This window comes from Hydra viridissima, unplaced genomic scaffold (genome assembly GCF_058129835.1).
Source record: "Hydra viridissima isolate aposymbiotic clone 2 unplaced genomic scaffold, HvirCarnegie_v1 scaffold_5, whole genome shotgun sequence".
NCBI classification, from domain to species: Eukaryota; Metazoa; Cnidaria; class Hydrozoa; order Anthoathecata; family Hydridae; genus Hydra; species Hydra viridissima.
The window spans coordinates 18,553,695-18,605,716 of NW_028324304.1; the positions used below are offsets into that span (position 1 = coordinate 18,553,695).

Consider the following 52,022-nt stretch of genomic DNA (forward strand, 5'->3'; position numbering starts at 1 on the left):
ATAATTAATATAGTACTATAGCTAATATTTAGCTAATATAACTAACAAATAGCTATGCATAGCTATATATACAACTATATATACAACTATATATATGTATATACTGCTATATCTATAATTATATAGCCATAACTATAACTAAAATATAGCTGTAGCTAATATAACTAATATAGCACACTTATAGTTATATTGTAATAATATAGCATGATGTAAACTAATATAGATAATACTTACTAACACAACTGATAAATACTAACTCTATAATTACTAGATTCTTAACAAAAGTATCTATTAGATTTCCAAGAAAATAATCTTTTAACTTTTACAGTGTGTGAAGTAAAATTTATTTGCTTTTTTTTAAAAAAGAAATCAGTAAACAAATCATTAATTACAAATTATAGGCACCTCCTGGCTAAATGCACATAATCTTTTACAAGTTAATAAAAAAATATACAGTTTAAAGTTGTCACGGTGGATGAAGAGCAAGTTCTTGGTAAACATTTTTAGTTGCTGTTCAAGTTCCTTTTTTATTGACAATAAACATCTGAATGAATTGTTTGTTTAATTAGAAGCAGCTCTAAATACACAACACCCTTATACCCCCCCCCCCACACCCACACACCCACACACACACACATATACAGAGATAATCAGTCTTAAAAAAGAGTCTAATTCAATGTGCTTTAAGAGCCTTTTAAAGCAGCTGATTTATTGTGTTAAGCAAATACCTTTAAATAAATGTCAAGTATATGCCAACACTATTCAAAGGTTACAGACTTGAGCTTAAATTTGCTAGATGAGGTGAGGAAGCTAAAAAAGTTTTTTAAGAAAGGAAACTTATCTAACAGAAGGTAAAGGATAATTGAGGTCTCACTGTTGATGAACCAAAAAATGGGGTTCTCGTCAAAAAATTACAACAACATTTTACTAAAGGTTTTTCTTAACAGAAAAAAAGCATTATGACAAACAGATTTATCTTTCTTTATAAGAAAATTTTTTGACAAACTAGTAAGCTGTTTCTGTAAATAAAAAGAGGTTGTTTGCATGTAACCTGACCACTTTTCACACAATTTTTGCCCCTGTCCCCCCATTCCCCACTTTTTTGATTATGCATAATTATTAGAGACCTCCTATATTACATAATCATTAACAAACTCTAATGTTTGTGTATTAGAACTGCATACCAATGTGCAAAATTTAAGGATTTAATGTACATTTAATCAAAGAATTGTTCCATTTTGGTTCAGTTTATATCATAAGCAAGAAATTTTTAAAATTAAATTTTAGTTCAAAAAATGCTAACTTTGATCTGCAATGCAACAAAATAAACAGCAATTTGAAAGTCATCTTCTTATACACTTTATATTGGTTCTTTTTTAATCAAACTGGTGGGACTTTAATCAACATATATTGTGTAAAATATATAACTTAAAACTCTAAAATTTTAGAATGAGACAAACCACAGGGTAGATTCACAAAGAAAGTTTGCTGGCAAAGAAATTTATTTCTAGTTAAAACTGATTTTGCAAGTAGCCACATATTACATTCATTTAATGCATTTCCATATCAATTTCTTTAATAGATTTTAAAGACTTTTCATTATTTCAAAATTGCAGCAAAATTTTTTTTAGCTTTTTAATGTCTTCATCATTCACTATACATTGGTTATAAAATATTAAACTCCTCTCTTCAGTTAAAAATACAAGGTTATAAAATGAGTTGGCTTAAACACCATTATATGTAAAAATAGCCCTAATGGTAATAAACAAAATAACTGTTATAATTGTTTATATATAATAATGAATAATAATAATTTTTTGAGCAAATGTTCTATATTTTTCTTAAAAGACAATAAAAGTAATTATCTTACTTTTCTTTCTACCTGCAACTTCAAACATTCTTCATCTTCAAAAAAGATCTACTTTTTTCAATATCACGTTTGAAACGCACTTGTTAGCCAGGAATAAGAGTAATGTATTGAATATTCATAGGTATTTGATTGGAGGTTCCACACTTCCTATTCAGGCCTTCTAATTGAATTGTTCAAAACCAACATAAGAAACGAAAACTAAAAAAGTTCATGAAAATGTTTCATTTAAAAAAACAAAAAAAAAAAAATTTAAAAATCTAAAAATGATATAACAATAAAGTAATTTGAAAAATCCTTTTATTGCAAGAAGTTTATTTAATAACCAATTTTAACAAAGGAGCAAAAAATGTTGTATTATTTTTAAATGTATTTCTCTGTTAAAGATTTTTAACACAGTTGTCTTAACTATATTTTATTATACTTAAAGTAATATTTTAACAAAATTTAATATCTCATCATAATTTAATATAAACAAAAGATTTTTACATTATATACAAGTAAAACTCCTAATAATTTCCAAGCTAGAAAAAAAGAAAATTTGTTGATTTCTGTAATTTAAACATGTCCATCTCTGTAATGTATATAAAGAATACAAAAACTACAAAAAATTATAGCAAAACATTAGAAAGCCATTTCACAGATAGGAATACAAATTACAACTCATTTAGCCGATTTACATCCAATTACTCTACTCCAGTATACCAATAAAACTTTTTGTAAAGTTTAATCTTTTCTTCTTCTTGATTGCTTGAAACTGCATTAACACAAACACACGATCAGTTGGTGCAAGCATAAAATTGAACTCTGGAAACGTGATGACATATCTTTTTGTACTCTTTGTCCGCAATCGCTGTATATCCCGGAGACGAAACAAACCCAGACATATCATATTATAGGTGCGCAAAGCATATAAAAATAAATCACCAAACATTCCACATTCCTATAACCAAAAACCAATAAATAACTTTTTAAAATGAAAAAAATAAACTTAAACAAAAAACTTAAAAATATTTTTATTATATAGATTTAATAGTTCTTAATTGAAAAAATCTTTTCACACAAACCCCAAATTCTGCAAGAGGGCCATCAGATAGATCAACTTGGGCAATTCGACAGCGATTTCTAACTGCTGCAATATCTAATGTTTCAAAAGACCCCAAAGGCTGTTTACCCTCAGCTAACAGCTCATCAAGCTCTGAGCTCACACTTCCAGTGACTAGATTTTGGACAATAGTCAAAATATCACCATTGAAATATGTCTAAAAAAAGATAATAAAAACTAGACTCAACAATTTGTTGCAATAAAAATTTACAGCTGACATTTGAAAAACTATACTCCTACTGACAGATGCAAAACTATACCACAATCCAAGACTAAAAAAGATTGCTGATGCAGAATAAACAGGTCAAACTGGAAACTTGGTCCAAGTTTTTTACTATTTATAACATATTAGATCCATGAAGTGCAATCCACAATTTGAGCCACCTACAGATTTTTCAAATTTCCTTGTAAAAAAGTGGGAGAGTAATGGAATGAAACTGGAAATTTTTTTTTTTCACTAAATGAAGTTTTTTCCTGAGCTTGATAATTTTTTCCATACATTTCCCCTGAACATGCACTTAGTGTTGACTAAACTAATTAAAAGTCATTAAGAAAAAAAATTAAAAATTTAAATAAGCATTTCAATATTTCATTTCTTATTTTTCAAAGTTTAAACCATTAAAGAAAAGAAAATTAAAAAGTTAACTCACCGCACTTACTAGTGAATCAAGAACCGAAACTGTAAATATAGAACCACATGCATAAGGCTGTGTCAGATAAAAATGCTCATCATCATAAATGTTCATGTCATCTTGATCCAAAAACATGGCATTGGTATTATAAACTATAGATAAATGTTAACAGATATGAACACCATGTGAAGACTAAAAATTTCAAGAAAATGAAAAACTGACTCAGAAAACTTACTCAGCTCTGTAATGATTTTTAGAGTCAAAGGACCTTTTTCTGCAGGAAGCTTATCCCTAACAGATGCACTTCTAACTGTAAAAGGACTTTCAACACCACTTTTCCCTGTTATACTTCTTGGAGAAGCAATTGAATCTACAATTTGCAGGGGTTTTTCAGGAGGTTTATCTGCTTCAAACTGCATGGCTGAAAAAAATATTATGGAGTTGGTGACGAAGTTACTAATCACACCATCAAAATTAAACTTTGAATATTTATAATACTTAAATTTTAACTATACTTTACAAAAACTTTCTCTAATCACTTTTCACTACTATACATCCCTGTGGAATTCACTGCAGTTAAACGATGATTTTCAATTTAAGAATTTTTCTGAAATATTTTTCTGTTGAAATACTTTTTAAAGAAATGCTGTTTAACTTTTAAGCAACATAGTCATATGAGCTGAGACCACTTTTGTGACTCAGTTTATACGATTATGTTGCATAACAATTCTTTCATCAAAATTTCAGCGCTTCGATATAAGAATGGAAACCTTTTAAGTTGAGAGTCAGCAAAATGACTTCTTTGTCTGAAAGTGCTTCATGCTCCAATTCTCCAGTTTGATTATTTCCTGGGGATAGTAAAATACACATGCCTGCAGTTTGAACATTTACAGAACGAAGATCTTGTCGATTATATGGTGATCCCTAAAGAGATATAGAAGTATTTTTGAATTTTTGTCTCAAGAAACAGTATAGAACCAACTCATGAAGTACTGGGGTTGTTGATGTTGCTTAGATAAAGAACCACTAGAAAAATAACTTACAGGAACAACATTAACATCAGGGAAGTTTGCCAATCTGAGCCACTAAAATTTTTTAGAACTATATTTATAACTAAACATTTGATAAGTTTTAAGTACTCCAACACACAAATAAAAAAGAAAAAAGACCCCAACAAATTTGAAACTCAAATATGCAAACCTCTCTCTGTAAAAACTCCCCTTCTCCTAAAATCACAACCTTTTTTAACATGTGAGGAACATTATTGCTAGCCCTTAATGGCAGCACCTGAAATAAATTAATAAACTAAAAATTAAAAGAAAATAAAAAAAGAAAAATTAAAAAACTTTATAAACTTTAAAAAGCATTTAGCTTTGAAAAATGTTTGTGTCAAATTCCCTAAAATAACTTACCAACTGGCGCAACTCTAAGGATGGTGAGTATCGGTTTGACAAAACTAGGACTACTACATGATTATGAAACTTCTCATTTGCAGCCTCTTCTAATGACTGTAACAAAACATATATTAAGCTGCAATTTTAAAAACAAATTAAAAAATTTAATCAACTTCTCATAATAACTAAACTTGAGGCATCATAAATAATCCTTATTGTTTTGGCTCATTAACTTTCCTTAAAAAAATTCTTAAAATAAAAACTAAATTTTTTAAATTAAAATTTCTACCAATTTAGCTGCAGCAAATGATCTACTTTCACACCAATAAAATGTTCCAGTTTGATCAAACTTTGGCTTGTCACCGTTAGGAAAATAATCTTCAGTTAATGTACGTGTGCTGAAAGATGAAAGTAGATTACTGTATTAACTGAAAACATTATTATAAATAAATATGTTATAAAAATTCCTTCTTTAAAAATTTTAAAAAAATGAGAGTTTTAAAATTTGGTTTTCTATGCGTTTGTAATTTTTTTAAAAAACTATCAGCTTTCAGGAATATAAATGGGGACCAGTGAGCAAACTTATGAGGATCATCGGAATAAATTATTTTTTTTGAAATATTTATACAAATTAATTTATTAGAATTGTTATTTAGCTTAAAAAAAAAATTGATGAGCAGTTTTTCTACTTTCACATTTATATTGTTTACAGGCTTTAAAAATAACATTCAAGTTGCTAATTCATTTTATATTAGGACTATTAACAAAGAAAAAAACATTTTAATTTCATCACAGCCAATTTAGTCATTTTGATGAGAAATAATATGTTAAGTGAATTATAAAATTTTTAAAACAGCATAATACTTGTTTTTCTCATCTTCTTCTGCAGTAGCAAGTAAATATACAGGATCATCTGTTTTTTTCTGAAGTGTTTTCACTGCAACTTGGTCTGACAATTAGAATAATAAAAGAAATTTAATGTGATTTTGATAAAACAAATGTTTTCAAATAAATCCGCAATAAATTTTAACAGCATCAATTTAGAAGTATGGATACAATATTGTAAACACTTTAAAAACAATCAAAAAGTTAAAAATTATAATCCTGAGAAATAATAAAAGATTTTAGAAGACTTACTTTTCCTACACCTACATTTCACCATTTTTTCTGGAGTAATCAAATCTTTGTGGCATGTTGAACAATACCGCAGTGCTCTAGAAAACATTAAAATGTGTTTAACATTTTTTCGTTTTCAAATTTTTAAGAATTTAAATAGCCATCAAAAATCATTAAAGTTTTAGCAGAATAAGAAATGAAAGAAAGATGACAGCCTCACTAAAAAGTTCCAAAACAACTTTAGAAAAATTGCTAGATTAAAAAAATCTATTTGAAAGATTTTTACCTTTCAACATCAATTGCATTTTGGGATATAAAGAAACCACGAGTGTTTCTTGTCAATCGTAAGTTTTTATCCATTGGATTAATCGCAAATCTAAAAGAACCAAGTTGAATTTTTTTTTTATTATATACACACCATCAAATTCAAAAACAAATGATGAAAATATAAAAATGAAAGATAAAAATTTAAGTACTGTTTTCCTTTCTTCGTCTTAAGTTCGATTGCAATCAGCAACAAGTTCAACTTCTCAAAACACAACCTAAAAAATCATCAAACACTAATAGGAAATTTTTAAGCACACAAAAAGATTATTAAAAAAAAGAAGATAGTTATAGAAAGACCTATAACCTTCAAAACCTTAACCTTTGAAGTTTAAAGAATTTCTTTATTGAAAAAAATGTGTTTAATACTTAACTGAGGAAGAAATAAGAGGGATAAAAGAATGTTAAGCAATGTCCTATGGCTAACGCAGTGCTGATTGTTAGCTTTATTTTTTGGCATTGTTAACTTCATTAGTTAGATTTAAGGATAAAATTTGTAAAGTGATTGATTTCACTTGTTAACTGTAATAAAAAATTTGTAAAGTGACTGATGTCACTTATGGAGATTAATTTTATTTCTAAGTAAACTTTATTACTCTTTTGTGTATTTTAGAAAATACTAATACTATTTTTAAAATGTTTATACTATTTTTTCATGTTTAAGAAAATAACAATAAAAATTCAACTTGTCTTTTTTTCCTGAAAAAATATAATGATAATAGCAAAAAGTGAATTATTTCCAGCTTAAAATACTTTTTAAACTTTCCCACTGATAAACACATTTTTAACTAATATTCTTTTATGGAAAAAAAAAATAGCTCAGGGTATTTTTGTGAATGTTAAATGTGGAATGATTGGATAATTCATCTCATCTTAGCAAGTTTTAAATTTATAAGGTTATTTTAAATTACTCAAAAAATTGTGAGAGATCTATAAAAATATCTAAAGATAAATAATTCAAGCTAGAAAGTAGGAGAAACTTGTTGTATGAGACAAACTCATATTCTCATAGAAGCATCAATACTAGGATATTCAAATTCCTGTAAGAGTGATAGACAAAAACTCAACAGACCAACTCATCTGCCATAGTGCAATATTAATATAATGGAATTGGAGGTTATTGTGTTTTGGAATGCAAGGTTCTCTCTAGAGTAATAATTATAGCTGGAGGTTAATAACCATACCTTGATCCATGGAGGTTAATAACTATTATAATCTATACTAAATAAATATTGTAATCTATGATAGAAAACATTATGTAAGGATTAATACTGATAATATCTAGAGATTATTATCTAAAGGTTAATAATTATATTTAAAGATTAGATAAATGTAATTCCATAAAGAAAACACCAAAAACAAACTCACTCAACAGCTTGTGGGAAGGTCATTCCAACAAAAGAATTTGAAAGATAATTTGAGTACATTTCATTAGCAGCTCCCAACATGTAAGCAGATTTCCATTGCTCACTTTCAGGAATATTCTCTGAAATCTGAAGTTTTTTTTTAAACAAAAAATAGACTTTAATATAATTCTTATTAAAAATTTTTTAACATTTATCAATTATCATTCATAAATAGTAATAAGCAAATTGTAGTCTATTTTTAACAATAACTTTTTTTTTCCTTCTACCATTTCATATTTACATATAAAAAAAAAAAGGAAAAAAAAGTTTTTTTTATCAATAAACATTTTTTCTATTCTTATTTAAAAAAAAATAGTAATAATAATAATAATAATAATAATAATAATAATAATAATAATAATAATAATAATAATAATAATAATAATAATAATAATAATAATAACAATAATAATAATAATAATAATAATAATAATAATAATAATAATAATAATAATAATAATAATAATAATAATAATAATAATAATAATAGTAACAATAATAATAATGATAATAATGATAATAATGATAATAATAATAATAATAGTAATAATAATAATAATAATAGTAATAATAATAATAATAATAGTAATAATAATAATAATAATAATAATAATAATAATAATAATAATAATAATAATAATAATAATAATAATAATAATAATAATTAATAATAATAATAATAATAATAATAATAATAATAATAATAATAATAATAATAATAATAATAATAATAATAATAATAATAATAATAATAGTAATAATAAATACCACGTTACTTCGCATTCCAAACAAATTTCCAACCAATGTTGAAAAACCAGGTGCATTGCAGGTCTGAGCAATAAAACCAAGCTTTAACTCATTGATGCAGATGATTGCATCACCATATTCTGCATTCCACTGAGGACAGTTCATCAAATGCACCTATTCATTATTTGTTATAAAACTCAAATCCAAAAAACATGTAGAAAATAATATGTATTGGAAAAAGCTTTTAAAAAAAACGTACTTTATTGCGATTCATCATCAACTGAACAATGCAGCGCACACGCTCTTGATAGTTTTTAACAGCAATCACTCTTAAAAAAGAAACTTGAATTTTTAGAAGGACTTTTAAAAGTTTAAAAAGAAAAGTTTTTTTGTTTACATTTTTGTAAATTTATTGCTTATTTATTTTAATTAAGTAATTATCCACGTAGATACTTTATCTCATACTTTACACTTGTTAGGAAAAGAAAAAAAAAAAAAAAAAAAGGATATTTGAATGGATTTTCATTAACTTTGGTTTAAGTGCACCTTGTTATATTTGCAGCATCCTCTTCATCAGGATTGGGGCATTTCTTATTGCATAATATGATTACGGCATCAGCATTGTTGATCTAAAAGACAAAAAGTATCCAACTTTTTTCAAAAAACTGATGAAAAATTATAAAAAATTATGATAAATTATGATAAATTAAGTATTAAGATTTAATATAAAGCATTAAAAACATAAAATAATACTATTACAAAATATGTCATTAAATAAAAACAGACCAAGCCTTTCACTGAATGTAACTATTTTAATTAACTGACATGATTAACTCTCACACTAATATATTCTGTAGATAAGTTGTTGAAATATGACATAAATATTACAATAAACAAAAAATTAAAATAAAGATAATTATTGTAGTAAAATTATATATTGCTTTTATTACATTTTTATCAAATACTATCACATAGTTAGTTTACATTAAATACAGTTACATTAAATACATAGCTAATTTAAATTACTTATAAAATATCAACACCAAAGTCATAATCAAAGTACTTAACAAAAATTTGAGAATGATTTTAAACCAATTGATTATTAATTATCTTGAGAAAGTGTTTAAAAGATTTAATATTTCATATTAGTATATTTAAAAAGCCTAAGCTCATATTAAATAGCAAATGTGTGATTCAAATATTTGTATCTCAGAGAAAGTTTTATAATAAAACAAAAATTATCAAAATGCAATCATTACACATCTAAAATATATAATTCCCTGAAATATTTATATACCTGCACTCTGTTTGCATCTACAGAAGAATATATTGTTCCTATGAAATAAGAGGCTCGAGTCTCATAAGTTTTAAGTGATGTTTGAATGTTTACATCGGGAAATGACCTAAAAATGAAATCGAGTCAAATCAACCTACTAAAAAAGAAAAAGAAAAAGAAAAAGAAAAAATTGCATAAGTAAGGCCAACTTCCAAGCAAGCCTTAATTAAACATAAAGTTTATTTTATTTATCAACAAATCACTAATACACACAAATAGCAAAAGTAAATTAGTTTATCATTAAAAACAATATTGAGTTAGTCAAGCCTTTAAAAAAGAAATAATCAAACCAACATTGTTCTCAAATAACTAAACTATGCACCAATTTACTCTCTTTGCTTATAATTTGCTACATAAAAAACAAGAAAATATTTGAGTGAAAATATTTTTTAAGCACAACAATAAAAGTTGAAAAGTAACATTTCTGATACTTGACTCTGAACTTAATTTTAACTTAACTGGTATACTTACTTGACTGTTACAAACTTATTTATAACTATTTATAACTATTTATAACTATTATAAATTACTATTACAAAATTATGTTATTTAAACACTTAAAAAATAAATGAAACCAAATCTTCTTTCCTTTAATAAATATTTAACAAATAATAGAGTTATAAATGATATGTAAATTTGTAAAATATATTATATTGAATTTTTAAAACAAAAAAAACATAAGTCAATTGCATAAGTAATTACTTAATTTTACACATCTAAAAAATTCAGCATCTTACAACCTTAACAATAAAAAAATGAAAAACAAACTTACGGCGCTAAAAAGACAACCATGGTCACATTGTCATTTCTGTCTGGATGAAGAAAATCTCTCAAAAATGAAGACACACTTTCTTTAGTAATGTAGCCACAAACAATAACATGTCTACAAAAAATCTTGAAAACTTCTTTAACCTGATGAAATAGCTGATGAATAAATCAAACTTTAAATCACACTTTTAATATTCAATAACTAACAGTTTTTTTACTTTTTGAAAGCAGTTTAAATGTTCATATTTATAATACCTAAATAAAATACTTCATGGTTCATTTTAACCAATTGATATTTTTAAAAGAAAAAACAACACACTGTGAACTTAGCAGTTCATAAAAGATTATATGGAAATATGGAAATAATTTAACTATTTCCATATTTTAACATTAACAGACAATTCAATAACAAAAATGCATACAACTAAACTATTTACTTTACTTGAATTTTAAAAATTTAAAAGAAAAATGGTTTTAACTCTAGAAAGATTAGTCGAACCTTAGTACAGTCAAGTTTATCATTTAATCAAAAATTTACATAAACCAAACTTACTTTTTTCCTGGAATAATATTAAACTCTTTATTATATTTTGTGTGAGAAGCAAAAAAATTTGAAATGGCAGGTAGATATGATGCAAACAAACCCTAAAAAAGCAATTAACTGAAAAGTTCATATAGATAAGTCATATAGTTACAAGTTGTATAGATACAAGCCATTTTGATATACACACATATATATTATTATATATATTATCATTACATATATTAGTATACATTGGTAGAATAACTATGCAAAATTCAAAAACCTTTTAATTTTGTCTAAAAAACAATTTTCATAATTGGAAATTTTGATGAAAAAAACATGAATTTAATCATAGTTTTGCAGTCATCTAGTATCAGTTTTCACAAGACAATGGTATAAGTAAAGCAAAAATTATACAAACTTACCATCCATTAGCAGTTTAATAACTATTTTTAACTCTTTAAAATTTGTCAAAAATCAAAAATACATTACTACATGATTAGAACATTTAAAGTTTCAACCCTTCTTTCTCCGAGGCCTTTTGTTAACTCCTTAACTTAAAATTGGATTACCCAGTTTGTTTTCAAATTGTTGTAAAAATTCAGCAATATTCATAATTTTTACCTTTGTTAGGAATTTTGGACATTACAACATTCAATGCTTGAATTTTTCTATACAGAGAAAGCCACGCACTCAAAGTTCTAAGAATATTTGATTTGCAAGATTGGAAAACTAAAGCCAAATGAAAAGTGTCCATTTAAAGACAAACACAAAGAATCAAAAGAAACTTGCTCATCATCAACTTTAAGAGAACCAAAAGATGTACAAATGTTTATAGTCAGTGATTAAGGTCTGCATTAATGCTGTACAGCTAAGACAAGATATCAAAGAGTAACATGACAGTACCATGAGATGATTCTCCAAGTTAAAACAATCAACTTGGAGAATCATCTCATGGTACTATCATGTTACCTTCATGGTCCCATCAGACTCAGCCAAGCAACTGCAGTCAAAATATTTTCAGTAACTACAGATAACATTAATCCATTGGTCTTATGTCTCAATAATTTTTTTAATAGAAATAATAATATATAGCTTAAGTTACCACCAAAAGTATTTATTTCTTTGGCTATCACTCTCATTACCCAAGACATGGCCTAAGCTCAATTTACTACAAGATTTTCTAGCTCCAAAATGAGACAAGTTGAATCTATTATGAACAATTTATCAGGTGGTTAACAGAATGGTTTAGTCATACTTTGGTTAGAAGTTTGCTGCTAAAGGAAAGAAACTCTCTGAACTCTTCAAACTATTTTAAGTCAGCATTTCAAAGAAATAAGGCACAAAACTGAGAATACTGGCACTGTTTATTGCAAGAATTTGGAGGAAGTCACTAATCATGCGCTTCTTAAAAGGGATTTCTCACCAATTCATCCTTAGAATTGATGGCAGAGGATCAGCTTTGAAAATAAGTCTTGATATTATTAACACATCCCAGGCAATTGATAAAACATCCAGTCCTAAGAAGAAAACCCCAAAACTACTAACAACTTTGACAGCACAGACACAGGAGTCAAGCAACCAATTGATCATTACAATCATAGAAGAAATTCCTGAATTCTACAAGAACATTAAGATGTTTTTAGATTTGATCAACACAAAAAATGTGCAATTCATCATTTCATGTGATCTTAAAGTGCCAACTGCTTGTGTGGAACTCTGTCAAATTCAAGCAAACAACCATGCTATTGATGTGTCATTGACTCAGAAATTTTTAAAGATTAGATAAATGTATTTTTATAGCACACCAAAAGAATGAGTGCAGTAAACTGTTGCAGAATGTTGACATCCTTCAAAAAGTGACTGAAATATCCTGCACCTTTCAACATCAAGGTTTCATTGAAACTTTCAGACTCTTCAGAAACATTGTCAATTCATGCTTTGGACCAACTTTGGATAACAGTTTCTTTAAAAAATCAAACATTTCAAGTTGTCATAACTACACTGGCCTATTACTGTGACTCCTAAAACACATGCCATTTTTTTTCCATATACCAGAATTAAATGCCATGGGACTTTACTTGGAATATTCAGTGAACAAGCAGCAACCCATTGACTCAAAATTGTAAGATCACTGGTAAAGATACAAAAGAAACATATCAGATCAAAAATTTTGCAGTGCATTCTTGACTAAATAGCAAATATTTGTAAAGACACTGAAGAAACTTTTCAACTGTAGTTTTTCTTGGAAGTTTTTAGCAAGACAAAATATTTTTTAATACAAATTTACATCTGTACCTTCAAAGTTGAAGGTACAGAAGTAAATTTGTATTAAAAAATAAATCAGTTTCATAAAACTTATTTAATTTTTAATATAAATTATGTTCCATAGGGCATTAAGTTTTCATAAATAAGTTAACATTTTTATGTAAACTTATTTCATAAATAAGTTTACATAAAAATGTAAACTTATTTATGAAAAGTTAATGCCTTATGGAATATAGCATTCTTAAAACTTATTAATTGAAAGTATTTTTCATCAAAATCTTATAAGACAAAATATCCCTCTCTCAGATGAAATTAAAAGATTTTAAAAATATGCAAAGATCTCTACCATATGTGTATACAAGTATCCTAAAAGGGTTTCCTAGGAATTAGCTGTAAAGATTGACCCTTATTTTTTACAGACAGTGAAATCATATAGATAATAGTCAGGAAAAGAATTGTGTCATTTGATTCTTTACTAATTTTTTGTGTAAATTTTCCCTTACAATCAAAAAACTAAGAACTAAATTCTCCTTTCACCAAAATGAAGATTTAAATAAAGTTGACCATATGGTATTTAAATAAAGCTGGCACTAGGATTATACAGATCGGCAGACTTTTTTTGATTTTGTGTTTATAAGTTGCAATATAAATATTTAAAATTTTTTTAAAAAGAATACCAATCCAACGCCTATAAACATCATTGCAAATATCTTGCCCAGGTAAGTCACACAATATTTATCACCATACCCAACGGTTGACATGGTTACCTATGAAATTAAAAACCAAGTAAGATCAGTATAAAGAAATTACGTACAGGTTCATTGGTTGTTGCAAGTTCAATTTTCAAAGTTAAAACAAACAAAAATTCAAATACTTATCAATGAAACAGAAAACCTCTTAAATATTTACAAATAAAAATTTTTAAATACTTACTAGTAAATAGTATGTTGTATCAAAATAGTTTATTTTTGCACTGTTTGAGTAGTTTATTGGACTCCATGGATCACCAGTGTTTTCAATCTATCAAATCAAACAAAATAAGTAAATAGTTTCAGGAAAAGTGATCTTATTAATAGTTACTCAAACAACTCCTTTCTTTTCCATAAGATATCAGCAGCATTTGATTTTAGATGGCATTTAAAAAATTCAAATAGCTAATTTAAAGCATGTTGCTAATCCCAATTTAGCATGTTGCTAATCCCAATTCAAAGTCAAAAACTTTGGTTAGCTATTATTGCACTTGTCTCACCAGAAACTTCTAACATTAAATAATTACTCCTAAGACCAGATAAAATAACACACAGGTTGCAGGTTGTATATATGTAAAGTTCAAACTATTCATCATTTTTGAAAAATTTATAAATGTGTTTATATTCAGATATTTCTTTTTTCAATAAAAAAAAAATAGTAAAAAGTGCTCCGCAATTTACAGCTTTATTTGAGCCACTCTTTGATTCCCAATTTAGTTGAATTTGTCATAAGTAATGAGCCATATATAAGGAAAATATTTAACAAAAGCAACCAAAAAGTTTATAAATTCTTTAACATTAGTAAGACTTACCAAATGGACCATGCCAGCAGATGTCAGCCAAACAGAAAGAAAAGTACCTAACATTGCCATCATTTCAACAGATGACCTAATTAAGTTAAAATACTAAATATTTACTTTTTTATATTTTTGAAATTACTTTAATTTTTGAAGAAAAGAAAAAAATTATTTTTCGACATCATTTTTCCATTTTACAAAGTTGTTTACTTAAATTTTACTAAAACAATTTTACTAAAATTTTATTAGTATTTCATCATTTTGTCATTTTTGTCATGTTTTATATTTAAGTTTTAATGGAAAAGGAAAACTTTTTTACAACAGATCATAATTAAAAATACACAACAATAAACTCACCCAGATTTAAGTACATTAAGAAACTGTAGAATCTCATCTATTCTTGTTAAGTAAATGACTCGTAAAAAACGTAACCCTAGAAAGAAATTTATCGAATAAAAGAAAAATAGTACAACAAAAGAAAAAAATTGCAAAAAATAGAATTTTGGTTACTGTTGAAGTTTTATTCCTAAAAAGAAACTAAAAAAAGCTACCTAGCCAAAACTGGTTACCCAATGCAGCAGGGAGAAAAATAGTAGGCATGGTTAGTATATCAATAATTGTCATCAAATCTGAGGACCAGAATAATAGCTTGTCATGTGCAGCAAAAAACTACAAGAAAATCTCTTATAAACAATTGATATAAATAGAAAATATAAAAAGCTTCATAGTGACATACATAGCTTCATAGTGACTTTATAAACGTGGCATTTTGCAGCATAAGGATTAAAAGTATTAAAAATAAAATTCTAAGTGATTTTAAGTGAGTTAAACAAGCAACATTAAAGAAAAAGGCTACATGCTTTGCTTCTTTTCTAAAGTTAAAAATGAGGAGAAAATTAGGGAAGAAGTTAAAAATATTATGTGAGTATAACAGGATCTCTATATTGTTGTTGAAAGAGATCTTAGTAAGGCAACTCTGAGTCGTAAAGATAAACATGCAGGACTTTTATGCATTCTTTACTTTTGCACATTTTATCTTCATAGTATTTACATTGTGTCCCAAAAGTCAACTTTTCTCAGAACTCAAAATCCTTTACATTTGATAAAAAATTTGATTTTGAAGAAAGCTTTGGTGTTTAATATCAACAGTTTAGATGAAAAATAATTTCCAAAAAATCATTTTAACATTAAATCTTGTGGCATAGAAATAAAACAGGAAAACTAACTTAGTTTTCTAAGTGTAATATTACCCTAATGCATAAGTGGAAAACAAAAAAAACATATATAATCATTTCAATTTTCCACATTGCACCATCGTAAGAAAAGCAGTGCTCTATGGGTCTAAAGGAAAAGAAATCAGAAACAATATTTATGAAAGTAAAAAACATGCACTTTAAAAATAAAAAAAATCATATGTAAATTAAACATACTCAGATGATATTGAAACATACATGGCCACACAGCTCAAGTTAAAGATGAAGGAGACTACACTCTAAATTAATCTCTTATATTAGAAAACTAAACTAATTAAATAAATTTAAAGTAAATATTCTTAAAGACAATAATTATAGTACAGTAACTAAAGCTTCTCAAACAGGATCCAGGGAGTAAAAAGACTGAGTTTTGAGTAACAGGGCACATTTAACTATTTAAAATAAATTTAAAGATTTTTCTTAATTTAATTCAGAAATAAAAATCATAACTTAAATCATATAGAAAGTAACTCAGTAACTGGAACTTATAAACTTCATTTTTATTGTTCAAGAGACAGCAGGGATACAGCTAAAAAACATTTTTATATATTATACTATATTAAGATATTTCTGATATAACACTTTTCATTCCATTTGCTAAGAATTTTTATACACTTCTCATTGTATCCTGCAAAAGAAGTCCTAAGAGTAGCTAGAAAAAAAATTTATAACAAAGTCTGTATAAAAAATTTTACCAGAATTTTTCCTTGAAAATTTTGTCCTGAATCAAGAATAGCAGCAGCCTCAACCAACTCTAAATATAATCCCACTTCTAATTCTGGTACATCTTCTTCTACTTCCTCGTCAATACTATTGTTTTGATATGATTGAAATAGACTGATCAAACCACGTACAACCAAGATTAATACTATACCACCCAAATACAGGGCTAATGAGATACCTACAAAATACAGCCATTTTCGATTTTCGGCTGGTGTAAGAACATATGGATTGCATACCATTGTAAATTTTATGAAGATCCTCCTTGGATTTTCATGAAACCACAATTTAAATAGTTTCTAAACCCTTAAAATTATATATATATATATATATATATATATATATATATATATATATATATATATATATATATATATATATATATATATGTGTGTGTATGTATATATATACACATATATAGCATTAATCACATGGTTTTTAAATTTTTTTTACAAAAAGCTCTTTTCAAACTTTTTGAGTATCAGTAAACACAAAATATTACAAAAAAATACAAAAAAAAAAAGAAAAAAAAAAAAGTTACAAGAAAACTCAACCAAATTAAGTTGATTTCTCCAACATTCTTAAATTTCTAAGCAAACCTTTTCTCTTTTTTTCTAAACGCTACAGCAGCAATTTACAATCCAGAGACTGAATTGATGTAGATTCCAAATCAGTCTATAAATAATGCAACAATATGTTACCATCATCATGTACTATTAAATATTTAACAAATAAACTTTTAATCACAAGAAATCATTCATGTAACATTTAATTAACGTTCTTCATTCTGTAAGTGCATGTACAAAAATTTGAAACTTTATGAAACAAAATAAAAACAATAAAAGGTATTTACCTTTATTTAGTTGCTCTCTATTAATCTTGCTTCACTTGTTGAGCAGTAAAAATTATTTGTAACCTTAAGTTGCTTACATATTATTTAGGTCTTCAAAATATCAAAAGACAACAACAAAAAAAAGATACTTCAGAAATGGCTTTTAGTTTTATTACTAAAATTCTGTTACAAAATTATGAAATAGTTAAATTGATTACATAAAACACTATTTAAACAAAAATTCTGTTATAAAATTGTGAAACAGTTACATTGATTACGTAAAATACTATTTAAATAAAAAAAGATATCTCATTTAATTTGAAAAGCAAAGAAATTTAACTTAAAAAAGAAGCAAAAAAGGATTGGAAATCTTGAAAAAACTTTTTACAACAAAACTTTTTTTTTTAAAAAAAAAAAAAAATACTATTTAGGGTATTCCATTAAAGTTCTTTTAAAAAAGTGCATCCCATTAGATAGTTACAGTTTGACACTACATTACACACAAATATACAACTCATTTACAGCTTTCATGATTTAAAATCATGAAGGTTTTATAATTATCATGATTATGATAGAACTTTCATAAGAGTACTTTCCAGATTACTCTAGTTGCCAAAATGATAAAAAGTCAATTGAGTGTTTAAAAAAAAGCTATAACAAACAACAAGATTGTTACAAGATACATAGTGCAACTCTTATTACAGAAATCTTTTCTTCTAGATGCTGGTTTGCACTGAAGTTTACAGCAGTTAAGATTCTAACTTATTCCATCAGTCCATTTTTAGGATGATCTTTCTTCTTTGAAAAATGTATAGTTGTCAACAAATGAACAACTTGTTCTTTATTCGTACTGCAATCAATTTAACTTTAATGAGAAGTTGATTAGACTTAAAAATACTTTGTAATTCTTCATGCCATATGTACTTTTACATTCTGCTTGCTTTTAACATCCAGATGTCCTGAAGCTTCAATTTTACAGTTACTATTTCCCTAGAAAAAAAAGGTTCCCTTACATTCTTGAACCAAATCAGTGTTACAAAAAATATCTACTGATATGATTTTTTGTAGTATTGCAAACTTGTTATTTTGTTTAAAACCAATTCAAACATTTATCTATACCTATTTATAGAACACTTATTACATAATCCTTTAAAGAGCCAATTATAACACACGCACAACACAACACACACAGATATATATATATATATATATATATATATATATATATATATATATATATATATATATATATATATATATATATATATATATATATATATATATATATATGTATATATATATAAGGTGTAAGAGATAAATTTTGTGTTTGGAAAACTGTTTATCTAAAAAACTTTTCAACTTTAGTTTTATTTTAAAAAAATCTTGAAATTTATGTTAGAATAAGTTAAGCAGAAAATATATGAACAGAGTGAATTTTTTACTCATTGTGAACAGTTTTTTTTCCCTTTTTAAGATTTGGAAAAGTTACTTAAATTTGACGCCCAGCTTGTGTCAAGACTTTTTAACAAAATGGTGTTATATTTTTATTTCAAATGGTTCTTTGGAATTAAATGTGAATCAAAAACTTTTGGATTTTTTAATTGATTTGTCACAAATGTCTAAAAAATTGAGGTTAAATCACTAAACACAAAAATAAAGAGGTTTAAATTTCTAGTTGAAACTTGGTTATGAGGCAATCTTTTTCTAGAAATCCTTTAATAAAAAGTAAATTTACCATTTTTCTGCCAAAAATTAAAAACAACAAAAAAACGTTTTAACTGGATTATTTAGATTTAAAATCCGAGTTTAAAAACTCTTGCTTCACTGAACGCAGGCAGAGGGGTAAATAGCGTTTTCAAAAAATCAAGCCAATTGGGTTTCAATAAAAATAAGCCACGAACGGCTCATTAAAACCAATTTTCTATCATGAGTCATGCAGTTGAGTTAAAAACTTTTATCGTTAATTTTAATTCAACTGATCCTTCAAATTCTTCAATTACACCATTTATAGAAAAAATCTTTTAACTTATTCCTAATTGAGTCAAAAAAGTATGTTCACCAACAACAACACCTGTCAATTTAAAAACATGGACAAAATGGCTGCCATGATTGCGTTTGAGAAACATCTTAAGAAAAAAATTCTCTTGGCATTTTTTGCAGCAATGAGAAACGATTGACGGAATAGGAATTACGGTTAAGAGAACTGCAGAGCTGAGATTTAAATCTAGTAAACGGGAGATCAAATTAGTCGCAGATTTTACATTAGTTTTATAAAACTTGCAAATATCTGTGATCCATATGTCAAAAAGCGTTAAAAAAAAAAAAAAATAGCGAGGAAATGAAATTGAATTCAGTTCAATTTTCAGACATCAGAGAAAAGTCAAAAGATGTATCAAAATCTCACTATTTTTATGTTCAAATTGATAATATTGTTCAAATGGTATTTTCACTCTACATTTATTATAAAATAAAAAAATTTATTAAAGATGGTTTTAGCTATAAAACGTGTTTCATCACTGAACGTTGCGTAACTGAACTAAAAACTTATTTTCAGTAAAGTAATTCAGTATCAGAACATAGACTTTCATGATTTATTTAAGATTTTTAAGATTTTGTGATTGCCAAATTAATAAATTACAACAACAACATCTAATTAGCAGAGTCAGAATTGAAATTTTAGCCAAAAATATGTTTTTAAAAAATAATTTTTACCACATATTGCGTCACTGAACTCAAGTTTTAATTTTTTCTTGTATCAGCATTGAGACATTAAAGTTGTATTATATGGTATCATAGCATTTTAATTCATGGTTTTTTTTAGACAAAGAGCAGCAATTTTCTAACTTGTTGTAAAGCTTTTGCTAAACAAATTTTCTCTGAATGATGCACCACTGAACTATGGAAATAGCCATATGTATTTATAATGTACTGCTACATTACATTTTTTTTGAATTCAAAACTTGCTTGTTTTTTTCCTTATTTTCTCATCTAAAATTATCCAGTGAAAATTTTCTTTCCACAACTAATTCAATTTTTGCATATCCAAAATTATTAAAAAATCAAACAGAAATCACTGTAATTACCTATAACTTAATAACGATGAAGATAAAAATATGAGGATACAGATAAACATAAGAAGTGCTTTTTGACGATGTGACAAGTGATTATGCTTCGGTGCGATAAGATAAACAACACGTATAATCTTTTGAACTTAAATTTTCACCTCTTATTTTTCTATTTAAACCACAATATAACGATGATTTTTTTTTTAAACAAAAAAAAAGTTCAATATTTAAGGTCCGGCTTATATAAACGGCAGCCGAATGGCTAAGTATTTATAAATATATATGTAGAAAATTTACCTATTTGAAGTCAAATTATTGTAACTATTTTACTTTGATTACCAGAAAAATTTAGGGTTTAAAGTTTCTTTTTTATTTTGGTAGATGTTTTTCAATTTGTTTTATAGCATGAATTAAATGAGTTCTTTAAGATATTCTAAGCAACTACTTTTTGAAAAATCGTTTTTCATTAACTTAACATTAGCTATCTGGACAATCTTTAACCTTTTGGCTTTTTGAGAAGGTTTAAAAGTTTTGTAAGAAAGTCGGGATAGTTTACTTCTAATAGTTCTAATAGAATGTCTGATATGAATGTTCTAATAGAATACTTCTAATAGAATGTCTGGAACAATCAAATTAAAACTACTGGTATTTTAATATATATATATATATATATATATATATATATATATATATATATATATATATATATATATATACAGGGGCGTGTACAGGAATTTTTTTGGGTAAGTCGCAGTTTTAACCCCCCCCCCCCCCCCAAAAAAAAAAAAAAAAAAGTTAAATTTTAGCATCCCCCTCCCCCCCCCTTCCTCATTCACAAACGCATATATGAGGTAAGACGGCTTAGCAATCGCCCGATATTTTATCGCACATGATGCTAACCATTATCAAACATCATCGCTTCGCACGCTATCTATTTTTAGAAGAAAATGATGATAACCATAGTCAGCACCAACGCTTAACAATTACACACGACCTATTCTTATATGAAGCAAAAAAAAATTGTTGAAAAACTGTCTAAACTTTATATTTAAGAAATGTTTAATAAATACTCACTAAACAGGGTGTATGTACCAAGGGAAGTCCAAATTTTATTTTTAATGTTTAAAACCCTTTCTTTCTTTTTATATTTTTTAAAATGCAAGTAATTAAAAAGATACACAGCTTTGTATAAAATAGTTGGGGATGTCCATTGATATATTTTAATATATGCTTGTTGTTAATTACAGTCTTCTCCTCCTGATGATAAATATCAATAGAATTTGACTTAAACTTTACTCAGGGTGTAATTAAAAGGGGAAGTCCGGAATTTGTTCTCTAAGAATAATTACTTTTATTTTTTTTAAATTAACAAAAGAAAATATTTAAAAAATGAAGTACCTTATAACTTAATAAAAAAAGGTATGTCCATTCAAGTTTCTTATTAATTTGTTTAAGTCAAAAATTAAAACAACCTCCGTTTAAATATATAAATCGTTTTTTTTTTTTTTAATAAACTTTAGACCGTTCTCGATTTGACAAGCACTATGCGCGAGGTTATAATTATTTAATTCTATCTCCTATTTTAAAAGTTGGGAGAAAATGAGTTATTAATTTTAGTAAGTAATGATTACTTCTAAAATGCGCTCTATTTTACAAGTTTTTTTCTAATTTGTTTAAACATAAATTATTTAAAGCATAAGTTATTATTTCTTTAAAAATTAAGACTAAGTTTTTAAATAATTTTTACTTTAAGAAAAAAATCAAAAACTTTCTCCCAACATTTAAACTTGGAGATAGAACAAAATAATTCTAACTTGGCGTATAATAAAATACTAAACCGTAAATCTAACTGTTATCCCGGATTAATAACTTCTTACCATCCGTTCGAACAGTTAACCTTGTATAGTTTGCTTAATTATTGCTTTAGTTTATTATAATTATTCGCTCTGTTTGCTTTTATCTACCGACGCATCATATTTACTTAACGAAATATTGAAGTTGTGAAAAAATATGTATATATACATATTTTGGGTATGTCCAGCGACGTAGCAGACATCCCCTAGACACGCCCCTGATATATATATATATATATATATATATATATATATATATATATATATATATATATATATATATATATATATATATATATATGTAAAATATAAATATTCAGTCAAAATGGAAATCTAAGGGGATTTTCGTTAAATGCTCAAAAACATTAAATATTTAAGTAAAATTAAAAGCCTAAGAGGTAGTTTTTAAAAAGGAGTTGCTTTTTTGTGTTTTCTCGTTGCACTGTTACTGTCACTACTTGTGCTGAAGTTTTAAAAAATATAAAGAAAACTTCTGACAATTAACTAACAATTCAGTCACTCTACCGAATATCATATTATAATACCATATTTGGAAAATGCGTTAATTGTATTATAATTCCTAATATGGTATTATAAGTCTCATATGATAGGCCAAACGCACAAAAGGACAAAACGAGAAAAGAAATAAATGTTAAAAGGCAATTCGAGAAACTTCAAAACACAAAAAAGTTCCACAATAACTCCATTTGGTAATTGTGTCATTATATACACTTTAAAAAACCTACAAAAATTTATTAGAGAAGTAAACAAATTAATGTGTTTTTTATTATACAATTTTGTCAGCTAAATTATTCAATTCGCAATTTTTTATTTGGTTTCAGATTTAAAACGTATCATATATGCCATCTTATAAAAAAGATTCTATCAGTGTCATGCCAGATTACAGGTGTTCTACTTTGTCCCCCTAAAAAATTGCCCCAAGTATAATGTCCCAAAGTCTTTACAACAGGTTTTTTAAGCAAAGTCTTTTCTCACGACAATCTGAAAATATAACAACAGACGCAACAGCAACATTTTAATAAAAAACATTGAAAACGTTTTTAAGCTGTTAGGTTTCTGGATGAATATCAACTTACAACTAGCTTATGTCCATAATAAGGTACTAAATGATATATTAGTAAAAGTGCTTGAAATGTCGTAGATGTTTTAATAGAACAACTTTGTAATATTTTGAATCAAGAGATACAGAAATTGTACAGGAACAGCTGCATTTGCAAAATAGAGTATTAAAAACAAATTAAAAACACATAATGAGTTATTAAAAACGCATTCCAGCGTGAATTTATTCTTTGGGTCAATTTACCAAGTCTGAAAATTCATCGATTTATAAATACGGATTAAACTTGGATCCAGCCTTACTGACCAGAGGCAAAAGAACAATTAACAGAATGGTTAGAAGTGGGTTTAAGTGCACCAAAAACGAAAGAAGAGTAAAGCTTCAGCATTAGCATTTTAGGATGCGTCCATCTTTTAGATGAATAAAAAACGTCTCATACGTCTAAAAGACATATTTAAGACGTCTTTTTTAGACTAAGTGTTTCCTGGGTCACACGTTGACTTATTTAACCTTTCATTTAAATAGATGATAAGAAGTTAAAGTGTAAAAAATAAAAAAATAAAAAAAGCGATTAATCAAACATGCAGAGACTTTTTAACCAGTCAATAATTGAATAATTAAAATGATTAAAATATGGAAACAATTAAAAATAGCAACAAAAAACAAGCAATAGTAGAAAAATATAAAAGCTCATAAATAGTGTTATGAAGGACAAAAAAGAAGAAAAACTTAAGTAGGTTTTGATGAACAAAAACTTTTCGGATCAACAAAAAATTTTTGCAAGTGAACGAAAAAGAAAAGAAGAAATTTTTGATGAACATAAAAACCAAAGAGTTAAACGAAAGTCAATGAGAATATTGTTTAAAGCATGGATGCATGAGAGATGGACGTGCAACGATCTTGTTTTTATTGTGAACCATGCTCGTTGTGTATTGTTACAAATCCTTTGTTTTAAACAATAGAAATTAAATTATATTAAAGTCGGTTGTTAAATGTCGGATATTAATGTCGGATTCGCCAAAAACATTTGGAGTCGTCTAAACACTCACGTCAACTTCCTTTTAGTAACCAAAGATAACAGCAATAGAACCAAGTTTTAAGCTTAATTTTATATAGACATTCTTAATATTTAAGAAATAACGCTGATGATGATATAGAAATTGAGATCATTTACTTAACTACTTTAGTACATGTATAACTTAAGATATAATAAATAATACAAAATATCAACTAGTTTTGTAGCTAACTAGAACACATGGGTTTCATGTCCAGGGATTTACTCCATCCACTATATTGCTGTAGACTTCCAGTTTAGGAACATTATAGAGTTTTCTATTTTTATGTTTAGCAACAGAAATTAATACAGTTAAGGATAGATATACATAAAATGAATGTAAATACAATAAAGAAAAAAATAATTTTTCTCAGTTTTTAAAGAATTCAGCAAAGGCAATTTTTGGCAAACCGCAAGAATAGCTAAGTATTTATTATTAACATAATATATATGGTTTACCAGCTAAATATAAACTAAACTTTATTTAACAAAAACAAATGGTTATTATGTGCTTTTTATGACAAATGAAATAATATATGAAATATGAAAAACAAAAACATGATATATGGCCGCATTTGCAAGATAAATTTATGTTTGAATATTTTTTTAAAAGGTTTCTCTTTATCAAATGAATTATAAAGAAGCCCATTAGAAAATGCAACTACTAAAAAAATAATGCATAGTGGATTATATATAACGGAGCTTATAGAGTAGTCGAGGCAAAAAATTTAAGGCTGGTGAATGAAGGACCAAGGAATTGAATGAAACCAGATCTTGACATAAAATTTGTTTCAGCTTTTTAATATTTCGCTATACTTTTTTTAGCCATTTTAAAAATATCCTTACAGATATATTTCATCATTAATAGATTTTGTTTATACGAAAAAAGTTCCCAAATTTACAAATGTTCATCTTGAAAAAATGATGAAAATCTGTTCCTACCGACAACTAATTTCCTTTACCTTGATTAGTAATTTGTCAACGCGTGAAGTAGTTAGTTTATCCTAAACAGTCTTATTGAACAAATGCAATAAAAGTTTAAACTAATACCACGTGATCAGAGTTTCTGTTTTAAAACTGTGGGCAGCCATTTTAATAGATTTTTTTGGTTGACGAGTGAAAATTTAGAGTTTGTCGGAAACTCGTGTGGCTTGCCGATTTCTGTGGCCTCTGATGTTAAACAATGAGCTGCACGTCCATCTCTTATACGTCCATGATTAAAGAAAATTGGAAATTTTCCCGTTTCTTATAAAGAAAAGTGCGGAGGACGAACATACCTCTTTAGAACCTCTTGAACACATTTATCACACAACCACCCTTGTGGGGAATTTTCAGACTTTCCCTGACACACTAAAGAGTCACTTTTTCTTTTTGAATTTGATAATATTTTTTATATCTGACTGCGAATCAATACATATTACAAAATACACTCTCTTTTTATACATTTTTACAATCACGTCGTTTTGACACATTTAATGCATTAACAGTTACATACATTAACACCTAAACACATCAGCACCTATGAACATTAACACCTACACACACGCTAATTACATCTTGAAAACGTTATTCACGACACCCTTCATACTACAATCAAAAACATTAAAAAAAACAAAAACCACCCTCACAAAATGGCAGACCTAGTAATATTAAAAGTAAAAGTGCATTTGAAAGTGTATCAAAAAGGGAAGTTTAGCCAATAATGGTACCATGTGGATACTCAGAGTGTGTCAGTGACTACAGATTTATGGAGATGGAAATTCTTACTTTCACATTTGAGAAACTTGAGATGTCCAGAATATCTGCTACCATCTCTGCTATCTCAAAGAGAGAATATAAAGCCTCGCAAAAGATTTGCATCAAACTTTTCATAAATTTGCATTTCTAGTTGTTACTTTGACAAATGAAAAAACGTACGAGTGTATGATGTTAATAAAAGAGTAGTATAAGTCAAGAGAACAAGGAATACATATTTCGTAGTATAAAAACAAAGACACCGTTGAAAAACGAAGGAAAATTTTGAGAGGCTGCTTACATAAAAAATCTGAGATATTTGAACAGAATGAAAGAAATATGAGGCTGGTGTCTATCAGGGTGGTGAGGGTGATGAAGCTGTCCATTAGGCTATAAGCTTTTGTAAGCTATATCTGTGTTAAATTTGCAATGCTTTTCATCCCATTTTAATCTTTTTTGGCATTTTCTCACAACGCGAGTTTTTAACCTGCTAGCAAAAATATTTAAAACTCGCTTGATCATTTTATATGATTTCCTCTTTATAAAGATGTATACAGTGAACAGTTTTCAAAAAACTATCTTATACAAAAGAAAATTGAAAAAATATTTGTGTTCATAGAAATAGTAAGAATTTTGAGACGTTTAATATACCGACAACATGAGCCACATAACCTGTTTATTTACTAAGTTTTAGGACAAGTAGATGCATAAACAACTTTAATAAAACAAGGATCTGGTTGCCATGGTTACTTGCTAATTTTAAAAGCAAAAGAAAACTATTTAAAAAATTTTTTGATAAATTTAAAATAAAATTAACCGATCCGATGGTGCTCAAAGAATAATACCGAAGATATAAATAAATTTTTAAGGGTCAAATCAAAGACGTGTTTTTTTTTCTTTATATTTTACAATTAATTTACATTATAACAAGATATAAGTGTAACAAGACTAAATTAATTAATTAATTAACTAAGTGGTTAAAGTTCACACAGTCATTTATGACTGTTGCTGTGGAGACGTACGTAAATTAAGAACAGTGTAGGTATGTGCGTATCTGCGATTTACGGCACCGATTTTAAAGTTAAAATCTGTGACCATTTTTTTACCGCGTGCTCGAGGTAGGTGTCGTAAGGATGGATTTTTCTCGTCTTTTTTTTTTTAGAATTTTATATTGACTTAGATAATATTTTAAAAGTAGAGTGTTGTAAGTTTATTGCAAGTCTGTTTTTTTTTTTTTGCAGTTATTAACATTTTTAGTGACTTAATTGCTATTGAAAACTTCATTCCTGCTCTGGAAGTGAATTGACATTGAAGGGATGATGGGTTTTTTTTCTAACTTTCGAATCAATTTTATATATCTATTTTCTATGTACCTGCCTTTTCGAATCAATTCTATATATCTATTTCTAAAGGTACCAAACATTCCTCTGTCGGAGAGGTTGGGGGGGGGGGCGATTCAAGATTATGAACCTTTTGTATATTTGACTTTTTTATTCATTAAAAAATTGTTTTTTTAGAAAAATGAAACTTTATTTAAAATATTGGTGATTTTTTAAAAGTATTCAAAACATGATTTACACACAAAAACACACAAAAAAAACCATATTCTGTTATTAGTTGAACAAAAATATAACCGAGGCAAAGTAATGCGCTAAAAACTAAACAATGAAGTTCTATTATAAAACCACCGTAAGCCGAACGCTAATTTTTTAAGTTGGTTGCAGTTTTCTTAAGCATTCCTTATAATGAATTTTTTTCACTTAAATGGGCTTAACTTTTAGTAGAATCATTAGTTTTTTATGAAATTTTCACCATCGTTATACTGATTTAAAGCTCTTTACAATGATGTAAAATAATTAAATAGCTGAATAGTTTAAAAATTTTGCACACATACCTAAACAGTGTGTTCATGATAGCAAGCACTCACCGCAAGTTAGCGCAAACTTAGGAAAATATCTTCTGATCATCAACTAATAACTTCTTTTAAAAAAATTTAAAACATATTTTTTGCATTTCAATCAAAAAAGCTACATGTTTATCGAGCAACAAAGTTCACAAGTGGGGAAAGAGTCTTTCCCACGGTTCTTAGGCTGATTACATTTTCCATTAACCATTTCGCTTTTAAAAACTATTGTTCAATTAAATGATTTGACGGAATTAATGAATTTCTTAATCTTTTCTCTTTCTCCCATTAATGGTGCAGCCTCAATATTGCTTTTGATGTGTTTACATTACCAAATTCAATTTAATTTAATTATCTCGCTCACTTAATTTTACCATTTAATGGTACATTAAATGAAATTTTAAAGTTGCTAATTTTAAAGTTACTCATTAATTAAAAATCTAATTGTTTGCCCCGAGTAACCACGTTTTAAGTACAGGTGACAATGATGTTAGAAAGTGTTAAAAAATACAAACACAAATTAATAGTAATTTTCTAAAAAGATCTTTATATCTAACTTTAGGCTAAAATCCGATTGCTTTTCAGAATGAGGTATCTAGTGCTTCTGTTAACTTTAACTTGGGCAACAGAAAGGGCTGTTAGTGTTTGCGCACCGAAAACAGAATCGGCTCGACATTGTCAATTAGTTTGTGAGTCGGTTATATCGTGCACTAAGTTCACCTGGAATAAAGCCACAAAAGAATGTTTCTTGAAGGTATGGAGCAAAATGCTCTCTAACTTTTATTTCTTTCAGACTTTTTTTGCGTGAACAATTAAGCAGAAAAATATACTGTTGTTTAAAAGATTCAGTGATTCTTTGATTTATTTTGCAACTGTTTTCATTATTTGATAAAAAAGATCTTTAATTCTGTTTTATGTAGGATTTAAAAACACCTTGGGGACTTTTAATTGACGCAAATGTAATATCTGGATCGCCAAAAAACCCAAAACTTGATATAAAATTAGATTATAATCAAGGAGATATTCCAGATTGCACAAATCTTAATGGTGGTAAATTTGTTAAAAAGAGAAGTCTATTGAAACGAGAAATCGAAAGAAAAATCGAATGAGTTACCAGCCCTCTGTGCGCATTTGTTTTTGCTACTATTTCTTTTAATGTTGCTTTATGCATTTGTAACAAATGGTCAAGAATAAGTAATTTGTTAATTTTCGTTTAAGTTTTTACACCTCATCATGCTTAAATTTTATCTTGAAACAAAAACTTGTTGTGAAACTGCTTCCGTTTTCTTGCTTAATATTCAATAAAATTTTTCTTGTAAAGAAATATATATGTAAGATTAAATGTTCTTTTAGGTTGAGTTAGCAAAAACTTTGAAAGATCTTTTTAATTTTCTTAAACTCCAAACAACTTCGATTCCAACTCCCCTTTATATTTTTAAATTTAAACTTAAAAATGCAGTTTTTTTCCCTGTTTATATGGACGGCAAATAAATTTCAATCAGGATTGGTCAGCATATTAATTCATTTCCTACTATACTAACAGGTAATTCATTAGCTGTCTGAAAAAATTAAAAACTTTTAGTATTTTCAGTATAAAATTGATATTATAATTTAACATAAAAAGTTAGTTAATATAACAAAAATTAATGCAATAAAAAATCCATCAACATAAAAAAACAACTTCAGTATCTTTTATATAAAATAGTAACTTTAGTATTATTTGTAAATAAAAGAATTAGCTATTAAGATTTTTTTCTAAAGTAAAGTACATACTTTCGAATAAAAATTACTTGCGATACGAAAAAAATTTATCTACAACAGATCTCATTTGTGCTCTAACGCCTTTCATAAAGTGACTGTAAAAAATTAAAGTAAATTTCTTTTAATTTTATTTTTAAGTAGTCAATCAAAAGTTGCTCTGTTGACACTTGCCAGCCTCTCTTGTTAAATTTTTCAGCAAAATGTCCCCAGAAGTTCTCAAGAAAGGTTGAATTTTTAGTAGACATATTGAGAACTCAATAAATCTGCTCAAAATAATTAGTTAAAATCGCCATGATATTTGATATTTCTAGTCGTTTTTCTAAACATTTCTTAAAATAAATTGATGAATTGATTGCTACAGCTTTAGAAGGACGAAGCTATGGTTTAGTCAGAGCACGGTCTGATACGGCTGGCCACCCCGATTTGGAATTTTGGTGAAAAGTGAACACTTCTAGGCATATGTCAGATGAATGTGAAGCATTCACGTTACAACACGTCTGCTTAAACGTCACATTTCACTTGTTCAAGATTGCATTCTAGTTCTTGGTCTGATCTTGTTTTATATTTCGTGGCGTATCATCTACCTTGACCATTTACTCCTATTCATCCCAAGTACTGATAGCTGGACTTCATTTTGTCATTTAACGGGGCTTAGTTCGGTTCAGCCACGCATTCTCACCAACCAGAGAAGTTCAAAGCATATTCGTTGACAAATAGATCATTCCCTTTATTCTTTTAACCCTTTAACAATCCCGCATCTTTTTAAGTTACGGTCGCTGTAAGTGCAAAGTTTTTTTCTTGGAGTGGTCTCTAAATGTCCCGTGTTTTTTCAAAATTTCCATTTTTTAGCTATGAAATTAAAAAATGATTTTATTATTTTCAACACTATTAAATTATAAGAAAAATTTTATTATTTATGTTTAAGAATATATAGTCATATAATATATAATCACATTGTTATTGTACAAAATTTAAGGAATTTAAGGAAACTCTTAGAAATTGAAACTTGAACTAATGTCATCGACCAATGCAGGCATTTCTTCTTCTAAACCTCACTTCTAAACAACAGTTCTGATTCGGAATTTTCTCCATCAGAAACATCAGATAAACTACATTCTTCTTTTGAAACCTCTCTCAACGCTTTGCCTTCATCGAATATATAACTTTCTATCTCTTTATGAGTAAATTTTCGCTTTTTTAATAATGACTTTTGCACTGAAAGAACTTGCTTGTCTGCCATATTTAAAGTATAATGAACACGTGTAAAAGTAAATTATTGAAACAAATGTTTAGTTTTATGCAGTAATAAGATTTGTGACGATTAGACTTATAATTACTGATGAAAAAGAAGAAAGTATGAGGAGATGTATTAAAACGTAATATTATGGGATGGACATTTGAAAACCACTTTCAGTTTGCGTAATATTACGGCATAGACTGCTAAAGGCTTTTCCTCATGGTTATGCAACTTTATGATCTAATTCTTTTGTCCCTTTTTATCAATCGATTCCTTGTACAAGTACACAGTCTTCGGTATGAAAGTTTTTGATCGTTCATCTTTCTAACAGTGCGATGATCACATTCCCGAATAAAGAGTAAGTAGCTCAACCGATCAGATGTTCACCCCAGTTCTCAAGAAATATTGTATTCTTACTTATGAATGCAAAGTTAATACTTCCACAGGTGCTTCTCTATGAGAGTAACAGTTGGTGCCCCAACTTTTAACTTCGACTCCAAATGTTGTTACTTTGAAATTACTCGATAGCTCCAGTCGTTTGTCCAAAATTAATTTTTTCAACTGGTTCCCATGATTATTTCAATGTAATCAAATAAAAACCCCATAAATGAAGCATCCTTCTTAATATGCTGATCTAACGAAGTTCAAAAGGTTAAAGCAGTAAAAAGCAGCAAGTCGTCCTCTTTAAGCGAGGTTTTGGGATTTCTGATAAAGAACTGGAAAAAAAAAAAAGAATCAGGTAACTCTCCATTAAAATGACTTGTTAAAAGTAACAGCTACAAATGCAACTTTATGAAAAGTTTGATGCAAATCTTTTGCGAGACTTTGCATTCTCTCTTTGAGATAGCAGAGATGGTAGCAAACGTACGAGTGTATGATGCTAATAAAAGAGTGGTATAAGTCAAGAGAACAAGGCATAAATATTTCGGAGTATAAAAACAAAGACACCGTTGAAAAACGAATGAAAATTTTGAGAGGCTGCTTACATAAAAAATCTGAGATATTTGAACAGGCTGAAAGAAATATGAGGCTTGCGTCCATCAGGCTGGAGAGGGTAATGAGGTTGCCCATGAGGCTATGAGCCTGGTTTCCATGATTAAAAAACTATTAATAATACTTTTTTAAGCTATATCTTGTATTAATGTTAACTTTGCAATGCTTTTCATCCCATTTTAATCTTTTTTGGCATTTTCTCACAACGCGAGTTTTTAACCTACTAGCAAAAAATATTTAAAACTCGCTTAATCAATTTTTATGATAGTTTTAGGAAGCGTTCCTCTTTACAAAGATGTATACAGTGAACAGTTTTCAAAAAGTTTTCTTATACAAAAGAAAATTGAAAAAATATTTGTATACAGTAAACAATTTTCAAAACATGTTTTTTTATACAAAAGAAAGTTTAAAAAAATGTCTATTCTTTTTTTTGCTTACACTGATCGCAAAAATCTGTATAAACAAAAAATGGATAAACGTTTTATTTGCTCTTGTTTTAATGACTGATCACATATGTAGCAGAGTGAATCTAGAGAATGAATGCCTCTTGATGCCATCAAGAGGCAATCATAGAAAATTATATTTGGCATTTTGCATTATTTTCACTTGTTTTTCCTATTTTACAACTTTTTTACTTTTGTGATTAAATTATGCTAAGATCCTTAATTTATATAAAAATTGCATAAAAATTGCAAAAAGCCAAATTTCAAAGTTCATCATCCCGACGCACAGTGTATCGCTTCATACAAGCTAGGTGGACAAAAATATTTTGTTTAGTAATTTCATTCCTAAGAATGTAGTTAACAATATTTTGGTGTTTTATTGATTAGTTATGCAGTAGGGTAGCCTGGGGGAGGCAGGGGGGCAATTACCCCGCGCGTTTAAGCTTTAGGGGGCGCCTAAAAGTCAATTTTACTATAAAAAGTTTTTTTTTTTTTTAATTTTATTGTAAAAAAGGAGATATTTTAATTACTTTTAAGATTTTAAAAGTTTTTATCTTGAAAAAGTTATAAAAATAACTTTAAAAAAGTAATAAAAATAAATACTAAATTTCAACACATTAATAATGTAATAAAATTTTGCCTAAAATAAAAATATACTCACTACAAATATACAAAATATAATTATAAACTCACTACACTACGTAAAATAAAAAAATATTTTATTAATAATTAATCATTATCGGATGAATCATTGTTATCTTCAGTAGCCGATGAATCGGACTCTAAATAATCTTCATCGTCACACATAATTCTATTTTCAACAAGCTGTGGTGGTATAATAGGTGGGATAATTAAATTCAAAACTTCTAACGGTAGTTTGCCAGTTTTCTTACTTGACACTTCTCTGTGTGAGTTGATGACAGGATCTGATGTTACCAAAAGCATATTGAGCAAATCTATATTTGTGCAAATACGTGAATTTTTTCTTGTATGGTGTTCGCGGAATCGACGAAAATCTTTATTGCGGGCTTCTTGAGACTCTTCCGACAGTTGTCCTATTGGAAGAAGGCATGTTTTTATAACTTCCGTGCTATGTACAAGTATTTTGTGCACAGTAACAGGCATATAGTACCACGGATACAGATTAATATAAAGAGTTTTGGTTTCAGAACAAAACTTTTCAAATTCATAATAGTTAATATCATAGCCAGAGGAAAGTGTTCTTAATAAAATACTAAATTTTTTAATGAGATTGATGTCTAAACCCGTAATCTCGCCGCTTAACTCTGGCTTCATAAAAAACCTGCGAGCAGTGTTCCCATCATTTGTATTCCCAAAGCCAGGTTTTGGTTTATCTACAATAAGACCCATATGCTTTTTAAATTTTTGTTTGATATCTTCTGAACGTTTTTGGACACTAGATTTATCTTCATCGCTTCTAACTTGCCACTTTTTTATATCTAAACGATAGCTAATGTGTAGCATGCACTCAAAAAAACGAATCCACGCATGCAAAGTAGACAGACCAAAACCATAATGTTCTTTTTTAACAACTAAGTCTTTTAGTTCACCGTTCATCATTTTAAGAGTCGCACCACATATGTAACATTTTTGTTGGGAACTTGTGTCAGTCAAGGCATTGCAAACTTTTCCATCTACCATTGATAGTATTAGGTCGTGTTTAACAGTAATTTGAGATTCGTTGAGTCTTATAGATGTTGGAACAAGTTGAGAAACTTCTGTTAAAACTTGGTTAGTTTCTGTTGTAGTTAAAAGATTTGTTTCTTTTGAAAAAATAAATTTAATTGGTCGGCAATAAAGCGTGGATGAAGGTCGTGGATTTTGCCAAATAATATTTTGACCGTCACTCAGTCTCAACGGAACAAATGAAAATACAAACAGAAACTCATCAGTAGCATCAGAGTTTTTAAATTTCTGTTTGTATGTGCTGTGACCAGAGCTCCCATCACATCCCCATTTGCTAATTAGTGTGAATGGCGTAGTAAAAGTAATACTTTTAAGAACTTCGCATTGGGCTTCAATTAAGCGTTCAGTAGTTTTATCAAGTATAGCTTGTAGGCTAATTTCGGCACGTGTTTCTGTAACAGAAATATGTTCATCTAATGGATAACATAACTTTTTCGACTTGCATAGACTATAATAAGATGGAAATAATATATGCCCTGCCTTTAAAGACCACTTTCTCGTCTGTTTATAAGAATGACTTGTACATTTAGAGTCAATATAATAAGCTAATGCCTCGTCACGATTTAACTGCCTGCCCCCACAAATAAAGTCTTTTGATTTAATTTTTTCTGATGATTCCAGACTTTTTCTGATTAAAGTAGCTTGGTTTCTGTGCCCCAACGCACGGCATGCTACTTCAGCAGCTGTGGTCAACTCAGTTGCACTTTGCAATTTTACTAAGTTTTCAACTCTTCGTTTTTTGGTTTTAAAGGACGAGTCTTCAAAGTTCTTTTTTGGTCGTCCTTGAATTTCTCCAGATGATGAAAAAGTACATTGCTGGTATATACTTATTTTAAATTCTACATTTGCCCCCTCTAACCAAATTTTATTTTTGTTTAAAAAACGGTCCATCATCATATGTGCTGCAGACCATTTTTTTGCGAATTTTGAAGCCATACATGAAATTTTTAACTGCAAAGACCTCTCAGAATCTTTAGTCACATCAGTTACATCAGTAACACAAAATCTTTGCAAAATAAAATCCATTAAACGAGAATTTCTTTCTTCTTGATTATGTCTTCGCCAATCTTCAAATAACTCCATTTTTGAAAAAGAGCGCACATGATCTAAATGAAATTTAATAACAAAAAATTGTGGATTTATGTGGTGAAAATTTTTTCTTTGTTGTACACCTTAGGACTTTAGCTATACACTGTTAATAAATTAGCTTGGATACATGTGGATACAAAAAGTTGTATAAGTTTAAAAATTAAAAACCAAAAAATATTTTACAATTTTAACCCAGTTTTTTAAACCATACTTTAACACATATTGCTTAACTTTTAAATAAAATATTTAATGTAAGTAAATAGTACTTACCCTCAAAAGTAAAATCCATCGCTGCATTAAAATGATTGCTTTCTTTAATTCTTGCTAAATGTTAATGCAACGATTGTAAATTTTTATTTAATTTTTTTCAAAAATGAAATTACATTTTAACGCCTCTTTAATTGCTTATGACTCATTGCTCTGTAATGTTTTTCATAATTAACATCGCAAGTTATTACTAATATAGGACTGTTATTGTGAAAATATTATCAATTAGTTGATTTCTTGATATGACTTTTGTCCACCTAGCTTGAATGAAGCGATACACTGTGCGACGACAAAAGCGAAGTTTCAGGACTGTAATTCTTTTCATTCATGGTGGTTAGTTACAAAGAACCGGGAAATCGTTAGGAAATTATATTTACAATATCCTTCAATCTTGTTTGAAGAAAAACGTATTGTCACAAAAGTACATGAAGATGGGCCTTTGATACGATTTTCTATCCAAATCTTGTTGAACAATTTTAATTTGATCCAAACTTTGGTCAACATTGGATGAATAAGCAATTCTTATGTTCAATTAATGAATAAATTAATCTATGACTAAATGCTTTATTAAGTAAAATTTAGTGTTCAGCAAAGAAAGAAGTTATCGTCCGTCTAAAGTACACGGTTGGCGAACCCAAGCATTTGGAAAAAAAAAAAAAAAAAAAAGTAGAAGTTGTTTCGGAAATCCTAATTTGATTAGTCTTATTTTAACTTTTACCATTTATGAATGCGAAACATTTAAACAAAGATAATTAAAAAAAAAAAAAATTCAAGATAAAAACCGCTTTGTAAAAACTAAAACAAACTAAAAATAACTGAAAAAAACTAAAAAAAACTAAAAAAAACCTGGAAAAAGGCGGGATTTAAAATTCTCAACAAATTATTACAACTATTTTCATGTTTTACTTCAGCTTGATTACTTATGTAAGTGTTTGTAAAAATTTATAATTCACAACGACAGCATTATCTTTATTTCAATTTTATTCAGATAAAAGCTTATTTACATTTCAACCGATTGTTTTACATTGAAACATTGTAGATGCTCAATCGGAATTTGAACGCCGAAAAATGACACGGGGGAGGGGGGTCGGTCATCATTACGCTATGTTATTTTTTATCATCAATTTATCATAAAATTATATAAAATCGTAAAACATATCATAAAAATTATCAAAAAAGCCGGTAATGACTTTTTTAAAAAGCGGAAGAGTATTGATATTGATAGTGTTTCTTTTAAATTTTACAATTAATTTATATAATAGACTTGTCTATTATATAAATTAATTGATTGTCGCCACAAATAATGTTAATTTTGTCCAAATATCTTGCAAGATATTTGGACAAAATCAATATTATTTGTGGTGACAATCACACAGTCATTTATGGCTGTTGCTGTGGAGACGTACGTAAATTCAGAACATTAGTGTGTTCATGATAGCAAGCACTCACCGCAAGTAAGCGCAAACTTAGGAAAATATCTTCTGATCATCAGCTAATGACTTTTTTTAAAAATATTTAAAACATATTTCTTGCATTTCAATCAAAAATGCTACACATTTACCGAGTAACAAAGTTCACAAAGTTCGCAAGTGGGGAAATAGTCTTTCACACGGTTCTTCGGCTGATTACATTTTCCATTAACCATTTCGCTTTTAAAAACTATTGTTTAGTTAAATGATTTGACGGAATGAATGACTTTCTTAAATCTGTTCAGTTACTCCCATTAATGATGCTGCCTCAAGATTGCTTTTGATGTGTTTACATTACCAAATTCAATTTAATTTAATTATCTGGCTCACTTAATTTTACCATTTAATAGTACATTAAATGAAATTGCAAAGTTTCTAATTTTAAAGTTACTCATTAATAAAAAATCCAATTGTTTGCACCGAGTATAAAATAATGCTGCACTTAGATGATTTCGTTTGGACCACGTTTTAAGTGCAGGTGAGAGTGATGTTAGGAAGTGTTAAGAAATGCGAACACAACTTAAAAGTAGTTTTCTATAAAGATCTTTATATCTAATTTTAGGCTAAAATCCGATTGCTTTTCAGAATGAGGTATCTAGTGCTTCTGTTAACTTTAACTTGGGCAACTGAAAGGGCTGTTAGTGTTTGCGCACCGAAAACAGAATCGGTTCAACTTTGTCAATTAGTTTGTGAGTCGGTTATATCGTGCACTAAGTTCACCTGGAATAAAGCCACAAAAGAATGTTTCTTGAAGGTATGGAGCAAAGTGCTCTCTAACGTTTATTTCTTTCAGATTTTTTTTGCGTGAACGATTGAGCAGAAAAAAGTACTGTTATTTAAAAGATTCCGTGATTCTTTTGATTAATTTTGCAACTGTTTTCATTATTTGATAAAAAAGATCTTTAATTCTGTTTTGTGTAGGATTTGAAAACACCTTGGCGACTTTTAATTGACGCAAATGTAATATCTGGATCGCCAAAAAACCCAAAACTTGATATAAAATTAGATTATAATCAAGGAGATATTCCAGATTGCACAAATCTTAATGGTGGTAAATTTGTTAAAAAGAGAAGTCTATTGAAACGAGAAATCGAAAGAAAAATCGAATGAGTTACCAGCCCTCTGTGCGCATTTGTTTTTGCTACTATTTCTTTTAATGTTGCTTTATGCATTTGTAACAAATGGTCAAGAATAAGTAATTTGTTAATTTTCGTTTAAGTTTTTACACCTCATCATGCTTAAATTTTATCTTGAAACAAAAACTTGTTGTGAAACTGCTTCCGTTTTCTTGCTTAATATTCAATAAAATTTTTCTTGTAAAGAAATATATATGTAAGATTAAATGTTCTTTTAGGTTGAGTTAGCAAAAACTTTGAAAGATCTTTTTAATTTTCTTAAACTCCAAACAACTTCGATTCCAACTCCCCTTTATATTTTTAAATTTAAACTTAAAAATGCAGTTTTTTTCCCTGTTTATATGGACGGCAAATAAATTTCAATCAGGATTGGTCAGCATATTAATTCATTTCCTACTATACTAACAGGTAATTCATTAGCTGTCTGAAAAAATTAAAAACTTTTAGTATTTTCAGTATAAAATTGATATTATAATTTAACATAAAAAGTTAGTTAATATAACAAAAATTAATGCAATAAAAAATCCATCAACATAAAAAAACAACTTCAGTATCTTTTATATAAAATAGTAACTTTAGTATTATTTGTAAATAAAAGAATTAGCTATTATGATTTTTTTCTAAAATAAAGTACATACTTTTGAATAAAAATTATTTGCGAAACGAAAAAACTTCATCTACAACAGATCTCATTTGTGCTCTAACGCCTTTCATAAAGCGACTGAAAAAAACTAAAGTAAATTCCTTTTAGTTTCAGTTTTAAGCAGTCAATCAAGAGTTGCTCTGTTGACACATGCCAGCCTCTCTTGTTAAGTTTTTCAACAAAATGTCCCCAGAAGTTCTCAATTGGTTGCTCGAAGCACTTTATATAGGTTGAATTTTTAGTAGGTATATTAAGAACTCAATAAATCTGCTCAAAATAATTAGTTAAAATCGCCATGATATTTGATATTTCTAGTCGTTTTTCTAAACATTTCTTAAAATAAATTGATGAATTGATTGCTACAGCTTTAGAAGGACGAAGCTATGGTTTAGTCAGAGCACGGTCTGATACGGCTGGCCACCCCGATTTGGAATTTGGTGAAAAGTAAACACTTCTAGGCATAATTCTGATGAATGTGCAGCATCCAGAGTTTCCAGGCATGTTATAACCTGCAAAAAAATAGTTATTTTTTCATCGTTAATCAAAAGTGATTTTGTGTAAAAGCTGGTAAACAAAATATCTAATTCTATTCTTCGCTACTATTTGTTGTTCAATGTGTGGAATAATATATTCAATATGTTGAGTATGTGGAGATCTATTTTTGTATTAAATATACTTCTTTTTTTATTTTGTCGATTGATTTACACCGAAAATAAGATTCTATTTTCTCTGGCTGACCCCTATTCGATTGCTAACAAGTCTTTTTAGTTTAGCTCTTTTTTCTTTATTCCAATGTGTCGGACGACCAGAGTGCTTTATTTCAGAAAAAACTTAATCAGTTTCTGCCTTATTTAAGTTATCATAGGTTGTATTTCAATCCATTTCTGCCTTTTCGAAATGGTTTAAGATTTCACATGTTACGATGTTTTACAAAATTAATTTTGAGATGTTTTTGAAAAATTCAAATGTGCTTTAAGTGGTAACAAACATTTCATGGACTTTTTTTGCATACGCATCAAACCACGTGATTTTTTAATTAGCTGAAAAATCAAATAAAAGCTTTGTCCTATTACTTATGCATTATCCATTATTCAAACTTAAAGCAAATTTAAGTTTAACAAACATGCGTTAAAACCTGTTAATTCAAACAAGAATGAAAAGCACGAAATTTAAGTTAATTTAAAATAGAAAAAAGTTTTTAGAGTTAGTTTTTTTTGAGGTTACCATTATGATTAGAAAGTAATCTCCTTGAAATTAAAATTAATTATTGGGATTGAGTTTTGGGTCGAATTTAGTTTTAGAGAATGGGTGAGGTTAGGTTTTTGGGGTAGCATAACGTTTTGAGTAACATAGTTTTAGCAAGAGTACTTTTATTCTCGACAGAGATTATTTTAGGAACCTCCTAAGAAATAAAGTTATCTGAAAATTATTTTTATTTCTATTTCTATTTTTTTAATTAAAAACTTTTTATTTTTCAAAAAGAATGTATTATTTATGAACGTCTTAGTTACTAGCCGTTCTTAACATTAAAATAATTATGTCCTGGGACAAAACGTTTTTGTTATCGTCATAAGTTTATAAATATAAGAAAACTTTCGCAACCTCTTTCAAGCTAAATTTTTTTTATTCAATATTTTTAATGGAGTTGTCTTTTTTTTCTTTTTTTTTTTTCTTTTTTTTTTTCTTTTTTTTTTTCTTTTAAAAGCATCCAAATATTATTTTCTTAAATGTTTAGAATTTGTATCAATTGACATCTTAATTATAAGAATTGTTTTTCAATATTTAACAAGTAGAAGAAGAAAAAGAACCCTGAAGAAAAAAATCAAGAAAAAAAAAAGAAAGAGGGGCGAACACTTGCCAAGTTAATCCTTGAAAATTCGTCAAAACCTTTTAAAGTTTTACCATTGACGAAGAGGGAATTCATTTCAAAACAAAAACAATCATAAATCTTATGTTTGAAGTTAGTCATTTTGCTCAACCTATTTTTACCGGATGATAATTCACAAAAAGCCCTTAAATATCGTTACAAAAAAGTGGTTGCAAACACGAACGAAACTTCGATCGAAACAAACACGATCAAAACAAACACGATCGAAACAAACACGATCGAAACAAACACGATCGAAAACTTCGCAATGTAATAAACTATTTAAGCTATTTCCGAAACTGTATAAATCTAATACAATTACACTCTTCCTTAAATGTTTGGGATCACATTCAAAAGCAATACCTTACGGAGTATTTAAGGTTTAGTCGTCACTTCCTATTGATTTATGTCCTTTCATATCGCTTTACTTTCAATAAGATTTAATGTTGAGTGTTTTCGCTGCATCTAAAACTATTGTCGCCAGCTTACACGTCAGCCATTTTACTTGATCAAGATTGCATTCTAGCTCTTAGTTTATATTTTGCTTTACATTTTTATATTTTGTATATCTTTATATCTTTATATTTTGCTTTATATCTTGGTTTATATTTTTGGCATATTATCCATTTTGACCATTTACTTTTATTCATCCCGAGTACAGATGGCTGAACTTCATTATGTCGTTTAGCGGGGCTTAGTTCGGTTCAGCCACGCATTCTCACCAACCAGAGAAGTTCAAAGCATATTTGTTGACAAAAAGATCATTATGTAAGATTCTGTATCTTACATAATGATCTTTTTAAGTTACGGTCGCTGTGAGTGCAGCGTTTTTTTTAAGTGGTCTCTAAATGTCCCGTGTTTTTTCAAAATTTCCATTTTTTTAGCTATGAAATTAAAAAATGATTTTACTATTTTCAACACTATTAAACAATAAAAAAATTTTTTTATTTATGTTTAAGAATATATAATCATATAATATATAATCACATTGTTATTGTACAAAATTTAAGGAATTTAAGGAAACTCTTAGAAATTGAAACTTGAACTAATGTCATCGACCAATGCAGGCATTTCTTCTTCTAAACCTCACTTCTAAACAACAGTTCTGATTCGGAATTTTCTCCATCAGAAACATCAGATAAACTACATTCTTCTTTTGAAACCTCTCTCAACGCTTTGCCTTCATCGAATATATAACTTTCTATCTCTTTATGAGTAAATTTTCGCTTTTTTAATAATGACTTTTGCACTGAAAGAACTTGCTTGTCTGCCATATTTAAAGTATAATGAACACGTGTAAAAGTAAATTATTGAAACAAATGTTTAGTTTTATGCAGTAATAAGATTTGTGACGATTAGACTTATAATTACTGATGAAAAAGAAGAAAGTATGAGGAGATGTATTAAAACGTAATATTATGGGATGGACATTTGAAAACCACTTTCAGTTTGCGTAATATTACGGCATAGACTGCTAAAGGCTTTTCCTCATGGTTATGCAACTTTATGATCTAATTCTTTTGTCCCTTTTTATCAATCGATTCCTTGTACAAGTACACAGTCTTCGGTATGAAAGTTTTTGATCGTTCATCATTCTAACCGTGCAACGATGACATTTCCAAATAAACAGTAAGCAGCTCATTCGATCAGATGTTCACCCCAAGAAATATCGTGTTCTTACTTATGAATGCAAAGTTAATACTTCCACAGGTGCTTCTCTATGAGAGTAACAGTTGGTGCCCCAACTTTTAACTTCGACCCAAAATGTTGTTACTTTGAAATTACTCGATAGCTCCAGTCGCTCGTCCAAAACCTATTTTTTCAACCGTTTCCCATGATTATTTCAATGTAATCAAATAAAAAACCCATAAAAAAAAAAGAATCAGGTGACTCTCCATTAAAATGACATGTTATCTTAAAGGATGATCTTTTACTTGCAGAAAATGTTTCTGAATCTCCTAAGATGCTGAGAAATCAAGGAACATCAAAAGCTCTACCCTTCTGAAAAAACCTTAAGTCTAATTTTAGGAGTGACATAACCCTATTTTTGTGCTTTGAATAATTGACTTTAAATTCCTGACTTCATTAACGAGCAGCGGGAGCATTACGAAGTAAAAACAAGATGTTTAGCTGGATATTTTGCAGAAACCGAAAGTAGGTAAAAAGTTGACAAATGATTTTAAATTACAGTTGCTTTTTTAGCAGACCGAACTATGAAAAAGGAATCTCTTTTGCTAGAATAAGATATTTTTTACTTGTAAAGATGAATTTGGACTTAAACTGTGAAGAACGAAATGAGAACATTTGATGATAGTGGGACGAGGTTTACATGTCCTCTGTAAGTCTAACTAAAGAATGATCGAACTATAATTTTTCATCAATTTCATAAACAAAATAATGATGTTTGGGTGTTTTACCTTTTTCATGATGAGAAGCTTTAATTGAATCATTTTGCTAATTATTAAATCTACTTATGAAGTGATCTGAGCCTTTTAAGAAAAGAATAGCCATTTTGAGAAAATTAGGTTATTGCTACACAGTTAATAATAATAAAATAATAAAAATATTTACGACTGATTTTTCTTCTCTTACTTATTTTTCTCAATATATATATTCTCTTAATACTAACTCAAACAAATAAAAATACATTAATACTTATAATAACGCTTGTTTAAAGTTACTCAAATACATTTCCTTACCAAATCCTTCTCATAAGTTCCTCTTTAAATTATTCATAAATTCTTTTCATTAAATTCTCTTTAAATCTTCAAAAATCCTTTTCTCGTAAAATCCTCTTTTAAAATCTCTTAAAATTCTCTTAAATTCTTTTTTCATATAATCTCTTAAAATCTCTTAAAACTTTTTCTTTCTATTTTAAAATCTTTTTTTAAAATCTTTCATAACTCTTTTTTAATACATCTTGAAAAAACTCTCTTTAAAACACTTCCTCAAAATCTTCCCGAAAACATCTCTCCAAAGAGAGTGCTTCAAAAATCTCCCAAAAGAAAATCTTAAAAAAACCTCAAAAGAAAATCTAAAAAAATCTCAAAAGATTTTCTCAACCGTTATTTTTCTATCTGTCCGCAGGTGTTATTTTGAATTCTCGTCCAGACAATAGAATTTTTTTTTTCTTCAAGTTCGTTCAGTACTTTAGTTTCAAATGCTGAGTCATGGTATTTTTTAAAAGAAGTTTTACTAGTTTTCTTCTTATTAGTCTTTATATCAGAGTGGCTACAGAACTTTCTAGAACTTTACTAATTAAAATCATATCATCGTGTTTCAAGTTGTGTTTGTGAAAACAGTTTTAATCATTTATGGTGTGACTTATTCATTTTTCATGTTATTAGACATGTGTGTCCACCTGGTGTGTTTGGCTGACTTACTCTTTTCTTCGTTCAAATGTTGCGTGTTTGATTCGGGAAAAACTTAAAGATAATGTTTAAATTTTCCTCATCTTCCTTCCTCACACTATTCTTAAAGAATACTTTGAAAAAAGAACAAAACACTAAGATAAAAGGGGAAATTTGTTTTAATAAACATCACAATTACATTAAACAATTTATGGGCTGTTAATAATAAGTGAAATACTCTTATGCTCCTTTATTTCCTCATGTGCACTAACGTTTCTACGTTTTCTGTGTTAAAGTTTCTACGCTTTCTGTGTTAACGTTTCTACGTTTTCTGTGTTAACTTTTCTACGTTTTCTGTGTTAAGATTCGTCTTTCTTCCCTAAACTTTATGACTAGCTGATGAGAATAATTTCACTCATGGGGAGGATTTCTAAATAGAATGAAACTTTCTTGTAAACTTGTATTGGCGAATACACTATAGTCGTTTGTTAAACCAATAAAGTTGGATTAGGGTTTCTGAAACGAAAAAACCGAGTCCGAAAATCCACGGTTTTCTTCTGATTTATTCGAATCTGGTATCCGTTAAATGTATTCGATATCCGTTAACTAATTTTTTAAAATCTAAAACTTCTTGAGCATTCAAAATTTAAATTTATAATCCAATATTCATTAAATATAAACGATATTGAAGTTTCACATTAAAAACGAGTCTTTAATTATGCGTAAACGCCGACATTTCTTTGTGAAATTAAACATAATTTATATACAAACTTAATTTCCAAGATATTTACAATTATGTCTCTATATATATACAATTATTTACACGCTAATTGGTCAAATGTTATAAAAATGTCATGCATAACTACTCATAATGACTTTTTGTAGGAACAAAGTTTAACTACTTATAATGACCTTAGGCGTCTAAGAGATGGACATGCAACTTATCATTTATCATCAAAGAGGCCGCTGATTTCAGCGAACCATGCGAAGTTCCGACTAAATCTAAATTTTCCGTCGTCAACAAAAAATCTGTTTAAATGGCTGGCGACATTTAAAACTGAAACTATTATCACATGTAAAGGTCTGCGTTTCGTTTCATTTCCATATCGTTATCATACCGATATGATATCGGAAAAAAAAAAAGTGTAATCGAAATGATTACGACGTAATCCTTATAAAAATTTTAAACCAGTATTGTAGTTAATTTAAATCTCTTTTTTCTTCCGATATATCGGAATGATAACGAAATGGAATTGAAAAGATACGCAGATCCTTAATCTCATGGTATTAATTAAAAATTTTATGGGTTTAGTTTAATAAAGCTATTCAGGCTAAGGTAATCACTTCACGTATTGACAATTCACTAAACAAATTACACTAACGTAAAGAAAACAAATTGTTATCTTGAACAGTTTTTCGTTTCTTCAAGACGAACATTTGTAAATTTGAGAACTTTTTTCGTGTAAACAAAGTCAGTCAATTATAAAATAGACCTGTAAGGTTAATTTTAAAATGACTAAAAAAAGTATAGCTAAATATAAAAAAAGTCTTACTGTTTCCATGTTTCATGCAGTTTCTCAATATTGATAAAGTTAAGTTGATTTTTACAGCTTCAATTTGCTATCAATCTCAACTTGATTTACATCGCACCATAAAAACCTAACGGGCGTGCAAATGCTTATTTTAACTTCTTACTCTAAAGAGCCACTATTTTGATACGTCGCATGCAAATCATTATTAAAATAGTAATAGCATTAGAAAAGAGTTCGAAAAAGCTTCAGAACTAGTGAAAATATTTTTATAAGTCCACTTTATACAAAAAATAAGTGTACATTAAATGTGTGATAAAATTGGAATTTGATCAAGTTTAGCACCTTGAAATTCATGGTGTTCAAAATTAGAGTACTACAGAATTACTCTTATTGAAATGAAAATTTTTAACATAAAAACTTTCATTTCACTAAGAGCAATTCTGTAGTACTCTTACTTCTGGTGAACAAATTCAATAAATCAAAAGATAGCGTTTCAGCAACTATGATATTTTTTTGTGCTGATCAGATTTTTTAGTTTCAAAACTAAAGCGGTGAAATTATTTACATCTTTGTTTTTACTTTTCATTAATTTTTTATTGCCATGTAAACTTGAATTATAGTTCACTAATTTTAAATAATAACTAAAATAAACATTTTTTTGATTTTTTGCAATTTCCTTCTAAGATTTTAAGTAAATATTAGTCGTTTTAAATTAAGAAACTTTTTTAATTTTCTTTTTTGATAAAAGAAAATTTAGAAAATTTCTTAATTTAAAACGACATTTTACTTGCTAATGAAAACACTTTACATAATTATGCAACATAATAAAAACGTTAATCATTTTTTTAAACCTAGAAACTTTATTTTGATAGCAAAATTTTTGGCTTGATAATTAAACTTACTACAAAGTTGCTCAAGTTTTTTTTTTCAACGGAATTGTTTTTTATTTTTATTGTTTGCATGTTATGACTGAATGTAATATAAGTTATTTATTTTTGTTTTCTTTTTTATTCAGTATACACAGTATATAAATAAAAAATAAGAAAAAATATTATTACTAGGTATTAAAATAAGTTTTGTTAACAGGAAAAAATTTCAACTTGGAAAGTGTAAAATTTTTGATCGGTGGGCGATTCAACTAATGCTTCTTTGACCCTGACATTATTTGACTTGACGCTTTTAAATTATTTGATTTATGAAATATCTCATGTAGATTTAGTTGCTTTTTGATGGTTATGTAAGATTGGTTTATGATTATGTAATATGGTTATGTAAGATTAATAAATGAATATTTAGCACTTGAAATGTTATAACTTAAAACTGTGTGATCAAAATAATCAGCATTTTTACTTGCAGCCATTCTGGTTAAAACCTGACTAAGAGCAATTCTTTCAACGGCAGCTCCTAAATTATCTATCGGTCCTTTTCAGTATTGCGGTATTATAGGGTATTTTGGAACCAAGTTACAAAAGCAAAAACTGTTACCAGCAGTTGGTACCAGTGTTCATTTTCAATCTAATTTTGAGGAAAACGTTTCCAGTTTTCTGGGTAATCCATTTGTAATAATGATTTATGAACTTTTTAAATATCAAAGTCTTTTTGATGAGTTTCGTTCTTCAAAGAATCTGATACTTACGAGACATTGAGCTGTTACTTACGGGAACAAAAAAAAACAATGTCCGCATGCTCGAAAAAAAACGCCTCACTCAACAGGTATTTAGTTTTATATATTGAAAAAGTAATTTTTGGTATTGTTATAACCCATTCCCTTATTCAATATTTTTAAAGCATAAATTTAACAAAAGTAATATACTTCTTATTTAGCATTTAAACATTTAAAAGAAAGTTATTAATTGGAAATAAACAATTTTTAATAAGACAATTTTTGTTTCAAACAATTTTCTTTATTACCCAGTTGAAACCCAGTTACCCAGCTAAATTAAACGAATATTTTCGTTTATAGGATAGGGTATTAGAGTTGATTGTCAGCGAAGAACTTTTTTTTTAAAACTAACTGTAAAAAAAAGTTGCAAAATACTATTTAATGGTTTTCTAAGAAAGAAATGAGAAAAATGTTAGAAAAAAACTAGTTTAGAGACTTTTTAAAAACATGGAAAGAAGAAAATGATGGAAGAAAGCTAAAGCAAAAGAAAACAAAGATTGTGATTCCTTTGAAACCATCTCATCATCTGCTTCAATTATCTTCTTGTTTAACTATTGGTCACTTATTCTAAATTTTAAAGCATTAGGTGAAAAGTTTTTCACTTTACTTTCACTTTTGGCATTTTTAAACTTGCGTGTACTAATGTTCCATGTTGAATATGATTTGATCAAACTGCTTTAAATCCAATTCCAGAAAGAACTTTATCTTTTTTGGTCTTTACAACATGATTCTTATCCAAAAAAGCTGTTTCATTTATTTTGTGATCTAGATATGACATTAAAACTTTTGACATCCACTTACTTTCATGAGAGATATCATCTATGCAATATGATACTACCTCAAATATTTCATGACTTTTTAAAACATTTTAAATGTAATCATTAAATGAATGGCGGCGCTTTCACTTGCTGTTTGGGGATTAATACAAATAAGTATGATTGGTGTAAATTCATTCAAGACTATTGTGAACCATTAAAACAGCTTTAACTTCTGTTGCCAGATTAATCGCACTGCCATTACCATTTAGTTCTCTTCGTTTATTGCAAGTACATAATTTGGTATAACCTACAATACAATTAAACTTTCAATTGCTTAAATAGACTGAGATGAACCTACTTTGTTTGCTTCATGCCCACTCTCCTCGTGCGAGATGGCTTTACTCAACTCATGTTGCTCAAACTCATGTGTTGTGAAAGGTCTACCATTAAGAAAATTTTTTCAAATTAACATACCAAGCTTTTGATATATTTATCAAATGGATCAAGTTCAATAGAAATCTCAGGTTTTAATTGTATATGTTTACTTATGCTAACACGTATGCTAACACCTTTAAATTTGCTTTCCAGTCCATCCGTCGTATGCAATATGACCTGCTCGCTAATAAAAGAGCACTTCGGCTAACACTCGCATGCTGACAAATGGAAGACCTTATTATTTAGACATGTCATCAATCCTATGTGCATGCAATGAAGAATGTTTGTTAAATCGCTTAAAAAAAAAATTAATCAGTAAGCAAACTTGTTATTACAAGAACCGCGCAATATGCCAACATTTTCTTTTTGTTGCCTTTACATTTATAAAAAACTTTTCTTAAATAAAAACTTTTGAATAAAAAGTTTTGTATTTTTCGAAAAAAGTTTTAGCAAAATAAATTTGATCTTCGTGGTTGTTCATATTATCATTGGTAAGGGAGACTGGTTTATTTCAAACATAGTTCACTCCAACAAGAATTTCGAGTGCAGTGATTGATCGATTTTGTTTACTGGTGAGAACAGTTTTTACTAAGTTCAAAATGTGGAATTTAGTAATAAACAATAAAATCATTAGTAAGGTCAATCATATTGTATCGTCTTTAATTATGTTGTGCATATGTATATATACAATACAAATAGATGTAAATTTGGAGCAATCTTGGTAATTTAGATGCGAATATTGTAACAGGCTGAAAATAGAAAAAGATTTTTTTTTCATAAACTGTTTACTTTTGTTTTACAAAAAAAAAAAAAAAAAAAAAAGAACATCAAACGTTAATAATAAGTCTTTCTTTGATAATTGCTTGATAATTCAATTTTTGTTACTTGATAATTCAATTTTTGTTACTTGATAATTCAATTTTTGTTACTTGATAATTCAATTTTTGTTACTTGATAATTCAATTTTTGTTACTTGATAATTCAATTTTGTTTTACAAAAAAAAAAAAAAAAAAAAAGAACATCAAACGTTAATAATAAGTCTTTCTTTAATAATTGCTTGATAACTCAATTTTTGTTACTTGATAATTCAATTTTAAAAAAAAGATGGTCAAAAACAATTGCACAAAAAATAATTGTACAAGAAAATATTACATTAGTTATTCTTAATTTATGTAATTTTATAGTAATGTAACTATATTGTAAAAAAGTTATCAAATAAAGTTTTCGTCAATTTTCAGAACGCACATTTCCATATTTAGTAAACTCACTAAATGCTCTATTTGACTTAAACCAGGAGTTAGTGTCGGCCATTTCAAAATGTTTCACCGAAGTAGGCTTGCTCTGTTTTTAGCATTGTGCTTTAGATTTTTTTAGATTATTGTACTGTTGAAATGCAAAAATGTTTCCTAATCTAAGTTTTTCAGCTGAAAATTGTAGACTTTGGTCCACTTTTTTCAATTGTAAACTTTTGGTTCACAACTGAAAATGTAAAATTTATGGTTTCAATTATAAATTTTTGTAAATAACCAAAATTAATTTTTATTTTTTTATGGCAACTCAAACAATAGTCACTATGTTATGAGTGTTTTTTCTATATTAATTCGGGTTAAATCCTAATTTACCAACACGATGCCATACCATAAGACCCCAAACGATTAAAATTTTTGCAAACATTTTTGCCTGTTCTTCTCATACAACTTTAATGAAAGTTTTTTCCTCGGTTTTGTCAAGCTCTTGGTAATCCATTACATTTTTTAAAGTTAAACGTGACCTAAAATCAACCAAAAGAACTTTGCTCCAAAAAGATAGTTGCATTAAAAAACACTGTTAACCAAATTCAATCGCTTTTCTCTTCTGTGAGGACAGAACGACAGATCTTATTTATCATCATTATCATTGTTATTATGTATAATCTTTCTAATTCGAACGAAAAACTCAGTCATGTCGTCTAAAGTGCATTTTCCCTATTTAGAGTATAATGGAAACAATACTTATTGCATCGTGGACATGTTTAGCAATCGGAGTTATTTTGAATGGAATTGGGTTATTTGTTTTGTTAATCTGTAAGAATTCAGGAACTGACTTAACACAACGGTATATACTCATCAACCTCTGCTTCATCGACTTTAGCTTTTGCTTATTGTTTGGAACCATCCAGATGTTACATTTTTTAAAAGTTTCTAAAGAACATTCATCAATATATTTTAGTACTGTGTGCTTAAGGATTGTTAATACTGGATATTATTTCGCAACATTTTGGTTGATAATCGACAGGTATTTTCATATTAAGCTGAACATAAAGTACGTCATCTACTGGTCTAAAAATAAAACAATAATAGCAACAATCTTTTTATGGATGGTAACGATATTGAGTGGAAGTTTTTTTCAATTTTATCTGAAGAAACACATCTTCTTCATTTATGCCATTTTTAGCTCAATTATCCTTTCATTTACCGGCTACGTGTATATCTACGCTTTAACACAGTTTAAAAAGCTAAGGGCTGCTGTTCGCTCCAATCAAAACGACAAAGTTATGTTTAAGGGGTGGGGAATAACTTTTATTTTGCTAGCAACGTTCGCTTTGTTGGTTGCAATACCTGACACAACAGTTGCGGTTGCAACTGCTTACAACAAAATTAATTACCGAGCAAAAATGATCTGGTACAAGTTAATAGTTTACCCATTATCATTCTGGACTGATGCGTTAATCTATATTTTTTTATCTCCAAAGTTCAGACTTGTACTGAAAATGCGTTTTCGGCAATAGGAGTGTTACAATGGAGACTAACGCGCATGAAAATTTTTGGCTTTGATTTTCATTTTTTATTCATTTTAAATGTATTTTTAACCAATAATATGTTTGTTGACATATCATGTATTATTCTTATACCAGCCTTAACTTAATTAAAGAATGAATTCATTTCAACAAACAAGTGTATAAAACGAGTTATTATGCTCAATTTAGTTGGTCAAAATCAGACAAGTGACGGTAACGAGAGAATCTAATTTCCAGCCGAAAAACCACCGTTTATAATCTGAATTGACGTTTGAGGTATCCGTTAGGAACCAATAATAACGAATTAAGTACCAACTTCAGTCTTTTAAGATGAATCAAATTTTCTGTAGTTTATTAAAAGTGTGCTCTTT

At 28.0% G+C, this 52,022-nt stretch overlaps 5 protein-coding genes and 1 long non-coding RNA gene across 7 annotated transcripts; 3 read left to right on the forward strand and 3 right to left on the reverse strand.

Annotated features, from left to right (window-relative positions):
• Nucleotides 1-1,870: 1,870 nt before the first annotated feature.
• LOC145189095 (calcium-activated potassium channel subunit alpha-1-like) lies at nucleotides 1,871-17,312 on the reverse strand. Of its 2 annotated transcripts, XM_090086862.1 has the most exons (30): nucleotides 16,981-17,312; nucleotides 16,463-16,524; nucleotides 16,283-16,373; nucleotides 15,584-15,701; nucleotides 15,390-15,465; nucleotides 15,048-15,123; nucleotides 14,420-14,506; nucleotides 14,164-14,253; nucleotides 11,249-11,340; nucleotides 10,700-10,810; nucleotides 9,889-9,994; nucleotides 9,138-9,220; nucleotides 8,851-8,920; nucleotides 8,613-8,765; nucleotides 7,807-7,931; nucleotides 6,591-6,656; nucleotides 6,401-6,490; nucleotides 6,136-6,212; nucleotides 5,863-5,947; nucleotides 5,288-5,396; nucleotides 5,017-5,112; nucleotides 4,805-4,891; nucleotides 4,648-4,689; nucleotides 4,375-4,528; nucleotides 3,840-4,025; nucleotides 3,623-3,756; nucleotides 2,935-3,129; nucleotides 2,548-2,810; nucleotides 2,357-2,391; nucleotides 1,871-2,068 (listed from the first exon to the last, which is right to left on the reverse strand). In XM_090086862.1, exons 1-28 carry the CDS (start codon nucleotides 17,245-17,247, stop codon nucleotides 2,559-2,561), a joined length of 3,180 nt encoding a protein of 1,059 aa, XP_089942988.1. In that variant the 5' UTR covers nucleotides 17,248-17,312; the 3' UTR covers nucleotides 1,871-2,068; nucleotides 2,357-2,391; nucleotides 2,548-2,558. The 2 variants fall into 2 exon arrangements, with proteins under 2 accessions (XP_089942988.1, XP_089942987.1); XM_090086861.1 differs by lacking the exon at nucleotides 1,871-2,068 and having other exon boundaries at nucleotides 2,223-2,810.
• Nucleotides 17,313-17,605: 293 nt separating this feature from the next.
• Nucleotides 17,606-17,951, reverse strand: LOC149889136 (uncharacterized). Its single transcript, XR_016452356.1, has 2 exons — nucleotides 17,859-17,951; nucleotides 17,606-17,680 (listed from the first exon to the last, which is right to left on the reverse strand). It is a non-coding gene; the product is annotated as an uncharacterized LOC149889136 (long non-coding RNA).
• Nucleotides 17,952-29,090: 11,139 nt separating this feature from the next.
• On the forward strand, nucleotides 29,091-29,799 carry LOC149889137 (uncharacterized). The gene is made up of 2 exons (XM_090089328.1): nucleotides 29,091-29,278; nucleotides 29,445-29,799. Exons 1-2 carry the CDS (start codon nucleotides 29,111-29,113, stop codon nucleotides 29,631-29,633), a joined length of 357 nt encoding a protein of 118 aa, XP_089945454.1. The 5' UTR covers nucleotides 29,091-29,110; the 3' UTR covers nucleotides 29,634-29,799.
• A 3,855-nt stretch (nucleotides 29,800-33,654) lies between these two features.
• LOC149889138 (uncharacterized) lies at nucleotides 33,655-36,299 on the reverse strand. The gene is made up of 2 exons (XM_090089290.1): nucleotides 36,025-36,299; nucleotides 33,655-35,771 (listed from the first exon to the last, which is right to left on the reverse strand). Exons 1-2 carry the CDS (start codon nucleotides 36,041-36,043, stop codon nucleotides 33,688-33,690), a joined length of 2,103 nt encoding a protein of 700 aa, XP_089945416.1. The 5' UTR covers nucleotides 36,044-36,299; the 3' UTR covers nucleotides 33,655-33,687.
• A 1,757-nt stretch (nucleotides 36,300-38,056) lies between these two features.
• LOC149889139 (uncharacterized) lies at nucleotides 38,057-38,766 on the forward strand. Its single transcript, XM_090086668.1, has 2 exons — nucleotides 38,057-38,244; nucleotides 38,412-38,766. Exons 1-2 carry the CDS (start codon nucleotides 38,077-38,079, stop codon nucleotides 38,598-38,600), a joined length of 357 nt encoding a protein of 118 aa, XP_089942794.1. The 5' UTR covers nucleotides 38,057-38,076; the 3' UTR covers nucleotides 38,601-38,766.
• A 12,080-nt stretch (nucleotides 38,767-50,846) lies between these two features.
• On the forward strand, nucleotides 50,847-51,642 carry LOC149889140 (uncharacterized). The gene has a single exon (XM_090089191.1). The coding sequence runs from the start codon at nucleotides 50,854-50,856 to the stop codon at nucleotides 51,640-51,642; it is 789 nt and encodes a 262-aa protein (XP_089945317.1). The 5' UTR covers nucleotides 50,847-50,853.
• Nucleotides 51,643-52,022: the final 380 nt, after the last annotated feature.

Excerpts from the sequence above, each read along its gene's own strand:
- LOC149889140 (XM_090089191.1), top strand. The coding sequence starts at position 50,854 with ATGGAAACAATACTTATTGCATCGTGGACATGTTTAGCAATCGGAGTT.
- LOC149889137 (XM_090089328.1), top strand. The coding sequence starts at position 29,111 with ATGAGGTATCTAGTGCTTCTGTTAACTTTAACTTGGGCAACAGAAAGG. Across the intron at positions 29,279-29,444 it reads CAAAAGAATGTTTCTTGAAG|GATTTAAAAACACCTTGGGG; the intron begins GTATGGAGCAAA and ends TGTTTTATGTAG.
- LOC145189095 (XM_090086862.1), bottom strand. The coding sequence starts at position 17,247 with ATGGTATGCAATCCATATGTTCTTACACCAGCCGAAAATCGAAAATGG. Across the intron at positions 15,702-16,282 it reads TTTTCCACTTATGCATTAGG|TTTTTTGCTGCACATGACAA; the intron begins GTAATATTACAC and ends ATTTTCTTGTAG. Across the intron at positions 4,026-4,374 it reads GCTGACTCTCAACTTAAAAG|CCATGCAGTTTGAAGCAGAT; the intron begins GTTTCCATTCTT and ends TATTTTTTTCAG.
- LOC149889139 (XM_090086668.1), top strand. The coding sequence starts at position 38,077 with ATGAGGTATCTAGTGCTTCTGTTAACTTTAACTTGGGCAACTGAAAGG. Across the intron at positions 38,245-38,411 it reads CAAAAGAATGTTTCTTGAAG|GATTTGAAAACACCTTGGCG; the intron begins GTATGGAGCAAA and ends TGTTTTGTGTAG.